At 41.2% G+C, this 72,089-nt stretch overlaps 2 protein-coding genes and 1 non-coding gene across 4 annotated transcripts; all 3 read left to right on the plus strand.

The window, feature by feature from the left end:
* The first annotated feature begins 11,453 nt into the window (after positions 1-11,453).
* Positions 11,454-40,324, plus strand: TNFRSF11B (TNF receptor superfamily member 11b). 2 transcript variants are annotated; one of them, XM_052651911.1, is made up of 5 exons: positions 11,454-11,535; positions 29,886-30,255; positions 34,091-34,285; positions 37,644-37,868; positions 39,595-40,324. In XM_052651911.1, the coding sequence occupies exons 1-5, from the start codon at positions 11,506-11,508 to the stop codon at positions 39,981-39,983; spliced, it is 1,209 nt and encodes a 402-aa protein (XP_052507871.1). In that variant the 5' UTR covers positions 11,454-11,505; the 3' UTR covers positions 39,984-40,324. The 2 variants fall into 2 exon arrangements, with proteins under 2 accessions (XP_052507871.1, XP_052507872.1); XM_052651912.1 differs by lacking the exon at positions 11,454-11,535 and adding an exon at positions 28,869-28,956.
* LOC128059713 (small nucleolar RNA SNORA42/SNORA80 family) lies at positions 18,995-19,133 on the plus strand. The gene has a single exon (XR_008200636.1). It is a non-coding gene; the product is annotated as a small nucleolar RNA SNORA42/SNORA80 family (small nucleolar RNA).
* A 23,519-nt stretch (positions 40,325-63,843) lies between the features above and the next one.
* LOC128059195 (uncharacterized) lies at positions 63,844-69,709 on the plus strand. Its single transcript, XM_052651578.1, has 5 exons — positions 63,844-64,164; positions 64,213-64,878; positions 67,439-67,571; positions 69,198-69,247; positions 69,650-69,709. The coding sequence occupies exons 1-5, from the start codon at positions 63,844-63,846 to the stop codon at positions 69,707-69,709; spliced, it is 1,230 nt and encodes a 409-aa protein (XP_052507538.1).
* The last annotated feature ends 2,380 nt before the right edge of the window (positions 69,710-72,089 follow it).

Here is a 72,089-nt window from a genome sequence, read left to right on the forward strand (position 1 = left end):
CCTCCCAACAGAAACAACATGTCTTTTAAGAGAGAGAAAAAAAATCGTAACAGTTAATGTGCTCAGCCTCTTCAGTCATGTGTGACTCTGTGCAACCCTATGGATTGTAGCCTGCCAGGCTCCTCTGTCCATGGAGTTCTCCAGGCAAGAATACTGGCCTGGGTTGCCATGCCCTTCTCACTAGGACCCAAAAGGTAACCCTGACTGTTCTCAGGTTCTACTGAGTCATGTCAGTCGTGTCCGACTCTGTTTGACCCCACAGACGGCAGCCCACCAGGCTCCCCCATCCCTGGGATTCTCCAGGCAAGAACACTCGAGTGGGTTGCCATTTCCTTCTCCAATGCATGAAAGTGAAAAGTGAAAGTGAAGTCCCTCAGTCGTGTCCAACCCTCAGCGACCCCATGGACTGTTTTTATAATGTTTATTAATAGTTAAATAATCATGTAATTATTCTATTTTAATTTATCTATTGAGCTTTTACTATATTTCTTTGTATAGTATTTTTAGTTATTGTTTTACACTTTTTCAGTTGTTGTTATCCTGTCAATAAGTCATGTCTGACTACGTGATTCTTATTGACTACCATGTGGTACCTACAGAAATATGAACCTTCAAAGACCATTTCACTTCACATACAGGAGGAGGAGGAGGAACTATAGTGACACAATTTGTAAATGAAACGATTTTTCACTTACACATGTTACCATTCCTCCAGAGTCGTATCCTATCCTGTCTCTCCTATTGTTGTCTAAGCTATTCCCCATATACAGCTCTTTCTCTGCCACTCCCTTGTTCTGAATTCCTATGTGTCTGAAATTTATCGTAGAATATTTTGGCACTGCATGTATATAATGTGTCATATACACATTAGTCATGTTAATCTACCCTGTGCATGTAGGCAGTTGACTTAACCAGGACTCCCACTTAGCAGAAAGTGAATTAGCATTTCAACAGAAGGTCCACATTCCAGGAATTCAGTTCTGTCCATCTTCCAGCAATACCAAAAACTTCTCACTCTACATAATGGTGGTAAAATGGGCTCTCAATGCTGAAATTATGGGTATTTCATCAGGGCATTGGCTAAAGCATGTATTCTCAGTGGGAGACATATGTTCCGCAAGTGGCAAAATTTATTTGGTGGGGAAGGGTTAAAAAAAAAAAAGCCTGAAATATTGCAAGGGATTCATGTTCTTCCAAAGCACAGCCTCACCTAAAAACATCTTATGCCTTAGTGTTTAATTTCTCTCCTTAAATTAAGTTATATCAACTTAAAAATTTCCCTTTGGGAATAATAATGAAAAATATGTGGAGAAACATTTGACTAAAATATTTTAACACCCTCTATGGACCTTCATAGGAATACAGAATGTAGCCAATTCTTTGTCCTTTATTTTTAGGATCACTGAGTACCTTAAGCACTGACATTGTCTTATGTGACCTTTATTATGCTGAGGTATAGTCCTTCTATGGGGATTCTTAGGTGGCACAGTGGGAAAGAATCTGCCTGCCAATGCAGGAAATGCAAGAGAGGAGAGTTTGATCCCTGGGTAGGGAAGATCCCCTAGAGAAGGAAATGACATTCCACTCTAGTATTCTTGCCTGGAAAATCCCATGGACAGAGGAGCCTGGCAGGTTACAGTCCATGGGGTCGCCTAGAGTTGGACATGAATGAAGCAAGAACGCATGCACGTTCCTTCTATACCTAAGATACCAAGAGTTCTTATTATGAAAGGATATTGAATTTTGTCAAACTTTTTTTCTGCATCTATTGAAATGATCATATAATTTTTATCCCTCTCACTCTGTTTATGCCCTGTATCATATTTATTGACTTGCATATGTTGAGCCATCCTTCCAACCCAGGGATAAATCCCACCTAATCATGTTGGATCCTTTTAATGTGCTGTTGAATTTGGTCTGCTAGTATTTTGTTGAGGGTTTTTGCATCTGTATTCATCAGGGATATTGGCCAGTAATTTTCTTTTTCTGTAATGTTGTCTGGCTTTGATTTCAGGGTAATGCCAGCCTCATAAAAAGAGTTTCAAAGTGCTCCTTTCACTTCAAACTTTTGGATGAGTTTGAGAAGGACTAGTATTATTTTTTCTTTAAATATTTGGCAGAATTCACCTGTGAAACCATCTGGCCCTGGGCTGTTATCTGTTGGAAGATTTTTGATTACTGATTTGATCTTCTTCCTGGTAACTGGTCTGTTCAGATTTTCCATTTTCCTAATTTTAGTCTTGATGGGTTGTGTTTCTAAGATTTTTTATTTCTTCAAGTTCATTCAGTTGGTTGGTATAAATTGTTCATAGTAGCTTTTTATGATCATTTGTATTTCTTTTGTATTAGTTGTTATACTCAAGAGTGAAAGGTTAAGTCTTTCCTCTAAGATCAGAAACAAGACAAGGATGCCCACGCTCATCACTTCTATTCGACTTAGTACCAAAAGTACCACATTTAGGCAACAAATATAAATAAAAGTCATTCAAATTGGAAGGGAAGAAGTATAAAATGATCTTTGCTTCCAGATGGCATGATATTATATACAGAAAACCCTAAAGACTCCATGAAATAGCTGTTAGAACTAATGAATAAATTCAGCAAAACTGAAGGATACAGAATCAGCACACAAAATCAGTGGCATTTTATATACTAACAATAAACTCTCTGAAACAGAAATTAAGAAGGAAATTGCTTTTGCAATAGCATCAAAAACAACAAAATATTTAGAAGTAAAATATTTTCAGTATCAATGCCCTAAATTTGATCCCTGAATTAATCTACCTCAGATGTTAAGAATATTTGTTTGCCTGATGGAGGCATTGTTGCTACATCTTGCCACTGGTCCCTGCATGGTCTAGCCCCGTCCATCAATCTGAGCACATATGGTTTAAATCTCTCTCTTACTCCCTTGGCTTTAGCCCAGTCACATTTCTCATCTGGGTCACCACACTTGCTCTTTGCTCTACCTGGAAGACTTTGATCCCTCACCCCCGCTCCCAGAATACACAATGTGCTCATCATCCCATCGTCTGATCAGGCGTTATACATCCTGCTGCTGCTGTTGCTGCTAAGTTGCTTCAGTCATGTACATTCTGAGAAAACCACAATTCAAAGAGACATATGTCCTCCAATGATCTCTGCAGCACTATTTACAGTAGCCAAGACATGGAAGCACCCCAGATGTCCATCAACAGATGGATGGATAAAGAAGATGGAGTACATATATACAATGGACCATTATCTGCTATAAAAGGAATGAGTTTGAGTCAGTTCCAATGAGGTGGGTGAACCTAGAGCTATTATACACAGTGAAGTAAGTCAGAAAGAGAAAAACAGCTATCATGTATTAATGCATATATATATGGAATCTATGAAAATGGTGCTGATGAACCTATTTGCAGGGAAGGAATGGCGACACAGACATAGAGAATGGACGTGCGGACACAGTGGGGAGAGGGTGGGACAAATTGAGGAAGTAGCATTGACATACATACTCTACCATGTGTAAGTACACCAGAGAAGTAGTGGGAGGCTGCTGTATAGCACAGGGTGCCCAGCCTGGCATCTTGTGATGACCTGGAGGGGTGGAATGGGAGTGGGCAGGCAGGCTCAAAAAGGAGGGTGTATATATATATATATATATATATATATATATATATATATAATATGCTTCCCAGGTAGCACCAGTTGTAAAGAACATGCCTGCTAAGGCAGGTAGACATAAAGAGAGGTGGGTTTGATCTTTTGGTCTGGAAGATCCCCTAGAGGAGGGCAAGGCCATCCATTCCAGTATTCTTGCTGATGAATCCTACAGACAGAGGAGCCGGGCTGGCTACCGTCCTTAGGGTTGCGAAGAGTCGGACATGACTGAAGTGACTTAGCATGCATATGCATGCCATATATATATATTTATGATTCATTCACCAGCATACGGTAAAGCAATGATTCCCCAATTTAAAAATTAATAAATAAAAGAAGTTGCTTCTTTAAAGAGCTTTTCCCTAAGAAACTCAGCTAATGTAGCCCCTTTCTAGGCAAGCACCATTATGCTAACTTGTATTATGGACTTCAACCCTCTTATCACTTTCTGAAACTGGCTTATCACATTCAAAGAGTTTATTTCCCAGTTTATTTCATTACTGTCTCTCCCCAACCTGACTGAAAGCTTCAGAAGTGTGGTTAACTATTTCTGTCTATATTGGGGGTACAGCATCTGGTACCCACTAAGTATTAAATACTTTATCACTTGTTTGTTGAATAAATAAACGATAAAGTACTTTATTTGTACTGAAACCTGTCGCATTAATAGTGTCCCTTCAGCTGGATATTAAACAACTTAATTTCCCTCTTTAGCTTAACAGTCACTTAGAGATATTCCTTTAGGCTAAGCCTTTTCTAGGTAAACTCTCATTTCAGGAAGCAATTTTATCTTGCAGGTTAGTTTCTCTGAAAATTATTACATCAAAATCTTTGTTTATAAAGGTTTGTTTTAGTTAAAGAAGGGGACTTTCCCAGGCAGAAACACCTAACTGACTACTGAGAAAATAGTTCTAAGGATTCTTATCTGTCTTATTTTCATTTGCCAGGTGCAAACAAAATGCATCGGGGTTGGGAGAGGGGCAGAATCTTTGAACTGACACTAGAGATGACCAAATTTCTTGAAGGACCTTAGAAGAGGAAACTGTGTAGGTAGGCTACATTCGTCTGATAGGAAGACATCACACGTATTTGTTCAGAAGCCTTCAGGTGAGTGGTTGTTTGGATGTACATCCCTGTGTAATTAGGGAACCTGTTTCGTGGGCCTGAGTAGACACTAGATGGTATCTAAGTTTCAGGAAATCCTGGGTGAAGTAACTGGAAGTATTGGCAGACAGGTATGTCACTTTCTCTAGCTGAAGAGGAACAACAGACACCATGCTTTGGTCTATTGAAATGCCTTTCTCTCTTCCCCCAAATTCCCCACTGAGAGTTACCATGAATTTGGCACCATTCTTGACAATAATTTCAAAGAGAAAATTGTGATGGGTGTCACCTGTGCAGAAAGGCTTGACTTATACTTTTCTCTGTTTGAGAGGGCAGGGTATGCTATGCTATGTAACGTAATTCAGCTCATCTATTAAGAACTTTTTCAAAACCTTGTTTATTTTGCTGCACCAGGGCTTAGTTGCAGCATATGAAATCTTTTAGTTTCAGTATGTGAACTCTTAGTGTGGCACGTGGGATCTAGTTCCCTGACCAGGGATCGAACCCAGGGCCCCTGTATTGGGAGCACGGAGACTTAGCCACTGGACCACCAGGGAATTCCCTCTATTAAGAACTTTTATCAAAGAATGTACAAAATTTTCCCCTGCTAGTATCTTGCCAACCTCATTCAGTCAGGGAAACCAGAATCTGCAATCAGGTGATGTGTTCAGAAGGAAATACAGACATAAAATGAAACTGCCTGAACTATGGAAGTTATTTTCTTAAATTGAGTAGGAGAAAGAGAATCCTAAAAAGGAGGCAAAAAGAAATTTGAGGGTAAGAAAAACTATGACTTTACAGTTCTATATTCATGGCATTTATTGAGCACTCTAGCAAGTACTGCAAAAGTCTAAATTCCCTTGAAAATTAAGCATGAGCTTATATACCCTAAAAGAGGGGAATAGAAATATGCTGCTATGGATTGAATTGTGTTCCCCCTTAAATTCATATCTTGAACTCCTAACCCTCAGGGCAACTCTATTTGAGATAGGGCTTCTAGGAGGGAAACAAGTTTAAACTAGGTCATAAAGGTGGAATCTATAGAACTGCTCACTTCATAAAAATAGGAAAAGAGGCCTCTCTCCCTCCGAACATACACAGAGAAGAGGTCATGCTTCCACATGGCGAGATGCTGATCACCCGAAAGCCAGAAAAAAAGGTCTCACCATAATCTCAAACTCAATATCAATCTCAATCTCAAACTCACCTCAACCTCAATCTCAAACTTTCAGCCTCCAAAACTGTGAGAAGTAAATGTCTGCTGTTAAAGCCACCCAGTCTACGGTATTTTGATAGGGCAGCCCGAGCTGACTGAGGCAAATTTCCCAGCTTGCACTTCTCTTGGAGGGCTAGCAGAAGTTGCTGAGCCCTGAATCATAAATGAGGTAGCTTTCTTTATAGAGCTTGAAACACCAGACTTCCCACTTAAAGTCCTCCCTCCAGTGCTACGTGACATGCGTTACAGAGAGTAGTAGTCACTTATTTTAGGTATTCCTTCTTGCCCCAAGCACACACCAAGTGGTGAGATTAATATTAAGAATTTGTAGTTGTTTAGTCACTCAGTCGTGTCTGACTCCTTTGTGACCCCATGGACTGTAGCCTGCCAGGCAGAGTCCCCTGTCCATGGGAGTCTCCAGACAAGAATACTGGAGTGGGTTGCCATACCCTTCTCCAGGGGACCTTCCAGACAGAGGGATCAAACTCACGTCTCTTGCGTCTCCTGCAATGGCAGGCAGATTCTTTATCATTAGTGCGACAACAGGATATCTATCCATAAATATGTGTCTTTATATGATCTGAACAATCATATAAAAACCATTGATAGTAGAAGCTTCTATAAATGGGCAGTGGAGGTCTGAAGCAAAATGGAAATTTACCCTCCATGGGATATGTATTAATACTATTTAAATTTTTACCATAGGCAGGCATTTTAAAAAGCTTAAATTTAATTAAGTTAATAAAAATACTTTTCCATTTATGCTGTGATTTTCTTAATTTAAGAAGGCTTTCTATTGTGCACTATGCTTGGATATGACCCTGAGGTTGGCAGGGTGAAGTTCAGAGAATTTCTACCCCACAGAAGCTATAATGATCATGTCACTCTCACGCTTAAAGCCTCCAGTGCTTCCTATCAATGTTTGCAGGAAGAATAGAATCAATTACACTTTGCAGCCTGACCACTATCCACTCTCCTTTGCAGCCTCTTCCAGCCCAGGCAACATCTTGCTCTCTGCCATACCGGGCTTCCTCTAGTTCCTGGAAATCACACCTCTCTTCCTTTTACCTCAAGGTCTGCTAACACTGTTCTCCCTGTCCAAGGGCTATCTTCTCACTGCTAGTTAACATATGTGAGATGTGGCTTACGATCACACTGGCCCAGTAGCTCCTATTGTTATTTCTTTCCATGTACTTATAGATTTGAATATTTACATGTTTGTGTGATTGATTTATGCCAGCTTTCAATGAAAAGGTTATTGTAACAAATGACTGACAATGTTGGAATCATACTACTACTGAGTGGGAAACCGTAACCAGCCCTTAATGACTCCTGGTCTAATACTTGCAGATCTTTAAGAAATGGGTGACCTACTGAAGCAGAAAGTGCTTCAGCTCTATATAACCTTGCCTTTCTGGATGCTTTTTTTTAAAACTTTTTATTTTGTATTGGAGTATAGCCAATGAACAATGTTAATAACAGTTTCAGGTGGATAGCAGAGGGACTCAGCCACACATATACAGGCATCCATTCTCCCCCAAACTCCTCTCCCCTCCAGGCTGCTACATAACTTTGACCAGAGTTCCCTTGTACACTATTTTTAAAGCAAGTACATATCCATTTTCACACAGAGCTTGTAACACCTTAAAACATTAATGTGCTGTGCTTAACCGCTTCAGTTGTGTCCGACTCTTTGCAACCCTATGGACTGTAGCCCTATGGACTGTAACCAGGCTTCTCTGTCAATGGGATTCTCCAGACAAGAATACTGGAGTTGATTGCCATGGTTGGGAAGATCCCCTGGAGGAGGGCATGACAATCCAGTCCAGTAATAAAACATTAATAGCTAAAATTAATGTTTTGTCTGCTGCTGCTGCTGCTGCTAAATCACATCAGTCATGTCTGACTCTGTGCAACCCCATAGACGGCAGCCCACTAGGCGCCTCTGTCCCTGGGAGTCTAGAACATTAATAATTAAAATTGTATTTGTTAATGAAGAAATGGGCAAACATTAATGAAATAAAATCAATAGGATAACTATCTATTTCTCCTCTTTCTGTTCCATCTCCTATGAAACCAGAAAAAGATTTAGTAACGGTGAAACAAGGAATGAGTTCTTGTTCTTCTACTAATAACCTTTCCCATACACAACCTCAGAACTTGTGTTTCCAGTTTCTATATGTGGGAGCTTATGTGTAAGATGTTCTAGGCATTCAATCAGTCTCTAGGGAGCCCATCAGTTTGTCTTGTCTCCCAAAGGACCAAATCAATCCCTGTCCTGAGATTCAGGCATTTCTGTTATAACAATGATTATAAATGGCCTCCTATAGCAGGTGCTTGGCTGTTGTGTTAAAAAGAGGGAAGTATTTTTCTCAAGGGGGTCCCCAATATTCTGACACCATTTCTTTAAGCCATACCAGTGGCTGAAATGGAAGCAGGGACAATCAGAAATGAGCACAATGAAAATGTGTTCAACATGGGACCAAACCCAAAACAGTTCAGGGAAGAGAAGATGATGGCTATCTGATGAGGTGTCACCTACAGTCAGCATCACACATCTCTGGTGATCAGAAAGAGAAGGTTAAATTTACCAGACACTCTGTTTTATGTCACCCTTGGCCCATGCCAATGAAGGATCTGTCATGGGAAGATGGATGTAGTCTGTCTGCCAAGCGAGTGTTCAGACATCGCCCCATGGATTCAGTTCTGAATCCCCGGGTCCCGTCCAATCTAGACTGAAGATGGACTCCAGCCTCCAAGTGTTCAGGGCCTGCTGCTCACTGTAGTGGGTCCCATGGGAAGAGCCAGGGGGATCGGCCAGACTACTCCAGGAATATAACAAATGACGTGACTGCAAACTCAGAGTGTCTGTTTCCTGTCAGTGGGTGATTAATAAACAGCCCACAGTCAGGTCCCGAAAGGGGCACAGTCAATACACTGTCTACTCTGTGACTCTATAAAAATGGGGCCCTGGCTTTTCTCAAGATGACAGCTAATTACACTTCCTCTCCTCCCTCCCCCAACACACACACACACACACACACACACACACACACCAAAATCACCACCACCACCTCTATTGCCATTATTCATCAAATAGTTATAGGGAGGCCGGATGCGGAGCTAAAAGTTTCAAGAAATATCATAAGAAAATAAATGATTGCTGCTCCCAGAAGCTTAGAGTCCAGACTCACCTAGTGCTTGTATAAATGTCCCTAAGAGCACCTCAGATAAGTATAACAATAATAGCTAGACTTAGTGAACCCTTACTACATGTTAAACAGTACGATGAGCACTTTACACGTTTTAGCCGATTTAATCTCTGTGAGGGTAGTATGATTTTTATCGTCACGATACCAATAAAGAAATCAAACAGAAATACAAATAGGTTAGTTAAAATCTGCCTGAGGTAATAGAGCCAGAGCGCAGGAGATCTGGGTTTCAAGTCTGGCTCTAAAGCCTGGTATCTTATATGTACTGCCTGTGAACAATCATAGCTATAATTTAGTAAACATTTCCTCTCCAGGCAATGTGCTAGGTTATCTTATATGCATTTACTTATTGACTGCTCATGGTTAGTGATTAACCTCATTTATGCATTACTAATCTAATTTATGCATTACTTTTCAAAATACTTTCATTTGTTCCATGCCACATTTCTGTAATAACTACTATTTTTAACTGATAGATGATAGTCATAAGCACTTTCCCAGGGTTAAGACTGCAGGATTCAGTCCTTGGTCAGTTTTCTCCGGAGTGTGACTCCTGCATGTGAGCATTATACGACAGTTCAAGAAAAATGCCTTCAGGCAGTATCCCAGGTAGGCATCACCTCACAAAGACAATAATACTGCCATTTACTTAGTATTTTACAACTAACATTCAAATTTACCTGAGTCCCATGGTCAGTCTAAGTGCTAGTAGCTCAGACTGTGGATGTCAAAGCTGAAGTTCAGAAGCTGAGGGGCAGGGCTGGAGTTAAACCATTTGGTCAGTATGCACTGACCTTTGTTCGCTCACTAGTTCACTTAAGAAACCATCATGCTGTGGAGAGAGAAAGCTGAGTAAGACACTCTGTCTTCTGTACTTCACAGTCGGAGTAGAAGAGCTGAACTTGTTCCCTCTAAATATTTTCTACTCTGTCTATGGATCCACTTTGACCTTCTGGTGGAAAGATGTTGGTTTGAAAGCGCAGATACTCTGATCCCTGCTGGTAATACTTGCTCCTGGGGGCCACTTTTTATTGCATGGGATAGTTGGAGCCTGAGAGAATCACCTTCATCTCCCTCTCCATGAACTCTGGAGAAAAGCAGAAACTGACCTTCTCAGGAGACGAGAATTGAGCACGTGGCCCTGATGGGGAGGCTGGCTTTGCAGTGATTTTTTTTTTTTTTTTTTCCAGCTTCTGTAAGTGAAGAGCTCTGGTGGCAACCTAGAAACAAATCAGCAAACTGCAGGACCTCAGAAGGGGTCTACCCTTTAGAAGTCATGGGGTCCAACTCTCACAAAAGCAGCTGGTGGGAGTGGATGGGGGAGCCAAGAACCCTTTAGGCAGAGCCAACTTCCACCAAAAGCTTGGGGGCAACGGAAACACCTGGAAGAGGCAACTTCAGAAGTTCAGTAGGTACCAAAAACCTTTGGATGATGATGGTGTTGATAAAGACGATCAGTTCAGTTCAGTATAGTGGCAAATCCTACGGTGGTGTTTTTTCTGCCCTAGGCAAGAAGTTTGTCCTCTGCTGATTCTCTCTGGCTGAAACTACCCCAGCCAATAAAAAGTGAGTGGGAAAAGGCATCGGCTTTCGAACCAGACATAAATTAGAGAAGTTTCTTCTCCATCTGTGCAACCTTGGAGATAAATGACTGCAAACTCCAAGAAGAGCCTCTGAGCGCAGCTCGTGAATGAGAATACTTGTTATTGGGGATCTCAGAACCCCTGAGAAGCGGGTCAGACGAGAGTGGGGTGTAGTGTCTGGGGCGCACTGCAGGCTGCGCAATCTTGGCTGGATCCTACGCTCAGGGTGGAGGAGCCCAGCAAAGCGACTGCCCAGCGTGCGCCCAGTCCTCCCACCTCTGGTCGCGGCTGCCAGGAGGCCGGCCGCTGGCGGGAAGGGGCCAGGAAACCTCAGAGCCGCACGGAGACAGCAGCTGCCTTGTTCTGCAGCTTTTTTTTTTCCGCCTCTCAGGGGCCAGACATCCCCGCCCCAACCCGTACTCCCACCGCTCGTGCCACTTCTTTCCGCCCTGGCGCTGAAAGTGTTAACCCGGGAGCGTTTCGCACCTCCCCTCCCGTCCTCCCCATCCCCCCCGTCCTCCCCATCCCCCCCCGTCCTAACTCCCCGCCCGACTCCCGCCCAAGGTTCCTAAAAAAGAAAGGTGCAAAGTTTGGTCCAGATAGGGAATGAATGATCAAAGCCAAGCCGATACTTCCTGTTGCCGGGACACTATATATAAAGTGATGAGTGCACGGGCAGCCGAGACGCACCGTAGCGCTCGCCCCGCAGCCGCCGTCTCCGAGCGCCTGAGGTTTCCCGGGGACCACAATGAACAAGTTGCTGTGCTGCGCGCTCGTGGTAAGTTCCTGGCCCGGGACGCCGGCAGCGGTGCTCTGGGAGACCGCGGAGGCTTCTCGCCTCCTGGTCTCCCGACCTGCCCGCCTGTTGATGGGGACAAAGCTCAACTTGCTCCCTTTCCCAGGAGAGATCTGGGGTCAGGTTGGAACAGGAGGCCTCTTTCAAGCTGATTGTGCTTCTCCTAGGGTGTCCCTTTACACTGGAAAGTTCCTGCTGGGTTTATGAAGAAGAGCTCTGGACCATTTTTATTGGAATGATTTTTTATCCATTTTATTTATTGGCTTTCTTCATCTCAGATGGCTCCATACCATCTTTGCTTAACTTGGGCATCCTTATTATTAATTATTATTAGTGGTAATAATAGTATCAAAGTAATTTGGGAGATTATTCTTAATGCTAAGAATAATAATTCTCAAAACTACTGTAATTAGAATAAAGTTTGGATGCAGTGAATATGATATCATTAGGCTTATTTGCCACTTAAGCAAATATTATAGGAAATTTTGAATAATTGGCACCAGAGGAAAGATCATACATACACACATATTTCTTATTGTGCAATTTAACATTTTAATCACATTTTATTATTAAAATGGGACATTTCAATGTAATGTGGAAAATACTGGTGAGATAACGTTAATTAGGTTATAAAATAGATTTAAATAATTGAGGTTCTGCACTCAATAGAGCTAAAAGTTATTTTAAATTTGGAAAAAGAAAGGAAATTTGGGAAAGAAAGGAATGTCTGTAATTTTTAGCTTCTTTTACTTAAATTTACATTTTGACCAATCAAGTTAATAAGATTTCTATGTAGATTATTCTATGACCAATGATTTATTTCCTTTATGTCAGTAAAATGTAGACTGCATTGAGATATGAATCAGACATTCATGAAAGGACAGGAAAATCCATATTTAAGCCACATATGTGTTTTGAAAGTTGTTGCAGAAACTGCTTGAATGTGAATGTCCAACCCACTAAGAGTGCATGGAAGCCTAGGAAGTCCTCCAATTAGATCTTGGGATACACACACATAAATAAGTAAATAAACAGCAAAGTCACTAAAGGAAAGGTAGATTAATAAGAGGTCACACTTAAGCAAGCTAATCTTATGTATAGGTACTATGTATACATATATGTGTATATATATATTTGTATATATGTGGGTATATATTATATATATAACTTCACTAATATGGAGAACTTTTAAAAAAGTGAACCCTTATTTAAAAAGGACACATATAAAGAACTGCACAAATCATAAGAACCTAATTAAGTTTCCCAAAGTGAATACTTGTAAGCCAGCACCCAGCTCAGACACCATCACATTACCAGGACCCCAGAAGTTTCCTGGGCTTCGTCCCTATCACCATGCCAGTCATGGCCAGAGGAATCAACATTCTGACTTATAATGCCATCCATGAGTAAATGAACTTTATGTACTTTTTTGTGTCTGGCTGCTATCACTTAAGGTTCTACTGTGAGATCATCTCCAGTATTGGATATACAAATGCCCATCCATTTTCAGTGCTGTATAATATTCCATTGCATGGCTACACCACAAGCGACTTCATCATTATAGGTTTTGGCTAGTATAAATAATTCTGCTATATTATGGGGACACTTTTATTCTTTCTAGTCTTTTGTATGCTGTCAAAGATTTGATTAATAATAAACATATTATCAGTAACTTTTAAATTTCAGAATTTCCATTAAATAATATGTATACCTAATAATGGGCTTCCCTGGTGGCTCAGATGGTAAAGAATCTGTGTGCAATGCAGGAGACCTGGTTTTGATCCCTGGGTCAGGAAGATCCCCTGGAGAAGGGAATGCCTACCCACTCACTCCAGTATTCTAAGTGTTCCAAAATAATAAGTAGACAAATGTTTTGATATCTGGTCTGTATAAGGATGTAGATATGTATGTAGATAATACTAACTGCAGATGTTACAGCATTATCAGAAAAGAAACCTTTTATTGTGTCTTGAACCTAGTAAATACTTCAAATAGGAATGTGCTCCCTTTCCCTTCTGTAGCTTCTGAGATTGATTTTATTTTATAAATAAGTGATAAAAGATACTTTGCAGTTACATATGAAGAGTCCAGATGCCCTTTCATAAACACCAAGAGGTAGTGCTAAGGACTGGAAGCATTACTGCTATTTAGTCCTTTGTACCAGGCAGGCCACTGGATACTAGACATAGGATGGAAAACATGGGCACCATTTCTGTCCTCATGGACCGCACGGCAAAATGGAGAAAGCAGGTACTGGAATGTCTAAATGAGAATTACAAAAGGGGAAGTATGAGGTGACTTGGGAATATAAAAGATCCTGCCTTCCAAGACATTATAAAGGCAGCTGCTGTGCAGTGGTTATGAGTTTGGTTATTTGGGGTCGAAATTCAAAATTCAAATACCAGTATTTTACTTGATAAAAAATGGTGGGCAATTTATATCTCTCTTGTGTTTTAGTTTTCTATAAAATAGAGACAGTAATATGCACACATGCAAGATAGCCACACATAATATAGAGTTCTTATTCCACTAACACTAGCTTCTAGTCAACATTCTAGACCCAAGTGAACTATGTAAACAAAGTGCTGATGATGCTCAAAGATGGGGGAGAGATGGCCACCAACTGTTACCTTGCAGGAGCAATAGAATGTTTATTATTCTCATTATACACTCCAAATGTTTCATATTTGGAGATAAAATCAAGGCATCCTGAATTTAAGAAGTGGAAGAAGATAAAACTGTGAGGCAAACTAGAATTCTAGATTCTTTTTGTGACAGCAGAGGATATGCTGGTAGGCAACACAGAAAGGGTGTGGTCATGAGGACTAATGCCATAGCCATGGGCTTTCTGAAATGCTCACTCATGTAGTTAGAGACCTGCTCTGCAAGGTGAGGTGGTTACATCACCACGTCATTTCTTTCATGGTTGCTCAAGGAGCCTCCTGATGCTTTGGGAACATCCTAGTCGAGTCTTAGATTTTCCCTGGTGGATGAAACTTCCCATCAAGGAGCTCCAGAACTAGCCACTGGCCTTCTCAAAGCTAAGGTCTAAATTAATGTTAAGATACTAGGACTTGGGGTGGCGGGTGGGGTGAAGCATTTGGAGGTAGTGAATTTTTTTTTTCAGGACAACTGCCTCCAAATGTTTATTTTGGTTTCCTTGCCCTCCCCCAGTGGTTGAGTGTATCTGTCTAGCCTTTTTGTTTGTTTGTTTAAGAGAATGATAACTCTAAAGTTTCTAGGAGAATCTAACATACACTCCACAGCTGTCCTGTACTTCTGTCTCCAGCAACCTCTCTGGCCTCTATCACCCATGAACTCTCAGCACAATTCCTAATTTCTATCTGGCCTTTAATTGTACTTCTTATTCCCAATTTCAATCTGGCTTTTAATTTTATTTCTTAGGTTAAAACCACAGTTGTCAGATACCATTGGTCAGGGAAGAAGGCATTCTGTAACAGATGTTTTATCTACATAGTTTAGAAGGAGAGGTATTGCAGAGTCTCTCAAAGGGGCACTAAACACACTCAAATATTCTTGTCCTCCTGTCCACTCACTTTCCAGCTGGGTCTTGCTCTAAGCAACCCTCCGCCTCCCTGCCTGCCTGTTCCCTTTCCATGAAGGCTTTCTGTGAGAAGCATTACCTTCAGTGTCTCATTGACCAGAAGTACTTCATTCAACCTGAGTCTTTTCTTTGCAGCCCAAGAAAAAAAGCATGGTGAAGTATATTGCAGAGAAAGAGTACTTTTATTAAAAAAAAAATTATGTTTACATTCTTCAAAGTCTTGCCTAATGATGCCTGGTTACCCCTAATGTTGTTACGATGGAGCGGAGATGCCAACATTATCGGCGTACCTGTGTATCTTACCTTGCGGAGCAGAAGTTCTCCATCAGATCAGACTTCTTCCATGTGCTTATTAAATAAATCCTTTGTAACAACTCCCTCGGAGAAAGCAATGGCACCCCACTCCAGTACTCTTGCATGGAAAATCCCATGGATGGAAGAGCCTGGTAGGCTGCAGTCCATGGGGCCGCAAAGAGTCAGACACGACTGAGCAACTTCACTTTCACTTTTCACGTTCATGCACTGGAGAAGGAAATGGCAACCCACTCCAGCGTTCTTGCCTGGAGAATCCCAGGGACGGCGGAGCTTGGTGGGCTGCCGTCTATGGGGTCGCACAGGGTCAGACACAACTGAAATGACTTAGCAGCAGCAGCAGCTGCAACGACTCCCTGGCTCTCCTGAAATGAAATTGAGAGTGCTTATATTTTTACTTACATACAGAATTTTCTCAAATAAATATACTGGCATAACTATACTATGAAGGAGAATTAAAAAGAAAATGATTTATAATGAAATAAGCTTCACTAGAAGATTTAATGAAGTAATGATACATTAGCATTTTTATGTAGAACTGTCATGAACAGGCCATGAGAAATAGACAAGAACACATGGGGTTCAAAACCATGATTGATGTTGGCTTTGGGCTGTGATTTTTTGAAGTGGTAAACAAATCTCACTAAAGTTTTAAACAAAATACAACCCTCTTTCAGGCTTCCCAGATAGCGCTAGTGGTAAACAACCCGCCTGCCAATGCAGGAGACTAAGAGATGCAAGTTCGATCCCTGGGTTGGGAAGATCCCCTGGAGGAGGGCATGGCAACCCACCTGGAGAATCCCCATGGATAGAGGAGCCTGGCAAAGTACAGTCCATAGGGTGGCAAAGAGTCATACATGACTGAAGCGACTTAGCATGCATGCATGCACAACCCGCTATCAAATTTTATGTTGTTAAATTCCTTGAAAATCAATAGGCATAAAAATCTTACAACACACACATAGGTCTACATATGTGTGTGTGTATATATACATATATATATATATATGTATGTATGTGTGTGTGCACGCTCAGTCGCTCAGTTGTGTGCGACCCCTTGGACTTTAGCCCACCAGGCTCCTCTGTCCATGGAATTTTCCAGGCAAGAGTACTGGAATGGGTTGCCATTTCATACTTCAGAGGATCTTCTTGACCCAGGGATCAAATCCACTCTTCTTGCTTCTCCTGCATGGACAGGTGGACTCTTTACCACTGTGCCACCTGGGAAGCCCATATGTGTGCATACACACACACACATATACACATGTGTGTTTATATTATATACACACATGTGTATATATACATGTGTTTGTGTGTGTGTATATATATATATATATATATATATATATATATATATATATATATATATATATGGAGTTTGAATCCAGGCTCATATAATGATAAATATATTTTTTTAAGCTTAGATCACTTATACCATCATCAGTAGGACATTTGAAAGTGTGTGTGGGATTTCCCTGGTGGTCTGGTGGTGAAGACTCTGTGCTTCCAACACAGGGGTTGAAAATTCAGTCCCTGATTGGGGAACTAAGATCCCATATGCCAAATGGCACGGCCAAGAAAAAGAAAGTGTGTGGAACATGGGATTATTCTTGGTCAGTGGGGCATCTAGCAGCACACAGAAACTGTGACAAGAGAAAATCCCACACAAATTTCCAGAACTTCTAGGGGATGGCACGACCCCTGTGGTAAACACAATATGAACTCTTTGCAAACAGAGATTTTTTTCCAATTCATATTTATAGCCTCCAGGTCTCCACAGTGCCTGACACTAAATGTGTGTTTGCTGAGTCAAAGGAGCTACGATGAGATTTGCTGGGGTGTTTGTATAATGTACCAGCAGTTTCCATGGATATTCCAACAAAATGTAGCTTACTGTCAGAGATTTCACATTCTCATGTCAGCTTTGATCTCTTTCAAAATATAAATATAACGCCCTACCCACCTGACCAGTATTTTTCCTACTTATTTTTGTCCATTTCTACTGTGAAGGTACAATACCTTCACGGAGGTCCATTCTTAAGAGAGCAACAACAATGAACCAGAATAATATACCGACCCTTGCAGGTGCTACCTAACCTTAGCTGAATCCCCTTTCTGACCTTCCCATCAATGTTCATTTTTTGGCTTGATAAATGTGATACATTCTTAAAATATCCCAATGGAGATGTCAAATAGGCATTTGGATTCAAAAAGTTCAGAGAAGCCTGGACTGGAGATCAGAAAATCTGGGTCATGAGCAGAGAATGGGTTTTGAAAGCCATAGGAAGGGAGGATTTCACAGGGCAAGAGAGGAGGGCAGGAGACAGCCCCAGAGTGCATTTCTGATACTGATAGGTTAAAAAAAAAAATGCACATATGAACAGTACTAGCAGCCATGTTTAGAAAAGAAAACAAAAATCAAAATAAAACTTCGCAACCCACATGAGCAGGAACTAGTCAATCGGAAATCCTAGCAACATCTGTAAACTATCCATGCAAGAAGAAGGAGTGAGGTATAGCCAACTTGAAATACACATGGTATTTTTATGTGACATGTAATTAGTTTTAGGAACTCACTACCACAGAATATTTATTTTGGGGTAACTAGCATAGAAAGTCTAAAAAAAGAATTCTTTTAGACAGTTGTAAGGGATAAGAATAGTGTTACAACACATTAGGTAAGAAGCTGTGGGGTACCCACTCCCTCTCACATTTACCTGGCCTTGCTAAATGAATGTTCCAAAGGCCAGAACAGTCTACAGACACACTAAAATGGTTTCTTTCAACTACAAGGTGACATAACTTCCCAGGTGCTTGGGTAGTTTTTTTCAACCCCAGTTTCTCAGAAGCACCTGAATCAGCCAGACCATAAATGGATAGAGGACGCAGGAGGAAATGCAATGTCATTTCTGGAGCCCTTCTAAAAAAGTAATGTGCTCCCAAAAGTTCTGATTTATTACTTTCCTATTGAGATTTTTTTAAAAATCCACCTCTTTTTATCATAGTTTTAATATGGTGAAAACCATTAATTTCCTCAAATCATCTTCTATAAAATTAAAAAGATTAGCCTTAGGATTCTTCACCTCCATTTAGTCTGTACCTTGGAAGCATTTTCTATAACAGCCTCTTAAATAATCAACTATAAAACAGAAAAATCAGTGTCAAGATGAATATAGATTTAAAAGACAGTAATTCATCTAAGCTTTGTGACTGCCTTTGGTAAATTCAATCTTCTTCTCTGGTCTTTGATCCCTAAACCTCTATTGCCATGTAATATTACTTTCTTGTTAAAAAATGTATTTTATTCTTAGAAAATATGGATATCAAGGTCCTATTCTTAAATTCCCTCTGGCATCCATACCACCATCATCACCACCAACAAAAGTAATTTAGGAAGTCATCTGTGAGGTGTAATGATAGTAAGACCTCCACAACAGCAGTCAAGAAGCAAGAGATCTTATTCCTCAGTTTTGCCTTAGACTCTGAGGTCCAGCCTGTGACTTCATTTCTCTGGGTCTTACTTTGCTCACCTTTAAAATAGGTGTGTTGTACCAGATGATATCTGGAAGGGCTGCTACAATTTTACGCTTTTGGCTCATCCCCCTGGGCCTCTTCATAGTGTCCCATGCCAGAGCAAACCCGGCCCGAAACATTGCCTGGCCTCTACCAGTAGGCTGCAGGCACTGAAGCGGGTTGCACAGTAGAGAAAAAAAAAAAATTTACACTTTTGTCATTAAAAATAAATTAAAATGTTTTATTACATATTGATACTATTTAATATGCCAGACATACAAAAAGCAAATGGACTTAGTTATCTATGAAAAAAAGCATACTAAAGAAAATTTTTAAAAATCTACTTTGTTGCAATTGTCAAAGTTCCTCAACTGGTTTCATTGATAAGAAATTCTGTTTAAGTCAAGGAAATCAAAAGAGGAAGCAGCTTTTTGAAATGTCACCTACTTTTAAGAAGACTTCTGTGTTTTAGGTTCAGATTATTCTTTTAAGCTAAAAACTATTTTTTTAAAAAATGGAAACCAGACCTTTTTGTCTTTAGCTAGCACAGAAGCCGTTAATGTGCATGTTTTCATATCCTACTTAGAAGCCCTATTCCCTCAGGACTTACTAAAGAGATGTAATTATGGTCACTAGCAATCTCTTTAGCCTCTTTGAGCAGTTTTCTTTGAATTTGTATTCACAAGGAAGCATTTCACCTTCAGGTGAAATAAGCGTGTTAATGGGTAGGTTGACATGACCATTAATACTGTGGTGGAATACTACTATATTGGGCTTCCCTGATGGCTAGATGGTAAAGAATCTGCCTGGAATGGGGGAGTCCTGAGTTCGATTCCTGGGTCAGGAAGATGCCCTGGAGAATGAATACTACATGGGCTGAGAGACAGAATCCTATATTCCCACACTGTATTTCCTGTCTCTTCATATCCAGTAAGTGAAAGTGAAGTCGCTCAGTCGTGTCCAACTCTCTGCGACCCCATGGACTGTAGCCTATCAGGCTCCTCCGTCCGTGGGATTTTCCAGGCAAGAGTGCTGGAGTGGATTGCCATTTCCTTCTCCAGGGAATCTTCCTGACCCAGGAATCGAACCCGGGTCTCCCACATTGCAGAAAGATGCTTTACCGTGGGAGCCATCAGGGAGGTCCAACTAATATCCAGTAAAAGGGGAAAAAATCAATGAGATTGTGCTAAAATAATGGGTCAGCTAGAAAGTATGAGTGATGTTTACTGAACAATGATGTAGCTATTCCTGCTGTTTGTAAGCCTTCTCTGTGGTCCTGCCTTCCAGAAACATGGTAAGATTGTACCTTCCAGCTTTCTCTGGTGAGGAAGGAGGTGGATGTGATCACTCTGGCAGATTTGTGAGTCTAAATAATACAAGTCACTTCTACATTAGAGCACCTCATTGCCTGTATATGACTCCCAACATTTTCTTTCCCAGCAAACCAACCTTGTTCCAGATATTAATTTTTATAAGATCCTAGGTCCTGGACAGAGGACAATGCTAATAAGCCTTCATTTTCACAAAAACCTTCTGATGCAGAGACTGGAATCTGTTTTACAGGCAAGGAAACCAAGGTTTAGAGAAGTGAATTAATTTTCCCTAAGGTGACCTAGCTGAGGATTTTTTTTTTTTTTCTGTCTAATAGGAGCTGAAATCTAGCAGTAGAGTCCAGTGAAAAATACCCAAAAAGCAGAAGAAAGCCTCTGAATTCCTTCAACCAGAGTTCTTTTCTCTGCTGGAGATACAAACGTCCTGGGATGGGACTCAGAGTCATATCCTTGGGCAAAGTGATCCCAATGGATTTTTTAAATGCTTTTTTCACCTCCTCCTTCAGCTAGAGGAGGCCACTGTGTTTTTTTTTCTTTTCTGATGAAATTAAATATCCCAGCTTCCTTACTGGACTTGAGTTCTAAGTCCAGACCCTTTAGGATAGAGAACATGAGGCAAACACTTTATATTTAGCTCCTTATTAGAAAGAGCAATCCTAGGGAAGCAGGGGTTAGCAAAAGAGTAAGCAAAAAAGGAAGACAAATTTAAAGGGGTGCATGACTGACTGAGAAGCTGCTATTTTGTATAAAGTGTAACTGACTGCTCAGTCCCACAGGACCATCTTCTAGAGAAGTTGTGTGAACTACTGCATTTCAGCACAGAAGAGCGAGGAATTTATTCACCGGGATAAATGATGTAAATGTTAGATAGATAGATGAATAGATATAGGATGAGGCATGGATGGCTGTATGGACAGATGGACAAAATATAAACCTTCCAGAGTTTTACTTGGTGTCATAGGTGATCACTTAAATGCCTGTCTCCTTGCTAACACTGCAGGTCCCTAGCGAGAAGAGTCAATAGTTAAAGGCTTAGGTTCAGACAGGATTAGATTTGAATCCTATCTTGAATGTATACTAGCTCTGTGACTTTTGAGCAATCACTCAACTTCTCTGAGGCTCAGTTTCTTCATCTACAAAATGGGGATAATACTATCACCTCAGAGATGATTGGAGTGGTGGATGACAAGTGAAGTATACAGCTTACTATGTAATGATATTATAATATACTATGCTATTATTATTCACCATAGCATCTAGTACTTCCAAGAGGATGTTTCACATTGTTGTAGGCATATGATAAACATCTACATGTTTAAGTCACATCCTGTTTTATTCTATTTCCATTTCTAATTTCTATTTCATTTCCTAACCACCATGGCTGTTCTTTTCTAAATTTCTCTCTCCAGATGCCCTTAACCATACATTGACAGGGCTTCAATCTAAATCATCACCAACCAGATTAATTCATAAGATGATGTGAACAAGGTATTATCTTCAAGGAAATGTAGAAATAAAATGGGAAGTAATAATTGATGTTCAAAAATATCAACGTACTAAAATGTATTGCCAATTCTAAGTCCAAAGTGCCAGGGACTCTGTAGCTGGAAAATTCTGAACTTGGGATGTCGCCCTTGTGCTTGTCTGGTGGGCTTGAATGGATATAATTATAAGGAAAATTGTGGCCAGCTCTGTTGTTGAGTTGAAATTTTCAAAATGGATGTTATATCCCAAATCTGGTGATTATGGCCCAGCAGGTAAAAATTCGCCTGCAGTGCAGGAGACATGAAGTCGATCTCTGGGTCAGGAAGATCCTGTGGAGAATTAAATGGCAACCCACTCCAGTATTCTTGCCTGAAAAATCCCATGGACAGAGGAGCCTATGGGCTACAGTCCAGGAGATTGCAAAGAGCTGGACACAATTGAGTGAACGACTAAACAAATAAGCAAAGAGACGAAATATTAAGATCTGAGATTCAAAATGCGGGAGATGTCCACACATTTTCCTTGGAAAGTTTGACGTGTTTACTTGCATCACAAGTTCTTAGAGATTTTTTTCATTTATTTGTTAATCTAGCAAATGTTAATTATCTGTAAAACTCTGAAGCAGCAAAAGCATCAGAAGCAAATCTTTTCTGACAATTCTGGTAGATTCCAGACATAAACAAGGTACTGCTAATTAATCCTAAAAGCCTCCAAACAAACAACTAAAGGGAAAGTTCTTGAAAGGAACAACAACAAAACGCATTTAAAGTTAAGTTGTACCTAGAGACAATTCTTCAGCCTCAAGGGAAGCAAAGAGTGTAAAATCTGGCCCAGCGATTCATCTAATAAATCATAATTGTTCCTGTTTCCTTCCTCTTGTTTATGTAGCAAAAGCTGTTGGCATCACAGAAGTTCCTAATAGATGAATAGATTTAATGCATTTGCTCTGCATCCTTACCTAGAGACCTCATCCTGGCTGTTCTGGAAATGATTAAGCAGTGGCAGACCCTAAGGCAGAGGAATGGCAGCAGCAGATAAACCTCTCAAATGAGCCACCTGCCTTTCCCACATTTACCTTCAAAACAGAAGCTAAATACAAGCAGAACGATCCACGCAAAATGCCAAGCAAAATGAAAGATGCTTAGAAAAAAAAAACAAAAAACTTCCTTTAGGCAAATTTTGTCATCACTATCATTTTACAGATGAGAAAGTTCCAGATTTTGTGCTTGTCCTTGAAAATGCTTCCTTTACCTGGAGGCTCTGTATCTGTCTATAGAATCACCAGCAATCCTAATTATACATAGTCGGTATTCAATATCTACTGGATTGAATAAAATATATATTGAATACTTGCTGTGTATAAGACACCATGAAAAAAGCAGTGAAAGTGTCAGTCACTCAATCATGTCCAACTCTTTGTGACTCCATGGACTGTAGCCCGCCAGTCTCCTCTGTCCATGGGATTCTCCGGACAAGAATACTGGAGTGGGTAGCCATTCCCTTCTCCCGGGTACTTTCTGATCCAGGGACTGAATCCAGGTCTGCTGCATTACAGACTGATTCTTTACCCTCTGAGCCGCCAGGGAAGCCCTAAGACACTGTGCATGCTGCTTGCTAAGTCGCTTCAGTCGCGTCTGGCTCTTTGCAACTGTAACCCGCAGGCTCCTCTGTCCATGGGGTTCTCTAGGCAAGAATAATGAAGTGGTTGCCATGCCCTCCTCCAGGGAATCTTCCCAACCCAGGGGTTGAACCCACATCTCTTACAACGCCTGCATTGGCAGGTGGGTTCTTTACACTGGTGCCACCTGGGAAGCCTGTAAGATACCATGCTAAACATTTAAGGTATATGGAAACAAATCCTTTTCTATCTTTGCCCTTTAAGCAAATCTGTGGAACTGCCTTTCGACCAAATCAATGATACAATTTGGGAAGATACTTGAACTGATTTTAAAAACGAGTCAGAGATGCTTTTTCTGGAGACAACTTAAGAATAGGATAAATAACTGACTGTGGCACATTTTAGGTTTGTGACTTCCTACTGAACAAGAGACTTCAAAATGTCTCCAAAAATGAATCTGATTCAAAATGTTCCCTATTTCCCACCTCCTGTGTAATTAGCATATGTAGTCATGACTCATTCTTGTCTGGAATCTTATTCTTTACCAAGTTTATTTGTATCCCTTTACTCAACTGAAAACAATTGTATAGGAATAGACGAAATAAGAATTATCTCTTTTTAGAGCTAAGATAATGGCCAAGGGTTATTAAGCTGGTGGTTGAACTGAATTTGGAACTCTAATATACAGGTTCCCAGCAAAGAGATCTGGTTAGTTCATATCAATCTAATGGATCTAAACGCTGTACATTTTTCATACCTTATTATTCATCATCCATTTAGCATTTTTCTTGAAACTTTCCATAATATCCCTACAGTTTTTTTCCTTCTTTTTTTCATCTTATCTTGCAAATGTTTGTAAAGTCCCAAGGTTATATTTTAATATTTTTTTGTTTATGTATAAAATCTTGGGTAATGCCATCCTACTTTTCTGTTTCTGGAACCATTTATGTGCTCATAACCTTGTGCTAAGTCACTTCAGTCATGTCCAACTCTTTGCAATCCTATGGATTGTAGCCCACCACGCTCCTCTGCCCATGGGATTCTCTAGGCAAGAATACTGGAGAGGGTTGTCATGCCCTCCTCCAGGGGATCTTCCTGACCCAGGGATTGAACTTTCATCCCTTTAAACCTGTGTCTTTAGCTGCATTTCTATCCTGAATACCTGATACATATATTTAATTAAGTGTCTACTCGACATCACCACTTGAGTCTCATTGTTGGAAGACCCAGAACCAAATTCATTGTCTTCCTCCATAACTGCTTCTCTCTCCTGCTGTCAGTAATTAACAGCAACACCACATACCTAATAGTCATAATTCACGGGCATGTCCTCCTTTACTCTTTCTAGTACCTCCCTCCATGGGCAATCAGCTAACATATAATATTTATCTTTTCTCTCCTCCTTACTGCTACCTAATTTCAGCTTCTCATTTCTGACCTGTTTCTCTATTGAGTCTTTTCTTGATCCTTTTTTTCCTCTGTTTTCCCTCTCATTGTTTTGCAGTGATTTGTGACTTTTTACACCAACAGAGGCTTTTGGATGAATTCTCCTAGGAAACAAACATTAACTTACTCAGCTCTATTGCTTAGCAATATTTCCTGAGCATAGTAATTGTTTCAATAAGTGTTTGCTGAATGAATGAATAAATAAATAATTTAAGGATTGGAGGAAATAGGGAAGAGGCCACTATACCATGTGTATGCTTAATAGTTCAGTCGTGTCCGACTCTGCTATCCCATGGACTGCAACCCTCCAGGCTTTTCTGTTCATGGGATTCTCCAGGCAAGAATACTAGAGTGGGTTGCCATGCCCTCCTTCAGGGGATCTTCCCAGCCCAGGGATCGAACCCAGATCTCCCGCATCGCAGGTGAATTCTTTATTGTCTGAGCCTCCAGGGAAGCCCCATTATACCATAAGACTATAGAAAGTTAAATAAACTAAACTTCATAGCAAAAGAGTTTTGTTTTTTTTTTTTAATAAGCTTTGTAGTTTATACAACAAGAGATCTTTAGGAAACTCACTGTGGTATATATCCTGAATGTTTCTTTTCTTGGCTAAGATGAACTGTAAAATATCATGGTTTCCAAATTGACCAGAAGTTTAGCTAACTCTGGTAGTCCTCAAATAGTTCTTTGTGGCAAAGATCATGACGAGGGATCACAAAAGGAACTCCCAAACCAAGTAGTTATTTCAAGCTTTGTGTGGGCTCCTTTTAATGAATTTTCCATAAATGGAAACCCACTGGGTCACTCGTGGTTCTTCATACCAGAGAGCAAGCGCAATAGCAGGGGATTGACTACATTGCATCATGCAAAAATAAACTTGATGGAGGAAGTATATTCCTATATCCTTTAAGAAGAAGCAGATACCGGTAGTCAGCTATACTGAAATCACGTGTCATCTAAGAAATTTCCATATCAGTTACTTTGAACAGGTGCTAGTCTTAGCACAAAGAAAGAAATATCATCCATTCATCTGGACTTCAGGAAGGCATTGGGTGATCTCACTTCTGTGATCTCCTAACATTATGCTCTTGAGTCTGAATGAAAAACTAGCATGTTAGGGCTATGCAATGTTTTGGATTTGGTCAAAATATACTATTCTATGGCACATGCTCTGGGTTTTAATTCTGCTTCCACTAATTACTGTGACCTGGGATGGTTCCTCATTTACTTTTGTACGTTTGTAGCTGGTGGACAGATATAGAATGGGAAGAGGAAGAAAGAAAAAATGGAGAGAAAATTCCATTTTAATGTTTCTTTATCATTATCACATGTAAAATAGACAGCCAGTGGAAATTTTCTGTGTGACACAGGGAGCTCAATCCAGTGCTCTGTGACAACATAGAGGGGTGGGATGGGGAGGGCGATGGGAGGGAGGTTCAGGAGGGAGGGGTCATATGTATATCTGTGGCTGATTCATGTTGATGAACAGCAGAAAAAAACACAATATTGTAAATCAATTATCCTCTAATTTAAAAAAAAAGTTAAGCATGAAAAAGCTGCTTCTTTTACAGGAAACTATAATATAGGACACTCTTATATAGGACACTTCGGCTTCTGCAGAGACCCCTTGCATGAGTCCTAGCTTTTGCAGATATTTATCAGTGTTTATGCACTTCACACAGAAATTACTTTTGTACTTTTCTTAGACTTTAAATGTTATCAGCTGGCAAAGGACCCAGAGCCAGTGTTAAGATGGACTGTCCTCATTTTCATTGCTTTTCTAGAAAATGCAGAAGAAAGTGAGAGAGGGGATTGAGATGAAGAGGTTTATTAATTTTGCCAATCCTCTGTCAAGAATTGGTTCCAGAAATTCCATGCGGGGATTGAGGCTAACCAGAGATGGAGAGCTAAGCATCCAATTTTGGCCACACAGAGTTCTGTCTCTTTACCAAAGTGGAAAATTTTCAAATAAATCACAGAGGCCCCATAGAATTTGCTGAAAACAAGTCTGCAGTTCCTTAAGGCTTTCCGATTTTTAAAAATATATATGATAATTCCATGTGGTAGCCTAGGGGAAATGATCTTCACTATTATAATTGCTCTCTAATTCTTAAGTCAACCTAATTTATTATTTTTTTTTCTCTGTGGATTCCTTTCCTCTCAGCTTCCCTGTATTTTGAAGAAATGGCAACTAATTTCTTAAGCATGGTTTCAGAAAACCAACAGTGTCATGTCCAATTGCCTAGAAAAATACAAATTGCATCAGTATTCTTGGTCAGATCTTGTATTTGTGTGGCTGCTTCTAGTGAGGAACACATGCACCATCTGTGGGGTTTTCCTATTTCATCCTCATCACTTCTTGGTAAGAGAGAAAAGAGTCAGCTAATGGATAAATGAGCTGTGTTGTCATGGGAAGGGCAGGATGATGGGAAATCAGGCAGGGTTAAGTTTCAGGACTGCCAGCCCTACCAGGATGGGGCTCACTCAGCCGCAGTAAGCAAGACAAATATGTCCCTCTGGACCTCTGAGGTGGCCCTCTTGAGAAAACAGAACCCTCAAAAGTGGCTTTTCAGGAAATCGAAAGTGAACATCAAGACAGAGAAAAAAATAAAAACATTTCTCATTGCTTTCATGCGTCTTTGCAAGTTGCATCAGGAATACTTCATTCCCTAGTGTTGAAGACATTAGAAATATTTGAGCTAAACCCACACAAAGGGCCTTTAAAAAATATAGTACAATATTATTAGAATGACCAAGTAGCAACAAAGTTAGTTCATCTTGCTTCATTTCCTTCAAAAGATTGATCGTTGTCTTCTCGCTAGACTGTGAGCAGTCTGAAGAGCATCATTGTTTTGTGGGTCACCATATACTAAGACCTTCTACAATACCTGGTACACAGTGGGTGGTCAAGAGACATATGTTGAATGAATAGATTTCTGAAAGATACAGACCAAACCAGAGCTTTCACTCATTACTGGTCCATTTCTTTCTCCTACTGTTGACCCACTTTATCTGAGCCAATAAAAAGCCCCAGGGGAATTCAAGAACATCCTTTCCCCAAAACCGTTGGGTCATGAAAGTGTCTTGAAAATATCACGGCAGCCCCAATTTTCCACTGTAGTCTATCTTTTGTAGGTTAGGGGTCCTTTACATTATAGCACTCTGAAAACTGCTCTCAGTTAAAAGGTCTGTGGCCGTAGGTAAGATATTTTATTCTTCAATTCTGGTTTATCAGCTCATATTAGGTCCAAACAGCCTTGTTGCTAGTCGTATCCCAATAAGAAATGAGGGCATGAGTTTATGCATGCTCAGTTGTGTCCCACTCTTTACAACCCCATGGACTGTAGCCCACCAGGCTCCTCTGTCCATGGAATTTTCCAGGCAAGAACAGTCGAATGGGTTGCCATTTCCTTCTCCAGGGGATCTTTCCAACCCAGGGATCGAACCCACGTCTTAGGCATCTCCTGTATTGGCAGGTGGATTCTATTGCTTATTAAAATGCCCAAATGCTTATAAAAAAGGCCTTTCTTTACCTCTGTCATTCCTCATTCAAAAAGGAGTGCTATTTTCCTACTTGGCACACTTTCCCCCAGGTCAAAGGGTTTCTGTGAGATTTGCTGAGTTCTGCAAAGAAGAGAGTTTAGAAAAAATTATTGTGTTTGGCCTGTCGTTTCCCAAAAGCCTGAAAATAGTCAGTGTTGATCCCTGTACCAAAAACAAACAATAAAAGCCAAACAAACAACCCCTACACAGAAACAACACTTTTTCTTTTAATTAGTGTGAAGAACTACTTCAGTGTTCCCTTGAAGACCTTTAGAGATCTCGAATACAAGACAGAATACTCATTTGGAGCCACCTTCCAAGCAGGATTCTGGCCCACAAAACTGTCTCTCTACTATGCACACACCTCTTCGGCCATAATGGATAGAAACTTTTGAAACTCTGCCTGCTCCCTCAAGTTTTCCCCAATTAACCTTAAGAGAGGTGATCATTTCATTTTCTAGACGTCACTCACCTATAAGATTCAAGACTGCACTGATATTCTGGAGGAAAAATCAGCCTTACAATTTTAATACTTATCCAGCAGATTACCAGCTGCACAAAGATTACATCTTCTCATCAGCATATTTCTGGTAAGCATGCAGTACATATCTGCTGCATGAGTGAATGAATGACCAGAGTGAGTACAATCACCAACTGTTTACATACATGTGAAATCATTACATCTTAGAACAGGAAAACTAAAAGAAAAATATCTGGTCTTAAATATACTACTGTGACCACTACCCGATATAAAGATTGTAATTTCTCCACCTTCCCCTCCATATTTCCAATCTTTTACTTGCTCACTTTTTTACAACAGCATCTTCTAACACATAATTTATGTAGAATTTGTTATTAAAATAAAGTCCATAAGACAGAGTTTGTTAACTATTTTATTCACTGCTATATCCCAAATACCCAGAACAGAGCCTGGTACATAACTATCAACAAGTGAATAAGTGAAATAATATTTATTGTGTATGGGTTCTACAGATGGGAATCATTGCAGGACATTTTAAAATCCTCAGTCCCAACTTCACATCTGTAGAATCAGAATTTTTAGGAATATAAATTCCAGGAATCTACATTTTTATCAAGGAGTCTAGGGATCCTGGTATAGCTATCCTGAGAATCTAGTTCACCTAACTCACTAGTTCACCCAACTCACTAATCTAATGATTATCCTAAAACCCAGGGAGATAAAGTATTACTCAAGGCACACAGGCTATTTAGCTGTGCATCTAAGTGTAATAATTTCTACTCTGATGAGCTTTCCACTGCAGCTATCTATGAGCTATGTTTTCCTAATATACTTTGCTGGTACTGCCATCATGGTCTTGGAGATTAATCTACTTAGAGGCAAGATTTATGGCTTCTGAACATGTTTTCTGTGGCCCTAGATCCGTAGGCAGGAAGAGCACGAGGTTCCAGGTAGTCAAGGACTGAGGTTAATGATGCTTTTGCACAGAACCACCCCATTTCCATGCGAACATACCACTATTTCCCTTTCTTCTTCTAGTTCCTAGACATCTCCATTAAATGGACTACCCAGGAAACCTTTCCTCCAAAGTACCTTCATTATGACCCCGAGAGCTCTCGTCAGCTGATGTGTGACAAATGTCCTCCTGGCACCTTCCTGAAGCAGCCCTGCACGGCAAGGCGGAAGACCATGTGTGCCCCTTGTCCCGACCACCACTACACGGACACCTGGCACACGAGTGACGAGTGTCTGTACTGCAGCCCAGTGTGCAAGGAACTGCAGTACGTCAAGCAGGAGTGCAGTCGCACCCATAACCGCGTGTGTGAATGTGAGGAGGGGCGCTATCTGGAGCTGGAGTTCTGCTTGAAGCACAGGAGCTGTCCCCCTGGGTTTGGAGTGCTACACCCGGGTATGTACCAGCCAAGTTCATTAACATCGCACAGAGTCAGGTAGTGGGGGAAGTTTAAGGGAACAAGTTGGTCCTGATGACATTACAGGATAGCAAATTACAAAGGTAATGGAATCTGTTAGGTATGTACTATGTGTCTGGGTGGCTGCCAAAGAACCATTCCTCAGAGGAGCACTTTGCCACGATGGGCCAATTTAGTGACAAATCTCAAATGCAGCAAATCACTCTCTAATGAGATGCATGATGGATTGCTCTTTCTTAAAGGGACACACTCTTCATTGCACCATTCATAGCTGATCTATATGTCTGTGTTTCACTTTGGCATGGACAACCTCAGAGTGCAGTGCTTTTGGACAAACATCAGAAATGTTAATTGTTATCAAGAGAGTAATTATGCTGATATTAATGAGGCTCTGGCGTGCAAACAGTGAGTAGTTATAATTAATTATATAAAAAGTGAGAATGGCTAGGGGAAGTGCAGCTCATTATTGAAAATGAAGCTAGTTCTTCCTTTGGCAGGGGAGTTGAGTGTCTGGGAGGATAACAGCCATAGCAGCATCTCTTCTGTGAAGCTGATTCTTTATCTTAGACAAAACAGACTGGCAAGCCAAGAGTAAGTACTTGTCTACAAACAAAGTACTTTCTCTTTTTGCATTTTGAAGAGCAGAGATTAAGGCCAGTTTGCACTGAATTTTTTAAAGCTGCAACCCACCTTTTTTTTTTTTTCTACACTCATGAAGTTTCAGTATAGTCTGCATGTTCTCCTGGCCTGGAAAAATTAAGAGTATTCACTCACTTTTCTGGAGAAAGCAGTATGGGTATAGATTCCAATTATTCAGTTTGAAGCAGTGTCTCAGCACTACTAACTTTGGGGGCTGAATAATTCTTTTTGTGGGCAGCAGTCCTGTGCATTGTAACATGTTTAGCAGCATCCCTGGTCTTTAGCCACTAAAATAGTACTCTTTCCACTAAAGTGTCCCCTGGATGGCCAAATCACCCCTAGTTGACAACTGTGGGTTTAGAGGATGTGAATTACTTGTAACTATTTTGACTTTCAGAAGTAGCAATATAGAGTCTAAATTATTATCAACATTTTAGGTTTCTGGAGAAGGAACTGGCAACCCACTCCAGTATTCTTGCCTGGAAAATCCCATGGATGGAAGAGCCTGGTAGGCTACAGTCCATGGGGTCACAAAGAGTTGGACACGAATTAAATATATTCAAAAACTGAACTATTAAGTGTCCCAAGTTGTGAATTTTATAAAACCAGTCATAGAAGGTACAAATTGCATGACAGTTCTTTAAAATGCTCCTAGTATAAGTCTTTGAGGGAGAAATTGGTGACACTTCCTAATTTTTACTGGATGACAATTTGGGACTCAAAAGCTAACCCAAGTTGTAGAGGGAGAAGCCCATCCAACAGAAACAAATGCTTTTAATTCAATTCAGTAATTTATATATGTAGGCAAATTCATTAAGCAGGGCATTGCAGTTTGGAAACTAGAAAGTTTGGAAAAATAATGGAAATAGTAAGAATTTTACTCATATAAGCATGAAAATCTGTTTATAGAATGAAGTAAGCAGGCAACAGAAGTCTTAGCACAAAGGTACACAGAGGTTTATTTATTTTCTTACCTCTCTCTGCCTAAAATATAAAAGGTTTCCAGACCAAAGGGAAGGCAAGATTCTGCAATTTTAGTCTAAAGAGTATTTAATACTCATTCTCTGTTGTTTTGATGTCAGATTGCCTCCTCTTCAGATTTTACAGCTAACCCTTGAACAACATAACATAGGTTTGAACCTCGCAGGTCCACTTCTATGCATATGTTTTTCAATAATACTACAGTAATACCTGATCCCAGTTGCGTGAATCTGTGAATGCAGAACTCTGGCTATAGAAGGCTGACTATAAAGTTATTATGGGATTTTCCAGTGCAAGGAGATTGGGTCCTCTAACCCACCATTGTTCAAGCATCAACTGTAGTTAGTTCTATTAGTTGTATAATTCTTATATAATTGTTTATGCCTAGCATGGTGAATTCTCAACTGAAAAGCAAAATTCCTCTTGCCATTCTGTTTCACGTTTTGCCTGCCAGATTATACTTTGGGTGTTTCTCTTGACATTAATAAGGCAAATCATTTACTTAGATGCATACATCCTTTTATAAGGAGTTCTATCAATCATGAGAGAGGGAAGTCATTTTCAGAAAGGTCATTACATAAAGCCTCCACATATATTAAGAAACTTTCCTTCTATAATTCTTGCATTCCTCTTGGTAAGGAACTTTAAAGGCCAAATTACCTGGAAGAATGTCCTGTGCCTATGATCTTCTCATTGGAATGTAGAAGAACACCCAAGCCATCAACACGTATGTGAAGAATGACAAGATTCTTCTTTGTGCAGTTCACAAAGGGAGATTTGGGTCCAGATGTCTAAGACCATTTATTCCCAGAATATTCACAATAAAATAATACCATGCAGTCCATGCCCAAATACCTCTGCTTATGATACTGTAGAATTTGGTATGGGGTTGGATCCCCTTTAAGGAGAGGAGTGTAGAGAGAAAGTACTAAAAAAAAAAAGAGAGACCTCTTTGTAAGGTGGTTCCTAAGATGATGTCACTGCAACCCTGGAAATGGCATTTAACATGTTAAAATTTCATGCTTTGTCTCCCCTTTTCTTTTTTCCTGCCATCCTTTTGTCATTTTTGCTGGTCAATGCATCATCAAACCCTTTAGAAAAGAAAGAAGCCAGAGGTGAAAATAAAACCAAATTCACTGTGCTCTTTTTCCCTTTTTTGGTAGAGAATACAATGAGATGGGAGGTTAAAAGTTTTAATAAATGAAGTTTATCAACTTTCTTTAACTTTTATTTGTCTCTTTAGTATTTGGTACCTTGTGTCAGCCAGAATTGCCCTGTAAAAGCTACATTTGAACACTAGAGTCTAAATCTGTTCAACTAGCTTACACTAGATGGAGGTATTTTCATATGCAAATACACTATAATGTATGACCTACTCAGGCATACAGTCAAGGGTTTTAAAGATGTTTATTTTTAAGAGCATCTTGGGTTGTTGACTGGTTCAAGTTTTCCTGCCAATGATTTCCCCAAATTTATCAAGTATCTTCCCACCATGAAAGAAAATGCCCTTTCAGTCACCCTTGCCTGAAATTTTAACAACTGTGCCCTTTTTAAACTCAACCATTTAAGCAAATGGTATATCATCTTCCATTTATTATGTAACTGCAGGCTTACACTTGAGTCCACAGTTAACTTTATTGCCACCTTCAAAAGTTTATTACAATGTTGTAAATTTTTACTTCTTGGGATTAGCACACTTACGAATTGCTTCACAATTAGGATTCAGGAATGAAAGAAATTCCGTAGGAAGCGATTGGGATTTAACGATGTGGCATACCACGGGTACTGATTTCAAAGAATGATATTACAGCGGTTACACAGCAGTTATCGTCATGATTTTCCAGGGATAATTGTGTGGAGAATATGGCTGACAACAAGATCTTCCTGACAACTTCAGCACAGGCAGGACTAATTGAACATCCTACCCTTTTCTTTCCTCTCCCATTATGTACTTTGTAGGTAACAATAGAAGACATTTGTGTTTGTATTGCAAGGAGGAAAGAATGCCTAAGGGGTTCACTGTAAAAGTTTTGTTCTGTCTAATGAAGTGAAAAATGAAAATGCCTGAAGTTTCCTGCAACATAATAGTAGCAGTAAAAACCAAGTGAAAAGTCTTACCCCAACTCTGTTAAGATGGTTTCTGCTGCGAGAGTACTTGAGAAGAATGTGCTAAACGGCTTGATATTTTTGTAGGAACCCCGGAGCGAAATACAGTTTGCAAAAGATGTCCAGATGGGTTCTTCTCGAATGAGACATCATCCAAAGCGCCCTGTAGAAAACACACGAATTGCAGTGCATTTGGGCTCCTTCTAACTCAGAAAGGAAATGCAACGCATGACAATATATGTTCTGGTAGCAGCGAATCATCGGCTCACAAATGTGGAATAGGTAATTATGTTTCAAAATATCAATCTTCGTACCACCTCTGGGATGAATACAAGACCCTCTGGTCCTTCTTAGTTAAACTTATATTTCCCCTTTCTTGAATTTTAACCAACTAAGACTATTCTCTGTGCATCATTGCTAAAGCCATGACTCAAAAATCTTTCAAAAAGTCTCCATCTTCCTATTATAGTGCTTACACTTGAATCACGTTACCCACAGAAAAGGGGTGGAGTAAGATTATGTTGAAGGTCACATTATCAGAGTCCGAGTTGCAGAATGTTTTTAAGCTATGCATTTTTTATCACTTTTAAACACATCTATATTATTAGCCAAAGTATAAACTGGCAACTAAGAAGCCAAGTGCTTGAGAGTACTTGGATTGGATTGTGTTAGTTGCTCAGTTGTGCCAATTCTTTGCGATGCCATGGACCATCCCAGCCCTCCAGGCTCCTCTGTCCATGGGATTTTCCAGGCAAGAATCCTGGAGTGGGTTGCCATTTCCTTCTCCAGCGGATCTTCCTGACCCAGGGATCAAACCCAGGTCTCCCCACATTGCAGGTGGAGTCTTTACCATCTGAGCCACGGTGATATAAATAGATGACAAATTAGAAAGGCAATACTGGCTGTGTTACCTGTGGTATTGCTGCATCTATTGCACAGAAGTACTGAGTTCCTGTATATGTCTTAAACTCTGTTCAGGAAGGGTCACTAACTCCAAGTTCAAGGTATCTGAGTGTACCCCATGTCGGTGATGACGCTAATCAGGTTGGTGTCCTCATCTTGTCACTCCTGCCACCACACTAATCACAGACCTCCTACCAAGGACTCATCACACCGAGGACAACTGACCTTTTAGTATTTAATCAGCTTGACTCTCTTCAAACATCTTTTTGTGCAACATAGATGTATATAAACACCCCACTCCAGTACTCTTGCCTGGAAAATCCCATGGACGGAGGAGCCTGGTGGGCTGCAGTCCATGGCGTCACCAAGAGTCGGACACGACTGAGCGACTTCACTTTCACTTTTCACTTGCATGCATTGGAGAAGGAAATGGCAACCCACTCCAGTGTTCTTGCCTGGAGAATCCCAGGGACGGGGGAGCCTGGTTGGCTGCCATCTATGGGGTCTCACAGAGTCGGACATGACTGACGCGACTTAGCAGCAGCAGCAGCAGACATATATAAAACATAGCAACGTGGATTGGGAGATTTAAGATTTAAGCCTGGTTCCAACATTTTTTCTGTTTTATAAAAATCTTAGCTAAGTCATTCATCCTGTCTGCTTTCTCATTAAATGATGGAATGTGAGGAGGGATGGTAAAAGGAGTGACCTCTAACTTTAACATTCTCTTTAATCCATTTATAATTTTATTTCTATCACTCCTTGAACACTTACTATTTGCCAGACACTTTTGCTATATGGGTTTTAATCTTTACAAAAACACTGTGAAGTTTGTTCAAGTTACTGTACGAACTTGAATGGCAGAGTAAGGATTCAAACCCAGACCTAATGAATCCAAAGACAGACTCTTAATCCCTAGGACAGACTAATGCTACCCAGACGCTCAGCTTATTGGACCTTTTTTCTAAATGACAAGTTTTTGTGTTTGATTATTTTCCCACTTAATGTATGCTTATACTTCTGTATCCATCCTAGTTCCCAAAGGTACTATGTGTATGTGTGTATGCAGAAAATAATATGCTATTTCAGGTTACTTTTCAGGCTTTCTTAAAGACAATGATTTGACATTGGTCTTGAAGTAACTTTTAGATATTAGGTAAACCTGAAACAGAATGTTTAATAGTTACATTAAGATATGTTAATATTATACTAAGTAATATAATTTTTGCTGTAATTTTTTATAGCAATACTATATTCTTATTAGACATTTTGTAAACTCTTCCCCTCCAAAATATTCTAAAAGAATATTTCATTGGACCGAGTTGGATTGGCAATCTGCCATTCAGTTCAGTTCAGTTTAGTTCAGTTCAGTCGCTCAGTCATGTCCGACTGTTTGCAACCCCATGAATCGCAGCACGCCAGGCCTCCCTGTCCATCACCAACTCCCGGAGTTCACTCAGACTCACGTCCATCGAGTCAGTGATGCCATCCAGCCATCTCATCCTCGGTCGTCCCCTTCTCCTCCTGCCCCCAATCCCTCCCAGCATCAGAGTCTTTTCCAATGAGTCAACTCTTCGCATGAGGTGGCCAAAGGACTGGAGTTTCAGCTTCAGCATCATTCCCTCCAAAGAAATCCCAGGGTTGATCTCCTTCAGAATGGACTGGTTGGATCTCCTTGCAGTCCAAGGGACTCTCAAGAGTCTTCTCCAACACCACAGTTCAAAAGCATCAATTCTTCAGCACTCAGCTTTCTTCACAGTCCAACTCTCACATCCATACATGGCTACTGGAAAAACCATAGCCTTGACTAGACGGACCTTTGTTGGCAAAGTAATGTCTCTGATTTTGAATATGCTATCTAGGTTGGTCATAACTTTTCTTCCAAGGAGTAAGCGTCTTTTAATTTCATGGCTGCAATCACCATCTGCAGTGATGTTGGAGCCCAGAAAAATAAAGTCAGCCATTGTTTCCACTGTTTCCCCATCTATTTGCCATGAAGTGTTGGGACCAGACGCCATGATCTTTGTTTTCTGAATGTTGAGCTTTAAGCCAACTTTTGCACTCTCCTCTTTCACTTTCATCAAGAGGCTTTTTAGTTCCTCTTCACTTTCTGCCATAAGGGTGGTGTCATCTGCATATCTGAGGTTACTGATATTTCTCCCAGCAATCTTGATTCCAGCTTGTGCTTCTTCCAGCCTAGCGTTTCTCATGATGTACTCTGCATGTAAGTTAAATAAGCAGGGTGACAATATCCAGCCTTGACATACTCCTTTTCCTATTTGGAACAAATCTGCCACTAACACCAGGCAATAGAAGGTTGATTTTATTAAAATTTTTTATTTTAACATGCAATATTCTGGAAAACACAACCTTGTTGGTTTTTGTCCTTTTTTTTCTCTATCTCCCTCTCCCTTTCCTTCTTCTTCTTTTTCTTATTATTATTATCCATTAGATATCCAAGAATCCAATTATTGAGTGAAAGTGAAAGTGTGAGTCACTTAATCATGTCCCACTCTTTGTGATGCCATGGACTGTAGACCAACAGGCTCTTCTGTCCCTGGGATCTTCCCAGGCAAGAATAATGTAGTAGGTTGCCATTCCCTTCTCCAGGGGATCTTCCCTACTGAGGGATTGAACCCAGGCTTCCGGCATTGCAGGCAGATTCTTTACCATCTGAGCTACCAGGGAAGCCCAAATTATTGAGTAAATCTTCTTAATCTTCCCACCTTCCTTTTAGACATGACCCTGTGTGAGGAGGCGTTCTTCAGGTTTGCTGTTCCTACAAAGCTTACCCCGAACTGGCTCAGTGTCCTGGTAGACAATCTGCCTGGCACCAAAGTAAATGCAGAGAGCGTAGAGAGGATAAAACAGCGACACAACTCACGAGAACAGACTTTCCAGCTGCTGAAGTTGTGGAAGCATCAAAACAAAGATCAAGATATGGTCAAGAAGATCATCCAAGGTATGGTAGCCTGAACGAAACAACTCAAACAGAAATCAGAACACCTGCTCATCATACAACAGAAATGAGACTATGTACCTGTTGGTTTAGTTGTGTGGATGCTGTTTCCCTTTGGGAATTATTGCTGGACTGAAATAGTTTTCCAATGATAGAGGAGAAGCTGTTCCTAGATCAGTCATGCGGAGTTTTATTTTCACCTTCTCTACTCTCCAGTTTTTCAATTGTCTCTCTGGAAGGAGGAAAAATACATTTCAAATGTAGGAATAAACCTCAGGAAATCTGACTCTGGATCCCTTAGCAGCTGTACGAGCATCCTATCTGATATATCTAGAAATTCTTTAACTATTTTAGATCTTACCTCACAATTCTACCAAGAAACTATGTAGTATTTATCTGGTAATTCTCTCCAGAGAGCCTCTAAGTGTCTAGGTATCCTCTCATTAATCCTCACAATACAGTCTATTTTAAAATTACCATTTTAATAGCACATGTCGTGAGGATTAATGAGATAAGTTCTTTAAAGTGTTTGAGCTTCTTGGAGAAAAGCGCTATTTAAATCCAAGTACTCTCATGTTTTAGTTTTGTAAAGAATCTCCTTTGGAAACTCTGTGTGTGTGTGTGTGTGTGTGTGTGTGTGTGTGTGTGGTGTGTATTATGATGGGAGTGAATAAATACAGAAGGGAAAAGGAAGTTTCATCCAGAGTGTACTATAAGCTTTGGGGTACACAGAAGAGAAAGTTCTGACTTGAATTAGCATTGGACATTCTGGAAAAAAATGGTTGGGGGAGGTGCCTTTCATGATGCAGTGTTAATGAGAAATCCATTCTGCTCTTCATGTGTAGTTAAATGATTGAGGAATCCTACACAACTCTAAAGCCTCAAACATCTGAAACTGAGGCAACAGATTTTAGGACAGTTGAATGCTTTCACTTGTGCAGAGTAAACTTGTCTTCTGTTTTTGGCAAACAAAATGCATTCTTTGAAAGTATAATTAGCCCTGAGGCAGAAAGGAAGGGAAGTAGGGAAACAGAGACAGTTAGAATTGGATGGGACCGAATTCCCTGTTTTATAAATGAAGACATTTTAGCCCAGAAAGATGAGGGGACTTGCCTTAGGTCTTACAGATACTAAATGACTCATGCCATCAACAGAAACATTACTTACTCCATCTATGTTTATGTCCTAGCTCATTACCAAAATATTCTGTAGGTCATGTGTATCCTACTGTTCTTTGGCCTCGAATTATTGAATTTTCAGATCTCCTGTGTGCTGATAATCCTCTGGTGCTATTTACTAAAGATTATTTGAAGCAACTAATTTTTCAAATAGCACATATATTGGTATCAATTAATGAAAATTTATATTACAAAATAGCTAACTGTATTTCTTCTAAAATGTTATGCTTTTCATTGCTTCAGATTTTCTTAGAAAACTGAGAGCAATGTGTCTCTAGTTTCTTACTGTTATTTTCCAAATGTGGGCTTTTCACAAAGCTGTGTTGGATGCCGAGAATACAGAAAGCATATTATTCTATTGTAACACAAAATAATATTGAACTCAGTTCTCAGAAATAACTAGCGTGACTTGAGCCCTCCCTCAAAGGAAAGGAGGAGCTCAGCCTTTAAATTATGAAATGCTGCGGAACTCCCTTTTGCCTCGGGGTAGTTCTATAGTGGCTTTAGATAGACTATGTGAATGAATGCCTCTGTGTTTTCACTTCATTCAGATATCGACCTCTGTGAAAACAGTGTGAGGCGGCATATTGGACACATGAACCTCACCTTTGAGCAGCTTCTAAAGTTGATGGAAAGCTTGCCTGGGAAGAAAGTGACGACAGAAGACGTTGAGAAAACATTGAAGACGTGCAAATCAAGTGAGCAACTCCTGAAGCTGCTCAGCCTGTGGAGGATAAAAAATGGTGACCAGGATACCCGCAAGGGCCTGCTGCACGCCCTAAAGCACTTGAAGACGCACCACTTCCCCAAGACTGTCATTCAGAGTCTGAAGAAGACCATCCGGTTCCTTCACAGCTTCACCATGTACAGGTTATATCGGAAGCTATTTTTAGAAATGATAGGAAACCAGGTCCAGTCATTAAAGATAAGCTGCTTATAACCGGAAATGGTCACAGAGCTGTTTCCTCACCATGGACCAGATCTAATAAATGAGTAGACTGTTTCTCAGGCTCTTGAGGAGGGAACAATGATTTCTTTCTCATCACCAAGGACTGGCTTTGACCCCAGGGCCCAAAAGAAACTATGGTGTGGAGAAAGAACGCTTATCTCTCCCCCAAAGTATAATAAACCCCAAATTGTTTATCCAGCTGACACATCTGGTCCAGTATCTACTGACTCTATTTTCTCTTGTTACTGCTTGCAGTAATTCAACTGGAAATAAGAAATGAGACTCCATTGTGTCTTACTAAATAGCAGAATGTCTAATTTAAATAGCTTTGAGATTTCAGCTGTACTAGAGGCTTTTATTTAAAAGCCATTTGTTTTCTGTAAAAGTTACTAATATATCTGTAACACTATTATAGTATTTGCTATTTATATTCATTCAGATATAAGGTTTGTACATATTACCATCCTGAAGGGAAACTGTGTAAGACTTAATTTTAGAAAGAAAAATATATATATTCTGTTTATTATTATGATACACAAAAGAGATAAAAATATATATTTTTAACAGAATGTTTGTAGCATTTCCTAATAGGTACTGCCATTCTTTCTGTGTAGAGTATTTTTGTAATATACTTTTACCTGTATAAGGTGTAATACCATTTTTTAGAAAATACATTATGTAGTCAATTGTTTAATGTTGGAAAGTGTATGAAATATAAGTTATCTGAATATTAGATGCTCTGAGAAATTGAATGTACCTTATTTAAAAGATTTTATGTTTTTACTACATAAACAACATCATTAATTAAAGTTTTCAAATTATTTTTCATTGCTTCTCCTCTTGCTTTTATTTGAATGGGACATGAACGGATCCGAGGTTTCACAATTTTCCCTTTCTTTCATCATCAGGACCATTTGGGAACACTGTTAAAATGCAGATTCCTGGGCCAATTTTTTGAGAAACTCTAGGGAGGAGGGCAGAAACCTGCATTTTTAACATGCTCCAATGTAGTTTTTACTACACGTAAGTTGAAGAATTTCTGAAGTCAAGTTTAGTAAACAGATGACACAAGCCACTTATAACTGCTGCCACTAGCATCAAGAGACCAAACTACATAAGTTCTTTTGGTTGCCAGTGATAAAAACGTGTGGGCTTCCCAGGTGGCTCAGTGGGTAAAGAAGCTGCCTGCCAATGTAGGAGACACAGGAGATGTGGGTTTGATCCTTGGGCCAGGAAGATCCCTTGGAGGAGGGCATGGCAACCGATTCCAGTATTCTTAACCTAGAGAATCCCATGAGCAAAGGAGCCTTGTGGGCTACAGTCCATAGGATGACAAAAAGTCCGACATGACTGAAATAACTGAGCAAGCAGGCATGCACTAGAAACTGGCACTATTTAATTTAAGAAAACATTAAATGGAAGGGTGATGTATTTGGTTGAATGGTACTCCCACCTCAAACTATGTTTATACCATATTCTCCAGAATCTGTCAATGTGCTTTAGAAAAATCATCTTTCTTTGTACATGTAATTAAGTTGTCTTGAGATGAGAAAATCATCCTTGATTATCCAAGTGGGACATGCAGTGGCAAATGTCTTCATAAGAGACACAGAGCAGAAAGACAGAAAGAAAGACAATGTGCAGTCAGAGGCAGAGATGGGAGTGATGTGGTTTCAAGCCAAAAAGCCATAAGCTAGGGAAGAGAGGAGCACTTTCTCCCTGAGAGCCTCTGTAGGGAGTACGCCCTGCTGACATCCTGAGTTTGGAATTCGGCCTCCAGGACTATGAGAGAATTCACATCTGTTGTTTTAAGTCATCCAGTTTGTGGTAATTTGCCACAACAGCCATATAGGTACTATTACAGGTTGCATCTAAGCCTCAGAAACAGTAGAATTAAGAAATCTCTGGGCCCCTGGGTGGCAGAAGTTCCTACACTTTCTCTTAGTCTTATATTTCTGTATCTTTTAGTTCAAATTTCTAATTCCTAGCAGAGAGACTCTGGTTGTTCAAATAGGGACTGGTGTAAATACATGGCCAGTGAGGGTCTGTCTTCATCAGCTTCAGTTCCCAAGAAGGGGATATCACTGTGAATGGGGTCCACACCTCATCCTTTCACAGTCTGCATATCTCTTTCTGGCACTTTACTAAGATTTAGAATGCAACACCTACATTACAGGTGAAACCTTAATGTAGGTCAACCTTACCTTTGTGAAATCAGATCATTATGGCTGCTTTGACAGAAGGGTTATTGTTGTTTAGGCACTAAGTTGTGTTGAACTTTTTCGTGATCCCATGGACTGTAACCCATCGGGCTCCTCTGTTCATGGGATTTCCCAGGCAAGAATATTGGAGTGGGTTGCCGTTTCCTTCTCCAGGGGATCTTCCCAACCCAGGGACTGAACCCACATCTCCTGCACTGGCAGATGGATTCTTTACCACTGAGCCACCAGGGAAGCCCTTGACAGAAGGGTAGATCCTGCTAAATGTCACACAAGCTAATAAATCTGGGGAAATAAATGGCAGAGGTAAAGTCAAGAGGCTCAAGCCTGGAGAATTAGAGTTCCAGGCTGCAATCCTGGGAGTGGAAAATGTGGAAATTAAGTGCTGAAGGCATAAGTAGGAAGACAGGGGTTAACTAACAGCCAGCTTGTTGCCTTCAGAAGCGCCAGTTCTTCCACCAAAGTTCTTGTGCACAGGAAATGAAATGGCCTCATACATATCAGTTAAGTTTAAGAAACATTTGGAAGTTTAATGGCATCAAGTATAAATCCTTTAAGTGCTAATTTGATTGGACTCCCTGCCTGTTCCTTTGGGTTGAGTCTGCCTCAAGCTTCTCCTCCAAGGGAAATATAATATGTAAATTCATGTCAGTTTCTCTCTTTTTTTTAACTTTTAATTTTGAAATAATTTTAGACCTACAGAATCATCGAAAATATTATATAAAATATCTCCAGTAAGCTATTTTGTAAAATACATCTTAATTTCAGTCTGTCTGTTTTCTCATGAACAGATGATATTATGGATTTGGGGGAAGAATATCACATAGGTAATTGTCCTTCTTACATCATACCAGGGGCAAATGATATCAGCATGACTACTGTTGATATGAACCTTGATAAAAGTGAATTTTTGTATAAAATGTGACACATATATTGAAGTCCCTTTTTTTCAGATATATGATCATTCACTTGTTCCTATAGGATCTGTTGAAAAGACTAGCATTTCTTTATTTAATTGCCTTTGTGTCTTTGTTACAAATCAGTTGATTATATTTCTGTGGGTATATTGCTGGACTCCATTCTATTCCATTTATCTATCAGTCTGTCTTCTCACCAATACCACACAGTCTTTATTTTCTTTAAGTTTAGGGTGTACAGCATAATGATTTGACTTATACATCATGAAATGATTATCACAAGTGTAGTGAACACACATAATCTCACATAGATACAAAATAAAAGGGAAAAAATATTTTTTCTTGTGATGAGAACTCCTAGGATTTACTCTCTCAACAACTTGCATATACAATATACAGTAGTGTTAATTATTTAATCATGTTGTGCATTGCATTCCCAGTTCTGTGTTCTTAGTCGCTCAGTCATGTCTGACTCTTTGCAACCCCATGGACTATAGCCTGCCAGTCTCCTCTTTCCATGGGGATTCTTCAGGCAAGAATACTGGAGTGGGTTGCCATGCCCTCCTCCAGGGGATCGTCCCAATCCAGGGATCTAACCCAGGTCTCCCGCATTGCAGGCTGATTCTTTACCCTCTGAGCCACCAGGGAAGCCCAAGAATACTGGAGTGGGTAGCCTATCCCTTCTCCAGGGGATCTTCCTGATCCAGCAATTGAACAGGGACCTCCTGCATTGCAGGTAGATTCTTTACCAACTGAGATATCAGGTTAGACCTATATCCCTAGTACTTATTTATAATTGGAAGTTTCTACCTTTTAACCATTTTCAACCAATTCCCCGTCCCCCTACCTCTTACCCCATGCTTCTGGTAGCCACAAATCTGATCTCTTTTCCTATGAATTTCTGTGTTTCTTTCTGACTTACAGTTAACTTACAACATGATATTAATTCTGGTATACAACATAGAAATTGGATGTTTCTGCAAATTACAAAATGATCACCATGATAAGTCTAGTTATCATCTATCACCATACAAAGATATCACATTATTAATATTGTATACTTCGTCCCTGTGACTCATTTGTTTGGTAACTGGAAATTTGACCTCTTAACCTCCCTCATCTGTTTTATTCATCCCCATACTTCTCCCTCTGGCAACCACTTGTTAGTTCTCTGTGTCTATGACTCTGCTTCTGTTTTTTTGTTTGTTCATTTATTTTGTATTTTAGATGACACGTATAAGTGAAATCATATGACATTTGTCTTTCTCTGTTTTAATTCACTTAGAATATTATCCTCTAGGCTCATCCACGTTGTCACAAATGGTATGATTCCATTCTTCTTTATGGCTGAATAATATTTAATTGCATATATACACCACATCCTCTTTATTCATTCATCTATGGACAGCACTTAGGTTGCTTCTATAGACTGGCTATTTTAAACTATGCTGTGATAAGCATATGGTGCGTGTATCTTTTCATATTGATGTTTTTGTTTTCTTCAGAAAACTATCCAGAAGTGAGATTGATGAATTGTATTGTAGTTCTATTTTTAATTTTTTGCATACTTCTTTGCATAGTGGCTGCACCGATTTACATTCTCACCAATAGTGCACAAGGGTTCCCTTTCCTCCACATCCTCAAAACTTGTTATTTGTTCTCTTGACGATAGCTATTCTGACTGGCTATCAAAACTCTTTGAAGTTTTGATTTTCATTTCCCTGATGATTATTAATGTTGAGCATCTTTTCATGTGTCTATTGGCCATCTGTATGTCTTTTTTGGAAAAACGTCTATCACGGTTCTCTGTCCATTTTTTAACTGATTGGTTTTTTTAGATGTTGACTTGTATAAGTTCTTGGTGCACTTTTAATTAACCTCTCCAGTCCCACTGTCATGGGCACTGTTTTCCTTCTGCTAAAATTGTAAAGGAAGCCTTTCCATTAATCCAGTTAGTAACTGCACTAGTTTTGTGATTTGTTGTGGTTGTTGCTAGGTTACACGCCATGAATCACAGATTTCAAATCTCTATAGATACCTATTTCTAAGGTGGCTGATGTACATCAAAGCAATGGCTGTAGGATCCTGTTTCTGTTGTTCCCTTTAGCTTGTGCCTCAAACTTGTTCTCTGTGCACATTCTTATTCCTCTAACAACCCTTGCCCAGAAGTATTTTTGCTGTTGTTATTTGAAGTTGCGTAGTTTCACAGTGCGGGGTGGGAGGTACCATTACCGTGTTGTTGTTGTTGTTGTTTTCCTTCTTTTTATTTATTTATTTTTGGCTGCACTGGGTCTTGGCTGCTGTGCTTTCTCTAGGTGCAGTGAGCAGGAGCTGCTCTTCATTGCAATGCGCAGGCTTCTCATTGCAGTGGCCTCTCTTGTTGCAGAGCATGGGCTCTAGGGTTTCAGTAGTGGTGGCACACAGGCTTAGCTGTCCCATGGTTATGTGGGATCTTCCTGGACTAGGGATTGAACCCATGTGCCCTGCATTGGCAGGCAGATTCTTAACCATGGACCACCAGGGAAGCCCACAGCTGGTGGTGTTCTCATTAAGGCCCGTAAACATAGCTGTGTCCCTGGGGTGTATAGCCTTCTCGGTTTTCTTGCCGCTCCCTGGCTGCAGTTCTGGTTCAGTACTTAATTCTGTGCTTTGTCCCAAGAATAGACTTTTCCCTTTTCCTGTTCGCTTTCCTTAGCTATCAGGACACATCATTATCCCCCAAAGTCCATAGTTTGCCTTAGAGTTCACTCTTGGCGTTGTACATCCAACATTTTTTTTTTTTTTTAAAGTCTGAGATTTGAATTTAGTTTGGTTCCTTTTCATCATAAGTTTGAGAATGTCACTCACTCCAGCTCTCTACATACTTCAGCTCTACACATTCTTCCCAGGAGGAAGTCAAAACTTGGTCAATTTTGTTGTTTAAAGACTTGATGTGAAAGACTGGATGGGAATTAAAACTATCCTTGTGAGTGCAGTTCCACTATCTCCTCTTGTCCATGTAGAAACTTACACAAGCTGTGAAGCAGTTTTAATGAATTAGTATAATGGGGAAAAAAAGATTCAGGCCAAGGAACAATTTTGAAATCCTTATTCTACACATGTCATGAAAAATTTCCTTGAAGTTTTAATCTACAAAACCGTGTTTTTCTATCCTATCTATTTTATTAAGCATCTAATTCAATAGGCTACCTTCAGTATTTTATTCATATGATGAAAATCTAATGTGTTAACTTATTGAAAAAATATTTGAGTTCCAAATTAGAGTACTCAACACAATATACTTTATACCCAGGTTTACACAAGTTGCAAGCCATCACTACTCTCAAGCGTGTCGACTTAGGTTGTTTTAATTTGCTAATTTTGAAACTGTCCCTGTCAAACAGAGAGGTATTTACATTCAGGTATAGAGATGAGTGTGAAGAAAAGGACTTTAAAGACAGAGAAGTCTACACTCTTCTTTACCAGTGCAGAAATAGCCCTGGAAGTGCATGTGTGCTCAGTCACGTCCAGCTCTTTGCAACCCCATGGACTGTACCTTGTCAGGGCCCTCTGCCCATGGAATTTTCCAGGCAAGAATACTGGAGCAGGTTGCCATTTCCTGCTCTGGGTGATCTTCCCAACTCGGGGATGGAACCAAATCCCCTGGATCTGCTGCATTGGCAGGCAGATTCTTTACCACAGAGACACATAGTAAGCCCATGGAACTAGCCCTGGAATTAGCTCCTTTCAAAATACTGAGAACATTTGAAGATGTTTCCTAAGTTAGTGAAAGATGTTCAGTCATGTCCGACTCTTTGTGATCCCATGGACTATACAGTCCATGAAGTTCTCCAGGCCAGAATACTGGAGTGGATAGCCTTTCCTCAATTGATACCCAAACTCACTGAGGAATAAACTTCTACCATGCTCTTTCCTTGATCAAAGTTCATAACAGTGGGTGTTATCAGTTCAATTAATATAAGTTGTTGATACTGAAAGCAACTGTATTCTCATTCTTTGACTTTCTTGCTGTTGTTTGACAAATTCCTCTCTCTTCACATCTAGGAAACCATAAAGTAGGGATTTATCAGTAATAATAGCCAGCAGTAATCATCTGTAACTGAGTTGAAATATATCTGTTCTGAGGATGGTCATAATCTATTAGGGAAGACAGGATATATGCATGAAAGAGTAACTGCTAATACCAGACAGGATACACTAAGTGCCAACTGAATTGTATAAACATGGCATAGTCATCACATGTCACCTTTGAAGCCCAAAGAAAGTCAAGAAGAAACAGTAACTTCAGTCAGGCCACGTAGCCACATCTAAGCAGAGAGAAAAGGTAGGATATTTGAGATATAAGAAATTGTACTGCGAAACTCATAGAGTCCAAAAGGTACATAACGTGTTGAAGAAACATTGTCTATACTTATGTCATTTTATATAAAAATTCAAACAGAAGCATTAAATATGTTCATAGAAGTTTATTTTAACCCTCAATGTGCTAGCAATAGAAAAAATTGCTTGATTTACCCCCAAATCTTCATTTTAGTCTGATAAGCACCTCCTTCTTTTAAGGAACTGCTCTCTCCCACCCTACCCCAAACTCATCATGTAGTTCCAATGGGGGCTGATATTAATTCCTTCTCTTTCAACCTCTATGCTTCCCCATTGCTATCCCAAGGTATTCAAAAAGATATATCTTCTTCAGGATTTGTAATTTGAAATGACTTGAATATTTTTTTCTGTCCAATGAAATAACTATAAAAATGTAAACCTAAAGCCACTAGAGGTCACAGAGAAAGGGAGTGTCAACTACAAATTAGCATTTGCATGAGCACTTGCCATCTATCTCTACAAGGATTAAATCAAGTGCTGCTGCAGATGCTGACTTTCAACACCCCCTGGAAAGGAGTTCAGGCTGGAGAGAAGAAATAAGGCACTCTGTGCTCTGGAAAAAACTGGCAGAACAAGTCTTCAGATAGTCAGATATTTTCAAGAGATGATTTTATGAGTCCAGTTCTCGTATCTCCTCATGTCTAGAAAAGCACTAAAATCCTTCATGGTGTTGTCTGCTCCTGGTGACTAGCAGTAAACTTTATGAGACTAGAAGAAGTCTTTGGTAAAAAATATGTGCTTGATTGTATATACTCCCCCTTCACCAAAACCACATATATGCTTACCTCCCACTGCCTCTTTGGAACAGTTTCTCAGAGATATCTAAGAAGCTGTCTCCCAGACTATAATCCTCATTTTGCCCCAGACTATAATCCTCATTTTGCCCCAAATAAAACTTAACTCGAAACTCTCATGTTGTACCCTTTTTAAGCTGGCAGAAGCTAACAGAGAGAACTAAGGAGAAAAGATAGGCAGAGAATCCTAATGATGTTTAAGTCTCTGGTTCTAGCTACATTTTTTTCTTCCTGATATTTAGTTTTGTGAACCATTGACTTTTCCTTCTCCCTCAAGCCAGTTTCTGTCATTCATAAGCAGGAGTCCTTATTTAGGTCCCTAAACACTGGACAAATTTGTTTGGATTTGAGGAGCTAACAGTAATGACTAGGAGTACTTATCCATCTGAGAATCTTTCAGTTCAGTTCAGTTTAGCCGCTCAGTCGTATCCGACTCTTTGTGAGAATCTTTAGTTTTATAATATTTACATATAAACACAATAGGAGCCATTGAGGTTTTAAGAAAGGTATTGATGTTTGCAAGGTAGCTTTACAAGATTATTCTGGCAGGAGCGTAGAGAATGGATTGGAGCAGAAATAGGCTAGAGACAATGAAAGCAGAAGGGTTGACTATTAGAACAGTTTCAGCCATGAAGTAAATAGACAACACAGACGAGGGCTGGGAGCCCAGAATGGAAGAGGAGGTCACATTAAAGCATCTTCCATCCATTCCAAGAGTCATCAGAGGAACAGCACCATCACTGACACTTGGTTATGACTAATGGATTGAGATTCTTGGCTTTTTCCAAGTATTTAATACAAAATAAATCTCCCATTTCCTTGGGTTCTCTTGAGTCTTTTTCCAGGGAAATTCTACCTCATCTTTTGAGACACAAAATCTTAAGTCATACTTCCACAAAAATCCTTCTAACTAACACAAAGACGTCTTCCAAATTGACATTTCTGTAGCAATTTTGGTTTTTTGTGACTCACTGATTTCAGACAAGAGAAGGTAAACAGGACAGATCATGCATGAAACCCGTGTCATCCTTGTGGAATCATAGGTTTCTAAGAGACAACACGAGGTCATCTGTTCACCTCTCATGTCTTGGTCCAGTCATTTCTAAACCATCCTAGGGAATGATGACCTCGAATTTAATCATTTTAAAAGTAATCTTATTGCTTAGTGACTTCCCTACAACATATACACATGGACCCACCCTGCCAACAGAACACAATTCCAGGACTTAAGAGCTTTCACTCTGAAATTGAAACTGGGAAAAAAAGGTTTCCTTAATAGAAACTCTTAGAATTTTAGAGCAGGTGGGCCCTTCTAGATTGTTCTAACCCAGTGTTTATCAGAAATAATCTAATCATAAGCATCACGTGAGATGTTTATTCAAAATACACATTCCCAGCACACTTTCAGGATGACTTTGATTCCACGGGTTAGGAGTTGATGCTAGAATTCTTATTGGGCAATTTTGGAAATGAGTGTATTCTAACTGTTAAGGATCCCAATCAAATTGCACAGCTGGAAGAACTCAGAGCTCCTAAGTCTCAGAACTCCACTACAATGCTCCTTTAACTTTGTGCTTCTCTGATGACATGGGAAACAACTAGCTTTCCCTCTCTGAGTGCATTTAATCACTGCGTAGGTATCTGTCATTTCACTTATCAAAGGACAGTTCAACTACCTCTTGATACTGATGTTAATGGTGATAATAACAAACAGCAATAGTAATAATAATCTCTATCGTTTGTGACATGCTCTCCTGTTATCCCAAGATTTGTGTCCATTTAGGTTCTTAGAAAACAATGTTATGTAAGTGAAGTAAGTCAGAAAGAGAAAAACAAATATCGTATAATATCCCTTATATGTGGAACCTAGAAAAATGGAACAGATGAACTTATTTGCAAAGCAGAAACAGAGTCACAAATGTAGAGAAAAAACTTACAGTTACTAAGTCGGGGGAGGGAGGGTGGGATGAATTGGGAGATAGGGACTGACATATAGACACTACGACGAATAAAATAGATAACTAATGAGAACCTACTGTACAGCGCTGGGAACTCTACCGAATGCTCTGTGGTGACCTGAATGGAAAGGAAATATAAAAAAGAGTGGATATATAAAAACATATAACTTATTCACTTTACTGTACAGCAGATAGTAACACAACGCTGTAAAGCAGCTATACTTCAATAAAAAATAATTAAAAACTAAGATGAGAAAATGATGTTCTATAAAGCCAAAAGCCAGGAAATCCTTGACCCACCCTCGATTTGCTATTGTTTCTACAATGACCTTAGAACTCACAGGAAATGCCCATTAAGAACTTGCTAGGAACACAGCCCTAAGCTTAAGCTCATAGCAGACATCATCTCATTAAATCTCAACAACCTAATTCATTAACTCTCCCTAATCCACTTGTTATATCATTTTACTAAGTCCTCACAGCCCTAGCAGCTGACTTCCCTTGACATCCACCGTTTTTAAAATTGAGACCTCTATTATAACCTACTACATGGACTGGGTGTGTCACAGCTACCCCAAGTCCTCTACTTCCTACCACTGATCTATCTCGATTACACCTTTGGATTTTAGCTCAAGATGCCAAACGTCACTCCTGAAATAGGATGACAGTAAGAGTCCAAAGCCATACTTTTGAAAAACAAAATTCACTAGCCAGCAATCCAAGACTAACAGTTTTGCATGGAAAAGTCCATCTGTTTTTTTGTGGCACCTGGATCAGATTTTTTCCTCCTGCCAGGAGAATATGCCACTCAAAAAACTCTGCCTTGGATAATGACATGATATATTCTGCCATTAAGCACTCGTGGTGAGGAAAGCATCCAGGATTTGCTCACTAAGAGGAGATGGCAAGAGAAGCAGCTTTGCTAAAGCCTCCAGAATAAATTTCTGTTTAAACCCAAACTATGAAGTTGAAACTGGGTATTAAAAAACCCTAAAGCCTGCCCACTCACACTTGGGTATAACTGGTACTACATCTTTTCTTGATTATTGAAAATAGCTCTATTGACTAAGCCACATTTAGAGAATAAAGAATTTCATAATAAAGTTTCTATAAAAAATAAAACTTTATGGAATCTGAGAATAAATATAAGAGATGATTCCACTTCAAAATAAGTAGCCATCTTTCTCAGAAGCAGGCCCACGTGAGTTAATAAACCTTCAGTAAAGGGAAGGGGCTTTAAAGTAAGACACATCTGATTTTAAATATTTTAATATTCAACGTGTGTATATAATATTTTAGGAATTATATCCAACAGTTTAATAATATGTATGATGACTGTATTTACTTCAGTGGAATTATTCATTTTGTCTTAGTGATTGTTGTTCAGTTTAGCAACTAAACTCAGTTGCAACCCCATGGACTGCAGCACGCCAGGCTTCCCTGTCCTTCACTATCTCTTGGAATTTGCTCAAGCTCAGGTCCATGAAGTCGGTGATGCCATCCAACCATCTCATTCTCTGTCACCCCTTTCTCCTTTTGCCCTCAATCTTGTTTTAGTTAGTGCACACTAATTTTGTACCATCTGTCATCTTGTGTTCTTACTTTTAGTTCATTTCTTGATTAACTGAAGGATGTTTGAATAGGTGTAGTAGAATGCATGGAGTGTTATATATTAAAAGGTTGTTTTCCCTTGTGTGATTGTGTTAAAAAAAAATAAGATCTTATAGGTTCCGCAGCTTGTTTTCAGTTTGAGACTATGAGAATAAAGCTTCTACGAATATTTGTGTAAAAAATAAATAAATCCTGTCTCTTCTCTTAAGCAGTGTGATTGTTTTAGGGCTCAGCCTCTCTGTCTGCATAATCCATAGACTAAAACCTTAGAAACTTATCTGGATATCCCATGTAAATTTCTAACAGTACATGGCAGAGCAAACAAGTGTTTTTTAAAACTTCACACAAAGGATGGGTCCCAATCATTCTCTGTGATCATTTTGATCAGGGAAATGAAATCATTTGACCAGGGAAATGAGAAAGGATCATTCCTCCAGAAAACTATGCTGATGATTTGGTTCAGAGTTGTAACCACTTCACCCCCAAAATGGAAGAGAGGCTGGTCAAGAGAAGGCGGTTAAGGAGACATATAGGTATCCATAGGCCTGGCTTTTATTTTGAGCCCTAGGCTTTCTGGGCTTCACTGAAGTTTTGGACTGCTTATGACAGCGCTGCCGTGCAGAGTACAGACACAGAATGCCTGCAACTCAGATGCTTTGTGAGAAATACCATACGCCACTGCAGGCACCATGGAGAGAGTAGATGCAAATACCCTGGAGATGTTCTCTGTTCACGTGTTCAGCAGAGATGGTGGACAATTATGGGAAGACCCTCTTTAAGACAGAACTCTACCCAGTCACTGACATCTGACAGGCTGAGTTAGCCTATTGCCACAAAGTCAGACAGGTCTTTGAGTGATCAGGGAAGCCACATCAATCACTCTGACTTCCTTTTGATGAATCTGGATAAAAGAAAATCTCTCTCAAAGAACGATTCCAATTGGAAATAATCTTAAAGGACAGAAGAAAATAGCAATCACTGGGCATCTGTCATTTGCCAAGATCTTATCTTTTTATGCTCATTCCCTTAACGGCTTTACAAATTAGCCCTTAATATTCCTATTTGAATGATAAAGGGCCAGGGCCAAAAGAGAATAAGTTATATGCCCACTATTTCATAGCAAGGGAGTAACGGAGATAGATTTTAAGCTCCATTTTGTCTTTCAAACTCTTGATATTTCATTTTATCATACTGATCCAAAGAGATTTGGGGAAGTCAGAGAGCAGTCAGTTAAGAATCAAGAAGTGGGCATTTAAAAGCTGTATTTAGTATTTCCTGCATTTTCTTGCCCTAGTGTGGAGGGCAAACTGGTTTCATGCAATTTTGAGTTTGGCCACAGATATTTATGTCATGTTTGTGTCTACTTATTCTGTTTCCAGTCCAAGTGGGTGAACAGAAATTCTTTTTCAATTGATTGATTGATTTGGGGCTGCACCAGGTCTTTGGTGCTTGGGCTTTCTCTTTAGTTGCAGCAAGCACGGGCTACTCTCTAGTTGTGGTGTGCAGGCTTCTCATTGCGGTGGCTTCTCTTATTACAGAGCACGGGCTTTAGGCGGGCAGGCTTCAGGAGTTGCAGCACATGGGCTTAGTTGCTCTGCAGTGTGTGAATCTTCTTGGACCAGGGATCGAACACATGTTTCCTGCATTGGCAGACAGATTCTTAACCCCTGGACCATCAAGGAAGTCTTGAAATTCAGTTCTGATGTTAACTAGCCAGAGGTAGCACAGACCTCATAGATTATGGGGAAAGGTCCTCCACAAGACTGACCTGGCTTCAGAGGCATCCACTAGCCACACGTTTTAGGGAGTCCCCAGGCCACTCACACTTCTCACTGGCTATGAAGAATGGGTTCCTACAACCTCCTCAGGCTTGATAATTTGCCAGAATAACTTACAGAACTCAGGAAAGAACTATACTTATGATCATAGTTTATTATAAAGAATACTCCTAGGGGCAAGATCTACAAGAGTCCTGGGAGGACCATGCCTTCTCCGTGTGGAATCAGATGCATCACCCTCTCAGCACATGAATAAGGTGTTTACCAGCTAGGCAGCTCCAGTGTCCAGAGTTTTTATCGGGGTTTCATTACATGAGCAGGATTGACTGAACTCAGTTTCCAGCCCTCTTCCACGTCCCAGAGGTCAAGATAGCTCAAAGTCACAACACTAATCAACATGGTTGGTTGATCTTACATCCAGCCTCTATGCTAAAATTATCTAGGAGCCTAACATTTGTGATTATATTGGGCTGGCCAAAAAGTTTATTGGGTTTTTGGTAAGATGGTATGGAAAAACTCAAATGAACTTCTTGGGCAACCCATTATAAGCATAAAAATGATACTCTTCATCAGTTAGGACAGTACAAAGATTTAGTCTCCTGGGACAAGGCCGTAAAATTCTTTATTATATACCCTACCTTACCTGACCCTACTCTTCAAACTTGTTTTCTTTCCTAGCATCTCAATTCTGCCATGGGCACCATCAACCACCCTTTAAGCCTGCCACACTTAAAAACCTGAAGTTGTCTTTGACTCTGTGTTTCCTTTGTCCTTCTCAGGTAGGTTAATTTCCCTAGAGCTGGTTTTCTTTTCCAGGTTTCCTGGATTCATTCCCTCCTTTCCATTTCTACTACCAGCATTGCCACTCAGAATTCAGACCCAAAGAAGCCTAAGTTGTCCAACTTCCTGAATGATCTGCCTAGTAACCGCTTTGCTGACTTCAATCCTTCTTTCACAAAACTATCAGATCAATCTCTGCTAAACACTCCAGTAACTAGCAGTAATTTGAGTCACTTGTGGGCTTCCCTTGTGCTTCAGCTGGTAAAGAATCTGCCTGCAATGCGGGAGACCTGGGTTGGATCCCTGGGCTGGGAAGATCCCCTGGAGAAGGGAAAGGCTACCCACTCCAGTATTCTGACCTGGAGAATTCCATGGACAGAATAGTCCATGGGGTCACAAAGAGTCTGACATGACTGAGCGACTTTCACTTCACTTCATTTGAGTCACTTGTGATACTTTAAAAACTATTAACGTCTGGATCCCATTCTTAAGAGACATGGATTAAACTAGTCCAGGTGTTAACCTGAGAAAAGGATTCTTTTTTGCTTTTTTTTCCACAAAGCTCCTCCAATGGCTCTAATAAGGCAGCCAAGATTGGGAATTACTGCTGCAGTGAACTTAAAAAGAAGACAGCTGTCAAATTCAAGTTTTTTGGCTCCACTTCTAATTAGTGGCCAGCTCTTGAGCTATTTAAGCAATCACCTGGTATCTATATGTTTCTTTATTCGGAAACTGGGAAGAATAATAATGCCTTACAGGGCTGTTAAGAACATTTAATGATATAATGCATGAAAAGTGTCTAGTGTAGCACATGACTCAGAGTGTGTTCCCATCCAATACTAGCTCTAAGAGTGTTTCATGGCCATTCACCTTATCTCGGAAACTACAAGCTACAGGGTTTGCCTGGGCATGACCAGCCCCTCTTTTTGTGGTCCTCAAAAAAAAACACTTGTTATTTGATGGATAGGAAACAGGCAAGTGTGGCCAAACCACATGATTGCAGCTCTTCGAGCCATAAATCTTATTTTATTTTTAGTATAGCTTTGTCATATCTTCGCTTTCCAAGTATCTTTAACCAGGGTAATCTGGATGCATGTTAGAATCATTTTGGAAGCTTTTTAAAAATCCCAGGCCCAGGGCCTACCCCCCTAGAGATGCAGACTCAACTGGGACCAAGGCATCAGGATTTTCTAGTTTTCCAGGTAATAGCAATACACAGCAAGGGATGAGAATCTAGAACCTGGACTAAGAGTTTACAGTTGTGCTCTGGGTATAGTCACATATCAGTAGCCACAGGAGATTGCTTCCAGGAACCCCACAGATGTCAAAATCCAAGGCTCTTCAAATCCCTTATAAACATAATATGGCATAGCACATTTACCCTTTGGTATCTGTGGGTCTGCATCTATGAATTCAACCAACAGTGCAGTGGATTCAGCCAAACACAGATTAAAATCATACCTGGGGGACTTCCCTGGTGATCCAGTGGCTAGGACTTTGCCTTCTACTGCAAGGGGTGTGAATTTTATCCCTGGTTGGGGAGCTAGGTCAGTTCAGTTCAGTTCAGCGGCTCAGTCGTGTCCGACTTTTTGCAACCCCATGAATCTCAGCACGCCAGGCCTCCTTGTCCATCACCAACTCCCAGAGTTCACTCAGACTCACATCCATCGAGTCAGTAATGCCATCCAGCCATCTCATCCTCTGTTGTCCCCTTTTCCTCCTGCCCCAATCCCTCCCAGCATCAGAGTTTTTCCAATGAGTCAACTCTTCGCATGAGGTGGCCAAAGTATTGCAGTTTCAGCTTTAGCATCATTCCTTCCAAAGAACACCCAGGGTTGATCTCCTTTAGAATGGACTGGTTGGAAATACCCACAAACCTCGTGGCCAAAAAAAACAAAACATAAAACAGAAGCAACATTGTAACAAATTCAATAAAGACTTTAAAAATGGTCCACATCACAAAAAATAAAATCTTAAAAAAATCGCAGTTGGTTGAATTAGTGGATGCAGAACCCTCCACAGGGCACTGACTGTACTTCTAATGCAAGTAGTAACATATACCTAAGAATGCCATAGTGAGTCTATTGATTGGGAGACAATGTAGTGCAGGGAGAATAAAAGAGGGAAGGGGTTAAAAAAAGAAGAAGAAACAAGAAATAGGTAAAGTAAGGAAAAGAAGATAGTCAAGTACACCTATAACTATCTCTGGATTATTTATTGGCACTTACTAGCTTCCCTGGTGGCTCAGTGGTAAAGAATTTGCTTCCCAATGCAAGAGATGTGGGTTCCTTCCCTGAGTTGGGAAGATCCCCTGGAGAAGGAAATAGCAACCCACAGTATTCTTGCCTGGGAAATCCCATGGACACAGGAGCCTGGCAGGCTGCAGTTCATGGGGTCACAAAACAGTCAGATACCACTTCGCAACTAAGTAACAACAAAACAACAATAAGTGGCATGTAGTAACTATGATCTTCCACCTTAATTAGGTCCTTAAGGAGAGATGAGTATCTCATTAAGGAGAATCTCATTAGAGGAGTGGAGACTCTGTGCTTCCCAGAAAATATACTCAAAATACATATCAGCAAGCCCGAATCTGGCTTCTGCACAGATTTGTTCTGTGGCTACTCAGGTAGGTAGTATTGGAAGATGTGTTAAACAAAGACTAAGTTGAAAGTTTGGGGCTAGTCCTTAAACAACCATAGAGAGGAAATTCCTTGCTCACCCTAGGTGGTACACTGTCACTATGGGGACTCCAAGGAATGTGAGTCAGAGGAAACAATTACTCAAGAAAGTTACTCAATCTCCTAACATGCGGTGGCAAAGAGAGCTGCTAAGTAACCTCAAGGTGACACCCAGGCATGAAGCAGTCAATAGCATCAGTCAGGTGGCCTTGGCACAGAGAATTTTCCCATATGCTCAAAGGGATCTATAGCAAAAATCACAGCATAAATTAAATTTTTATATCTTTTATAATTTTAAAATTCTTTCCCATTTATGAGTTCGTTTGATTTTTTCCCCCCAGGGGAAAAATACAAAAAAACTGTAAAACACATAGGTCAAATAATTACCCCCATACTTGAGATAGAGAGATAAGTATCAGGTAGTAAGTGACTGAGTTTTGCAGATAAAGGCTTCTGATCTTACCTCCTTTCTGAATGTGACCCTTTTTAAAGAAAAGGATAATCAGTCATGCCATAGATGATTCCAAAATAAACTATAAATATTTTAAAATGAATTATCACTCTGTCATACAGAGTGAGGTAAGTCAGACAGAGAAAAACAAATATCATATATTAATGCATATATGTGTGATCTAGAAAAATGGTATAGATGATCTTACTTGCAAGGCAGAAATAGAGACACAGATGTAAAGAACAAACATATGGACACATTTGGGGGAAAAGGGGTCAGAGGAATTAGGACTGACATATATGCACTATTGATACTGTGTATAAAATATAACTAATGAGAACCTACTATATAGTACAGGGAATTCTACTCAGTGATCTGTGGTGACCTAAATGGGAGGAAATCAAGAAAAGACAGGATAAATGTACACATGTGGCTGATTCACTTTGCTATACAGTAGAAACTAACACAACATTGTAAACAACTATACTCCAATAAAATTAATTAAAAAGTGAAATATCCAGGTTCTGAAAAAAAAAAAAAAAAAAAAGCATCAGTAGGGCACCAATAGGCTCCATCTGAGACAACTTCCTAGGAAATGTGAATTTGGAGAGGTATTTTGATACTGAATAATAGCAGTACTACCTTTCTGGGAAATGTAATTTCATATAAACAGCATTTTGCAAGCAGAAGGAAGTCATATATATACAGAAAACACACCACCATATACATGCCTCTGGAGTGAAAATGAAATCTCATTTGCCAAATGTCACTATGTTAAAAGACACTTTCTTCATTGTAGCTGCTGATCGTTAAATATCTGCACGGCAGCACAATATGACTCTCGACACACATTAACCATCTAAACCTAACAACTCTCCTGTGAGATGGGTAATTATTACAAGAATGTTCTCAGTTCACAACGAGGAGACTGAGGTGCCCCCAGTCAGAGCCCAGCAGCCGGTGGACCGCAGAGCCATGATTCAGACCCAGGTCTCCCTGACTCCCAGCTCATGCTTTTTCCGCTGTTTTATGCCATCTCCTCAAAGCCCATAATTAAGCAAAATAATATGCTCTTCACAAATGAAAAGATCTCAAGCATAAGAGTGATGAGACAACATTCGGTTGATGGGCTTCCAAATGTGCGGCGGATCCTTTTTCTGGAAACCGCATTTGGCTTCAGGGCCCTCAAGTCCAGACAGTTTTGGTGATGTAACTCAAGGTCTCCGTGGCTGTTGGCCTTGAGTCTGAAATAGCTCTGAGCCCTCCTGTCCCGGGCGTCTCCCCTGAACCACCCCCTCCCCCGCACCCCCTTCCCCGCAACTCCCACCAAGCTCAGACCGGCCGCAGGACTTGTGAGTGGCTGAGGAGACAAGCTCCTGGGGCTGGAGACAAGGCACATTGTGATCTCCTTCCTCAGGCCAGTAACTATTTCCAATGCTCTCACTCTCTCCAGAGCTTATTCTCAGCTCCGTAGGGCTTCATGTTTGTTTGTTTTGCTTTTAGCTCTAAAAAGGACTCTTACCAGCAGTTGAAGACTTTAACAAAATTATTGGTCACTTAGAGCAATCCAGAGGGTGGCTGAAAAGGAATGATGGACACTCTGCAAGGCGATGCTAGAGACCAGACTCTAAGTGTAAACTGCTGTGATGTCTCCCACTCTCATTCCCATCCACTTTGTTTGAGTCAAAGAGCGGCTTCCCTCAGGTCTGAAAGCCAGTCAGCAAACAGTACACCCAGGGCTCTCATCACACACAACTCCGTCTTACCTTTGAGTCCTCGTAATTCTGCAGGTATGGTTTCTCTGCATGTTGCCATCTCCCCTTCCTGGGTCCAGGTCTTCTCTTCTTGGGGACCTTATCCGTTTCCTACCAAGGTTTGGTTTCTGTTAAAAGGGAGCAATAAAAAGTAGTGAAAGGGGGCAATGGAATTAAAGTCCAAAGAACTCAGGCTCTGTTTACTTCCCTTTTCCCTCACATAGATGGGGTGGCTATGGACTCTTTTTCTCATATTATAAAGCAGAGATCATGCAATACTTGCCCTACATATCTCGCAGACCTTCAGTAAGGATCAGAGAAAAAAGTAGATGAAAAAGAACTCAATAAATTAAAGGTAAATTCACTGGCCACTCATGTGATTAGAGATTGTGCTTTAATAGAGCTCCCTTTAAAAGAGGGAGGCAGAACTGGAAGTGAAGTATTGTATGACATGAGGTGGTGAAGAAATGTACAGACTGTCATTGGGGCCTGGAGGAGGGAACCTGGTTGATGTCTGGGGACATGGGTGCCAGGGTCTAGAAAGAATCCAGAGAGGAAGTCAGATTTAAGCTTGGCCGTGAAGGTTGAGTGCTCTTTTCTGAGAAAGCAAAGGAGCAGAGGGCATTTCAGAAGACCAGCACATACAAAGAGCCTCATGTGTTAATATATATTTTGTATCCTAAGTGCCAGGGATGGGGGGTGGACAACAACTACTTTGAAGCAGAAAGTGAAATAAGACCTTTTTTTACTTTTTTAAGGGTGAAACATATGGTATTTTACTTAATTTTTTGACTCTCTCTATATTTTGACTTTACATTTTGTTAGAGTAACATATTGTGAAACATTTAAATTCAAATAACTAGTGTCCTTTTTCCCATTTTGCCTTTTTTTTAAACTGGGGTATAGTTTGCTTTCTAATACTGTATTAGGCCAAGAGGCATATGAAAAGATGCTCAACATCACTAATTACTAATATTGTGCTGTGCTCAGTTGCTCAGTCGTGTCCATCTCTTTATGATGCCATGGACTGTAGCCCACCAGGCTCCTCTGTCCGTGGAATTTTCCAGGCAAGAATACTAGAGTGGGTTGCCATTTCCTACTCTGGTTATTAATATTTAGTGAAATGCAAATCAAAACCACACTGAGGTATCGCTTCACACTGGTCAGAATGGCAATCATCAAAAAAAATCTATAAACAATAAATGCTAGAGAGGATGTGGAGAAAAGAGAACCCTGCTACACTGTTGGTGTGAATATGAATTGATACAACCACTATGAAGAACAGTATAGAGGTTCCTTAAAAAAAAAAGAAAAAAAAAAAAAGAAACATATTTTACAAATATTTCAGGGGCAGAAGGGTGAGGGAAACATGAGAAAATTTAACTGCTATTGTTATTATTATTATGAGTGATTATCACCACACGAACCTTAATAGAGACTGAATAATGACTGGTCCAGGGTTGGCTTATCCACCGCACAAAAAAGAAAGTGAATCCTGGAGCAAGACCGGGAAGGGAAAGAGACATTGGTCCTCATTTCAAGGTAAGGTGATACTCCTGAGTAGGAAAAAGCTTCCCTTCTAAAGGAGTAGAAAAGAAAATGAACCCGAGAATACAAAATTCACCTCTGAGTCTGAACTCAAAGGAGTCTAGATAGGCTCAAGGACACTCTTCTGAATGTGCAGGGAGGATATCTTCTGACCCAGAAAGACAGTCACCAGTAGGAATGCAAGGAGGCACTTGGAAGGGACTCCAGAAGAAGAATGCACTTGGTTGTATTATCTCTGGGCCTTTGTATTAAAGAGCAGTTGTACTTTCCCAGATTTTAATCCCCTTCAGTTATCCCTGAGACATCAGCCATGTCATGGAAACCTTATCAACTGGTCTCAGCTGTGCTGTGGTGAAATAAAAATGAAGCTCGTCCAAACTGGTATTATAACAATACAGAGAGAAGTGGTGAGAATAATGGTGAGCGTTTATTGAGAATTTTCTATGTGCCAGGAATGAAGTGTTGGGAGCTTAAGGGGATTACCTTATTTTCTCAAAATCTTGAGATTATAGAAATCTAGTTATTCTCATTTTACAGGGAAGAAATTTAAGGTTTAGAGTGGTTAAATAACTTGCCCAAATCACACATCTGAGATGTGGGGTTCTGTCTCTAGAGACAATTGTCTTTGCTACTACTCTTGATACGTCCCAGATGAGGCTCATATGGGGGCTGGAGGCTTCAGTCCAAGGATGCGGAGGCCACAGCCAGCATGGAGTGGGTGGTGTCATGAGGAACTGAGATGGAGCAGCCATTGGGGCCTATTGCTGAATGATGGAAAGGCAGGCAATGACCCACATAAACACTGGAAATGAGAGAAGACAAGGCCTGGGGCTTCTCTAAAAACCAGTAGAAAAATCAGGGGGCCTTAAAATAGAGACCAAGCACCTGTTCATAATAACAAATAACATCAAGGGAGCAAACTGCAGCCTAACCTATGCGACTGTCTTTTATACCTATAAGACAGTGAAGACTCAGGGACATCCAGGTTGTCATTACATGACAATGAGTAAGTGAACAAAGAAAAAGAGGAGAACAATAAGCAATGATGAACTGGCCCATAATCAAATTTCAAACTTGAAAATTTCTATGAAAAGACTCTATTCTATATAGGCCTAAACAAATTTCACACTGAGAGCATGCTGTTTTCAGAGTTCTCTGACTTTATCTGCTGTTCTATTATCAACACCACTGTTACTAATGGATTTTCTAGCTGAACTCAATACTTGGTGGTGTGGGGAAGAAACTGGTGGCAGCATCAGAAATTCCCTTAAAGGTAAATAACAACAAGGTCTACCCTAGTGACCTCATAGTTATGACACTGCCTTCCAGACCAGTCCCAAGGGGCCCTAGGTGTCTCAGCCAAGGAGTCTTACTCTCTCATGGTGAAGCTTCTCCGTTTCAACCATCCCTGTAGAGTTCCACTCTTCACAGATGAATCCACCTTTTGACCGTCTACAAATCAGGCAACACGACTGAATGTTAAGAGCGCCACCACTCAAACTGTGAGAATGCAGATCATCAGCAAGAGAGATGCAGACTGTCAGGCCCCGCCCAAGACATGACGGGCCAGAGTCTCCACTTCAACAAGATCCCAGGTAATCTGTGTGCGTGTTAAAATTAAGAAGCAGAACCTAAGATTGCCCGAGACCTTTAGGGACTTCCCTGGTGGTCCATTGGCTAAGACTCCATGCCCCCAATGCAGGGAGTCTGGGTTCAATCCTTGGTCAGGGAACTAGATCCCACATGCTGCGACTGAGAGAGTTAATTCTTAGGTAGGTTGACAAGAAGTCTGGGGTCCCTGAGAAAGAGAAAAGGGTCTGGGGCTCTCAAGGAGGAGAAAAGGGCAAACTTTTTTCTACATTCCTTAGTCTTAGTTGTTAGGGACCAAACGACGGGCTCTAGGACCTGAGTCATGTTTACCAGAAAGAGACAGGATATGCGCTCATCCTGCCTGGCCAATCATGTAACGCCAGCTACTCCTGTAACAGACAAAGAACTGCCTGTATATAAGCCGCCATACTCCTTTGTTCGGGGCTCTCGACTGATTCCGCTGCGTTGGATGAGGCTTGAGCCCTAGCACGCTAGAAATAAACTTCCCTTCTTGCTTTCGCATTACTGTGGTGGACTTGTTCACTCTCGCGGTTGGATTGGAGATACGGGCTCGGAGCATAACATTTGGGGGCTCGTCCGGGATCTCCGTCCCTCCGGGGAGGACAACTCTCCTGGTAGAAGGGAGTAACCTCATTAGGAGATAAGAGCTCTGAGCACCGGTGCTAACGTTGCAGAAGCCCAGATTAAGTCCGGGGCCCAGTATCGTACTGGGGAGGCATCTGGATGTAAAGTGCAGAGGCAAGTCCAGTGTAAGGCCGGGGCCCGGTTTCATGCTGGGGAGGCGGCTGGCTCTGGTTACTGGATTAAGTCCAGCGTAAGGCCGGGGACCGGTTTTGTGCCAGGGAGGCAGCTGGCTCTGTGAACATCCTGCAGGTAAGATTGAGAGCATTGTCGGTGGCCACCTTGTGTTTGTTATCTGTTTGTCTATTTGTGGTGTCTGCGCTGCTCTTTGTGTGCTCTGTTGGCTCCCAGTGTACTTTTCTGTGATCATGGGACAAACAACTTCTACTCCTTTATCTCTTATGATTAACCACTTCTCTGATTTCAAGTCTAGAGCTCAGAATCTTTCGTTACTGGTAAAGAAGAGCAAACTGATGACTTTTTGTTCTGTCGAGTGGCCCACCTTTGACGTCGGATGGCCACAAGAGGGAACGTTCAATCCCCAAATTATCCAGGCAGTTAAAGAGAGGGTGCTTACTCCTAGTCCTGCCGGGCACCCAGATCAGACTCCCTACATTCTGGTCTGGCAGGATCTAGTGAGAAACCCGCCAGAATGGCTTAAACCCTTTGTTCTCGCTCCTTCTAAACCTCTAAACCTCCCCGTCCCTCTTCCCCGACTCCAACCTTGCTAAACCCACAGGTGCTAGTCATGAAAGCTTCTGAAGAAAAAGAAGAAAAACAGGATGAAAAACGACCCAAGCCAGTGTTCCAGGAATCTTCTTCTCTGTATCCTAATCTGATAGATCTGGAAACCAAATTGTTCCCACCCCTGTATGCGGATCCACATCTGCCCTTGCTTCCACAGGTTCCACAGGTTTCATCGGGAGAAGCCCGGAGGAGAGCCAAACCCTCAGCTCCTCCCAGGGAAAGGGGCCCCGCCCAGGGAACTTGGGGAAGAACAAGGGAAGTGGCCAGCGCAGTGGAAGTAGAAGGCCCGGAAATTCCCTCCTCCACTGTTCACGCGTTTCCGGTCCGGGCGGGGCCAGCCAGAGAGGGCAGGGAATGGACATATCAGTATTGGCCCTTTTCCACTAGTGATTTGTACAATTGGAAAACTCAGACTCCCTCTTTCTCTGAAAAACCGCAGGGTCTTATTGATCTTTTAGAATCTATCCTCTTTACTCACAACCCCACTTGGGATGATTGTCAGCAACTGTTACAGGTGCTTTTCACTACAGAGGAGTGCAAGCGAATCCTGTTAGAAGCTTGGAAGAATGTGCCGGGGGTAGATGGGAGGCCCACAATACAGCCTAACCTCATTGAGGAGGGGTTCCCCTTGGTGCGACCCCACTGGGACTTCAAACGCGCTGAAGGTAGGGAGCGTCTCAGAGTGTACCGTCAGACTCTCGTGGCTGGCCTTCGAGTGGCCGCCAGAAAGCCAACTAATTTGGCCAAGGTAAATTCAGTGAGGCAAGAGCCAAATGAGAGCCCGGCAGCCTTCCTTGAAAGGATAATGGAAGCTTTTAGACAGTATACTCCTATGGACCCACAGGCAGATGAGTCTCGAGCAGCAGTTATGCTAGCATTTGTGAATCAGGCAGCCCCCAATATTAGGAAAAAATTACAAAAGATAGAGAGGCTGGGTGAACAGTCCCTGCAAGATCTAGTGAGGGCAGCAGAGAGAGTTTTCAATCATAGAGAGACCCCAGAGGAGAGAGAGGACCGCATTAGAAGGGAAGAAAAAAAAAAATTAGAGCTGAAGAAAACCATAAGAACCAAAAAGAGCTGGCTCAGATATTTTTTGCTGGAGTTAAAAACAAAAATAGGTTCCAAAAAGGAAAAAAGCTAGACTCAAAGACTGAAGAAAAACCTGCAAGGTGTAAGCTTGAAAAGAACCAATGTGCGTTTTGTAAAGAGATTAGACATTGAAAAGATATATGCCCCAAGAAAAACCTAAAAGAGGGGCCCAAAAATCCCAAGAACGAGACTCCCTCCCCAGACAGTCATATCCTCTATGCAGGTGAGGATAGCGACTAGGGGGGTCAGGGCTCGAAGCCCTTCCCCGAGTCCTGGGTAACTATAAATGTGGAAGGGAAACCGGTTGGCTTCATGGTGGATACGGGAGCTCAATACTCAGTCTTAAACCAAAGAGATGGACCCATGTCTAAGAAAAGTAGCTGGGTGCAGGGAGCAACCAGGACTAAGTGATATGGATGGACTACAAAACAGCATGTAAACTTGGGGGCCCACCAAGTGACCCATTCCTTTCTGGTGATACCTGAGTGTCCAGCGCCCTTGCTGGGAATAGATTTACTGTCTAAAGTAAATGCCCAAATTCATTTCGACCGTGGGCAAGTGTCAGTTTTAGATGGAACTGGGCATCCTCTTCAGGTCTTGTCTCTGGCATTAAAGGATGAATACAGACTGTACTTGCCAGAGGCCCCAGCGACAATAAGTCCCGAAGTACAGCCATGGGTTCAGAGATACCCTCAGGCCTGGGCTGAAACAGCAGGAATGGGACTGGCCAAACAGAGGCCCCCTATTATTGTGGAACTGAAAGCCAGTGCCACACCGGTGAGAGTGCAGCAGTATCCCATGAGTCAAGAGGCTCGGCAAGGAATTACTCCTCACATACAATGCCTCCTAGACACTGGGGTCTTGAGAAAGTGCCGGTCCCCATGGAACACTCCCCTGCTTCCCGTAAAGAAGCCTGGGGGAACTGATTTTAGACCGGTTCAAGATCTACGAGAAGTCAACAAACAGGTGAGTGATATTCATCCTATGGTTCCTAACCGTTATACATTGCTAAGCAACTTGCCTCCAAACTACATTTGGTATACTGTTTTAGATTTAAAAGATGCCTTTTTCAGTTTGCCTCTTGCCCCCGCAAGCCAGGAGATCTTTGCCTTCGAATGGCAGGAAGACGGTGGTCAGACCCCTGTGCAGCTGACATGGACTCGCTTACCACAGGGTTTCAAAAACTCACCCACGTTATTTAATGAGGCCCTGGACAAAGACCTCCGTGAGTATCGGGTTGAACACCCTACCATTGTTTTATTACAATATGTTGATGACCTCATGCTGGCAGTGGCTACAGAGAAAGAGTGCCAAGAGGCAACAGGTGACCTTCTCCAAACCTTGGGGACTTTAGGTTACAGGGCCAGTGCCAAAAAGGCCCAGATTGCCAAGCAAGAGGTTACATACCTCAGTTATAAGATAAAGCAGAGCCAGAGGTGGCTAACACAGGCTATGAAAGAAACCATCCTCCAGATCCCTGAGCCGGCTAACCCTAGACAAGTGAGAGAATTTCTGGGAACTGTGGGATATTGCCGATTATCGATCTTGGGGTTTGCAGAAAAGGCCAGGCCCCTGTATGAAGGGACCAAAGAAAACAAAGACTGGAAATGGACTGAGTCAATGAAAACGGCCTTTCAGGAGCTCAGGCATGCCTTGCTGGAAGCTTCTGCCCTTGCCCTTCCTGACCCATCTAAGCCTTTCCAATTTTTTATAGATGAAAAGCGAGGGATAGGAAAAGGGGTACTAACACAGAAGTGGCAAACTTGGAAGCGTCCCATAGCTTACCTTTCCAAGAAATTGGACCCAGTGGCAGCCGGATGGCCACCTTGCCTCCGAATCATCGCGGCCACCACGCTCCTAGTCCATGATGCTGATAAACTGACTTATGGACAGAGACTCTTGGTCTACACTCCTCATGCTATAGAGAGAGTTCTGAAACAACCCCCGGGTAAATGGATTTCCAATGCCCGCTTGACTCACTACCAGGCCCTGCTACTTGACACCTCATGGATTCATTTTCAAACGCCCTGCACTCTAAACCTGGCTACTCTTTTGCCCAGTCCGGAGGGGGATAGCCCCCTCCACGATTGTGATGAGATACTGGCCGGAGTAATGGCAATACAGAAGGACTTAGCAGATACACCACTGGATAACAGTGAGCTAATATGGTTTACAGATGGAAGCAGTTATGTAAAAGATGGACAGAGACGGGCGGGGGCCGCAGTGGTAGATGATTCTGGATGGACGATATGGGCGGAGACTCTTTCCCCAGACACCTCAGCACAAACAGCAGAGTTAATTGCCCTGATTCAAGCTTTAGAGAGAGCTAAAGAAAAAAAAAATAACTATCTTTACTGACAGTAGCTATGCTTTTGGCACGGTACATATCCAGGGCCTCATATATCGGGAACGGGGGTTTCTGACAGCTAAAGGAAAAGAGATTAAAAACTTGCCAGAGATCCGTCGACTTCTGGAGGCTGTGCAGTTGCCTTGGGCTGTGTTAATAGTACATGTACCTGGACATCAAAAAAGGGACAGCCCCATGGCACGAGGAAATCGTGCCGCAGATCTGGCAGCTCGAAAAGCGGCTGATGAAGATTTTATTACTCCGGTGTTGGCGATCGGACTTCCACCCCCCAGGTATGGGAACTTTGCCCCCAACCTCTGAGTATTCATCCACAGACCTTGCCTGGATCCAGGAACGTCCCAACCTCCAAAAGGGAGAGGATGGATGGTACCGAGATTCTGATGGTTACTTGATACTCCCTGCTCAGTTGGGACGGCAACTGTGTGAGCATCTACACTCATCTACTCATCTGAGAGAGAAAAAGACTCTGATGCTTTTTCAAACTGCGCGCCTGCGATTCCCCTGGCACCAAACAACTGTGAAGAACATAGTACATGCTTGTAAGGCATGTCAACAGATGAGGCCAGGAAAGAGGCAACACGCAGGACTGAGGTATCAGGAAAAAGGGCCGGGGCAGCACTGGGAAATAGATTTCACCGAGGTGAGGCCAGGCAAGTATGGTTACTGGTACTTGTTAGTGTTGGTAGATACCTTCTCAGGGTGGGTAGAAGCTTTTCCTACTAAGGGAGAAACTGCAATGGTAGTGGCTAAAAAGATTTTAGAAGAAATAGTTCCCAGGTTTGGCCTGCCAGTGACTGTTGGCTCTGATAATGGACCTGCTATTTGTGAGCCAAATAGTTCAGAGCCTTGCCCTACCTCTGGGGACCAAATGAAAATTACATTGTAAATACAGCCCACAGAGCTCGGGGCAAGTTAAAAAAATGAATCGGACCCTAAAAAAAAAAAACTTTAACTAAATTGGCTATAGAGACTGGCGGGGACTGGGTGACTCTCCTTCCCTTCACCCTCTTTCGTGCATGTAATAGTCCTTATCAGCTTAATCTGACCCCATTTGAAATTCTGTATGGGCGACCTTCCCCTGTATGTCCAATATTTGAAGGAAAAAAAAACTTCCACCTCCTACTTCGGGACAATTCCAGGAGGCTTTGATGGCTTTGGGAAAAGTGAATTCTCGCATCTGGAAACTGCTCCGGGAAATACATGAGGGTCAAAACAAGGGGACTATCCCCTCACATAACATCAGCCCCGGAGATTGGGTGTGGGTCAAAAGGCACCACACCAAGGCACTAGAACCTAAATGGAAGGGTCCTTATGTTGTTCTTCTTACCACCCCAACTGCCCTAAAGGTCGATGGTATCGGGCCTTGGGTGCATTGCAACCACGTACGCCCAGCCACTTCAGCAGAGCAGGAAGACGCTAAAAAAGAATGGGAAGTGTCTCTGCACCCGTCCAACCCCCTGAGGCTGGAGCTCCGGCGTCGTCGACAGGACCAAGGCAACTCGTCTGGACCATCTTATGGATGACCATGTTACTCTGCTCCAAAGCTGCCAGTGTGAACCCGCACCAACCCGTCAAAATCACCTGGAAACTGCAAAATGGACTAACATGTGAGATGCTTAACTCCACCACCGCAATACATCCACCAAATACTTGGTGGCCAGACTTATACTTTGACCTTAAGCCGGTGGTGAATGTACCCTGGAAGAGGGGCAAGCTCCGGAATCATGCATTCTCGGCATGTCCAGGTGCACCCAGGCATAACTGGAAGATCTGTGGGGGGATACAGGACTCTTATTGTAAATCTTGGGACTACATAACTTCTAATGATGGGTCAGAGACTCCAGGGTATAGACGGTGGGATGTAGGAAATCGGGACTTGCTTAACTTCTCATTTGTAGGACCTGTACCTCTGTACTCCGATTGGGAAAAGGATCATAACTTTGCCCAGGTAAAAATAAGGTTTAACATTGACAAAGCAAAAAAAAAAAAAAAAAAAAAGGCCTGGGTCAACAGGATATCATGGGGGCTTCAGACCAAAACTGACGGGTTCCCATACCGGGAATATTATAATGGGATCATTGTTGTGAGTCAAGTTTTAAAACCAGTACAAATGTATAGGATCGGTCCAAACCCCGTTGAACAGGTCCATGCAACTCTCTACCTGACAACCTCCCTACCTACATCCCAGGGACCAACAAAAGACCCAGTGGCGGGCCCCCTTGCTAAACTTGGACAAACAGATCCACTATAGAAATTAGTAAAGGCAGCTTATGCTACCTTAAATCAAACCCATCCTGAGGCAACTAAATCCTGTTGGTTATGTTACAACTTAATTCCCCCTTATTACGAGGCAGTAGGCCTCAACGCCTCCTACGACCTGGCCAACAGCACCGATCCTCCCCAGTGTTGATGGGGAAAATGAAAAGTAGGCCTTACAATGAGAGAGATATGGGGAAAAGGGTTATGTATGGGCAAGATATTATCAGAGAGGTCTCCACTGTGTGCGCATGTCATTGAGCCTACGGACTTGCCCATAGCCAGGTGGCTAATACCATGGATGGGAGGATGGTGGGTCTGTTCACACACGGGGCTGACTCCATGCTTACACAGCTCAATCTTTGACCCTAAAAAAAAAATTCTGTGTTATGGTGGCTGTGATACCAAAGATACTGTATCGACCAGAAAAAGCTGTATATGATTATTGGGCCCACAAACTGACTCTTAATCAACAAAAAAGAGCTTATAAAGTTAAGAGAGAGCCCATTACTGCCATAACCACAGCAACTATGTTCGGTCTGGGAATGGCCGGGGCCGGAACTGGAATAGCAGCTCTGTCCATGTAAAGTCAAGGATTTAACTCTTTAAGAGCGGCCATAGATAAAGACATTACCCGTATAGAACAATCTATTAGTCATTTAAAATCATCTTTAACTTCACTCTCTGAAGTGGTCCTGCAAAACAGGGATGGTTTGAATCTTGGTTTCAACAATCCCCTTGGCTGACTACCTTAATCTCCACCTTGCTAGGACTCCTGCTAGTACTTTTACTAATGCTTACCTTTGGCCCATGTATTATCAATAGACGTGTAGCCTTTGTAAAGGAATGCATAAATACAGTACAGCTGTTTGTGCTTCGACAACAATATCAAACTGTGTCTCGGGACCGAGAGGAAGATTCCTCTATATGATCTAAGGACAGGGGGGAATGTTAGGGACCAAACGATGGGCTCTAGGACCTGAGTCATGTTTACCAGAAAGAGACAGGATATGCGCTCATCCTGCCTGGCCAATCATGTAACGCCAGCTACTCCTGTAACAGACAAAGAACTGCCTGTATATAAGCCGCCATACTCCTTTGTTCGGGGCTCTCGACTGATTCCGCTGCGTTGGATGAGGCTTGAGCCCTAGCACGCTAGAAATAAACTTCCCTTCTTGCTTTCGCATTACTGTGGTGGACTTGTTCACTCTCGCGGTTGGATCGGAGATACGGGCTCGGAGCATAACATTAGTCACATAATTTTTTTTTTCTTTAATCCCAGAGCTGAAGATTACACAACAAAACAACTCATCTTAAACTCTGTAGATCCTCTGGAGAAGGAAATGGCAACCCACTCCAGTACTCTTGCCTGGAAAATCCCATGGATGGAAGAGCCTGGTAGGCTACAGTCTGTGGGGTTGCAAAGAGTTGGACATGACTGAGCGACTTCACTTTCACCTTCACCTTCAAGGATTATATAACAACAATGTATCCTGCTTGAGGACTGTTTCTCCTTCTTAGGAACCTTCTGACTAATCCTGATATCTTTGTGAGTGAGTCTGGTAAGATCTTTCTATTATTAGTTCAAATCCTGTCATCTTAAAGTGTAAATTGTGGGAGTGGGTCTGGTAAGACCTTTACAACCTTGAGACATTCTTTTGATTTACTGTAATAACCAATTGAAAAAGTATATACCTCCCTTGCTAAGACTAGTGAGAGGGGCACTCTGTCCCCCTTCTGATGTCTATGTCAGAAGCTTTTTCTGTCCTTCTGCCACACAAAAGCTCTGACTAATCAAGCCTGGCCCCTGATCTCGAAGCTGAATCTTCTTTGGAGATCACGAATCTGACAGCATTCACCATAAGCTATCACAACTAAAGGTCCTGCATGCTGCAACAAAGATCAAAGATCCCACATGCTGCAACTAAGGACCAATGCAGCCAAAGAAAGAAAGAGAGAAAAGAGATTGCTTGCCGTCTTTAACTATCAGACGCCACATAGGATATAGTATCCAGTTCAGTTCAGTTCAGTCACTCAGTCGTGTCCAACTCTTTGCGACCCCAAGAATCGCAGCACGCCTGGCCTCCCTGTTCATCACCATTTCCCGGAGTTCACTCAGACTCACATCCATCGAGTCCGTGACGCCATCTAGCCATCTCATCCTTGGTCGTCCCCTTCTCCTCCTGCCCCCAATCCCTCCCAGCATCAGAGTCTTTTCCAATGAGTCAACTCTTCGCATGAGGTGGCCAAAGTACTGGAGTTTCAGCTTCAGCATCATTCCTTCCAAAGAAATCCCAGGGTTGATCTCCTTCAGAATGGACTGGTTGGATCTCCTTGCAGTCCAAGGGACTCTCAAGGGTCTTCTCCAATACCACAGTTCAAAAGCATCAATTCTTCAGCACTCAGCTTTCTTCACAGTCCAACTCTCACATCCATACATGACCACAGGAAAAAGGCTATGGCCTTGACTAGACGGACCTTAGTCAGCAAAGTAATGTTTCTGCTCTTGAATATACTATCTAGGTTGGTCATAA

The sequence above is a fragment of the Budorcas taxicolor genome, chromosome 14, assembly GCF_023091745.1.
Source record: "Budorcas taxicolor isolate Tak-1 chromosome 14, Takin1.1, whole genome shotgun sequence".
In the NCBI taxonomy this organism is placed as follows: domain Eukaryota; kingdom Metazoa; phylum Chordata; class Mammalia; order Artiodactyla; family Bovidae; genus Budorcas; species Budorcas taxicolor.

Coding starts and splice junctions, on each gene's coding strand:
- TNFRSF11B (XM_052651911.1), top strand. CDS start 11,506: ATGAACAAGTTGCTGTGCTGCGCGCTCGTG. Junction 34,286..37,643: donor GGCTCACAAATGTGGAATAG/GTAATTATGTTT, acceptor CCTTCCTTTTAG/ACATGACCCTGTGTGAGGAG. Junction 37,869..39,594: donor GGTCAAGAAGATCATCCAAG/GTATGGTAGCCT, acceptor CACTTCATTCAG/ATATCGACCTCTGTGAAAAC.
- LOC128059195 (XM_052651578.1), top strand. CDS start 63,844: ATGAAAGCTTCTGAAGAAAAAGAAGAAAAACAGGATGAAAAACGACCC. Junction 67,572..69,197: donor ATCGGACTTCCACCCCCCAG/GTATGGGAACTT, acceptor TCTCATTTGTAG/GACCTGTACCTCTGTACTCC. Junction 69,248..69,649: donor AGGATCATAACTTTGCCCAG/GTAAAAATAAGG, acceptor CCTTATTACGAG/GCAGTAGGCCTCAACGCCTC.